The following is a 60,948-nucleotide window of genomic DNA, read 5'->3' as shown; positions in this document are numbered from 1 at the left end:
TCGGATTTATTTAGCCTGGTGGGAGAAAGACGTGCTGCCAAGCGATTTCTAGTAGTAGCGGTTTGTGACAGAGTTCGTGTGGACAAATACTACGTCTGCTGCTTGTTTACCTTTTTTTATTTTTATTATAATTTGATTTTGTAGTAAATGCCGTGCACGCCTTGAAGAAGCTAGTCACACTCATTAGAAACAAATATTTGTAATTTACCATTAATATATATTGTGTACAAACTGTTGGTATTCTTTTAATAAATAAATAAAAAAATAGAAAGGAGCTTTACATTTCATCACAAACTTAACTGATACCCTATAAAGTACTTTTTTCATCTGTAGCGTTATCTTCAATTTTGTCGTTTTGAGATTCCACTTTTGCATTTTTCTGAGGTTTCTTCTTGCCTAAAACAAAATTAATTGATGACAATTGTGTTGAATCAAATTAAATAAAACGGTTAGCAACTCACATTGGAGCTGCGTGTTTGGTCTTAATTATATATATCTCTCTCAGGTGAGTGAAAGTCGGTTTCCAGTAGATATGCCTCTCCAGGTTTTAAAACAAAATAAACGCTTTATCAATATTTAGTATTCAAAAGTGTTGTAACACTCCAATAAATAAGAAAAAATATATCTCCCAAATTCATTATTTAATTTACGAGCTATTGCCTGCGTAATTCGTACGTATTAATTACGGGGAATCGTTTGTTTTCCTGAAAAAAATAGTAGCTCATGTTACTTTTCATCCTTTAAACTAACTCTATGCCAAAAATCAAATTGATTGCTAAGTTAAGGAGTGAAGTACAAGCAAATAAACAAACATACTTGCGGATCTATCAAATTAGAGTGGATTTACTAACCTCCTTCCCCCAGAAGTAACTTCTGAATAGTAGAAAATGGCGCATCTATTGTTATCGACAACACAAACGCAGCTACCGTTGTGAACGCTAGATCTCCCATAGCTCTGTATATCTGTAAAAAATATTAGATTATTTATTTAAACCACTTTGAGAAATAATAATTGTCTGAATTAAATAGAAAGAAAGAACAATAATTAAAATACAGCTTATAATCTAAACAAAAATGCTAGGTACAGTGTGATCCCAAGATGGTCTTCACTCAGCGCTAATCTTCCGTGAAGCCAGACGTGACGTTAAGACGGTAGGCACTGACAGAGCAACTATTTAATAACAATAAAAATAACATAAAAGAGATATATATATATATAATATTTAAGATATATTTAAGTAAAGAGTACTATGACAACGATAGATAGTGCTCTTTCACACTGAATTTAAATGAATGCAACGGCGAACGAGATGAACGAGTATGTGACTCGACTTAAATGACATGCAACATTTTTGTACTCTCAGCAAGTTCATCACATAAACATTTTTCCAGTTGTTGGAATCGAACCCACGGCCTTGGACTCTAAAAGCAGGGTCGCTGTCCACTCCGCCAGCGGGCTGTCGATAAGTGATATTTAATTGCTTAAAACACACGTAACTTCGAGAAGTTAGAGGTGCGTGCCTCGAATGGAAAGCCGAAGCTTTGCCCACTAGGTTAATTACGCTAATTAACGTTTTATATCGCATTAAAAAAAATCTTACCGTGTTGCCATCGGTGAAAAAGTAGGTGCTGACCATGCTGCCGTTGGCGACCATCATTATGGGGTAGTGCGTCAGGTACATGGCGTAGGAAAGCCGCGCCGGCAGCTTCCACATTTGTAGCGAAAGAAACCAGTTAATTGGACCTTCAAAACAGATACAGGAATTTAATATACTCACTAAAGTACAGTCTAAAAGATGGATATTGGTCAACGCTTTTGATCTTTTGATAAATGCCGACACTGTCCAGCGTCGCGACACTGTTTAGGACCTCATCTCAATCATCGGATCAAAAACCAGTGTTTGGTAACTGTGGGGATATTTTCTTTGTCAATTGTGACTTTTAAATTATTGGCGTCTGACTACTTAACTGTCAATGTTAAGGCACTTCAAAAAAAACTTCGAAAGACGGTTGGTAGGAAAAAAAGCGCTCACGCTTCAATAAGTTTTCAAAGTTGAGTGAAAAAAAAACAAGCAAAAAAAAGAAATTCGTGCTTGGCAAATAACTGTATACGCTTCTAGGAAAGACCACATTTCCCACATCCCGGAGTTTTTTGACATTCTTTAACTGCAGGTTTCCCGTCCCGCTGTTCGTGGACAAAAAGTTGATCCCAACCGTAGACGGTGAAAAAACAGTTAAACTTATGCCTTATAAAGTTTTCCGTCATCCGATTTCTAATAATTGTTAAAAAGAGAAGTAAGTCTATTACATCAAAATTCGATATGCATACAGATTTCATTTCCACCTTCGAATATTATACTTTCATAAGACGTAAAAACAATAAAATTTAAAAATAAAAATCTTCTAATTGATATACTAATACGCAAAATATCACATAATAAACACAATCATTGTGTGTCAATAGCTCCTTCTTTCGGAAGTTTTTCAAAAATACCTCCATATCCATGAACAGAAGCGAATATCAACCAGCCCACAGCAATAGCCCAGATTCCCCTCATGTAAGCGTTGAGGAAGTTGTCAAACATCTGCAAGTGGAAATCCTCCTGCATGACCGGGTACGTGGAGAATATGCAGAACGCCATCAGGAGAAAGGCGAATATCCATGTTATCCATACTAGTATCTGTAATATTAATATATCAATAAAGAACACTATCACGCACACGAACACATACTAGCACACACCTTCACAGTTCGAATGCCAGCACGCACCTCTTCCTTTACTAAGTTATGTGCGTTTTAGCCAATAAAAATATAACTTACTTCGACGGTGAAGGAAAACATCGTGAGAAAACCGGAATGTATGGAGCGAGAACAATACACAATGAACATAAAATGTTTACGGTTTTAAGCCGCTTGTGTCCTGCTCCCTGAGACGCGCTTGATGTCGACTGGCCACCTGATAATGTATTCTAAGAAGTCTATAGAATTCTTAAGATTCTCGTTAAATACTAAGAATACATTTTAAGTGATAAGACTGTATTAACCTTTTTTATGCGAATCTTCTTTCCTTTACACCGCAGCAGCAAATATCCGTACATCATCCCAATAAAGAAAGGTGGCGCTCGAGTTAAAGTGTTTATGTAATAGTCAATAAAATAGTCACCGAACTGATCCATGCGGCTGCAAGGTAATATAGATTAAAAAAAGAAAAACTATACCTGTGCACAAAGATTGCACTTAAATTTGTAATACAGTTTAATATAGTATAGTTACATAATTTTAAAACGAATGGGTTACTACTGTCGACAATTATTTAAAATCTTCTTGAAATATTTTCATTCTAATAAACTAATTATTTTTTCACTAACCAAAAGAAATGACTTACAACAAAAATAATCAGTAATTATTTATATTGGCGGGTAAAACTATTCCAATCTACTGTAACTGTTATATTAACTTGATCAATAATAGCGTTGATCCTACGATCCTACTGTATAATTTAATATTATAAATGTGAAAGTGTGAATGTTTGCTTATCAATCTCGCAAAAACGACTGGACGGATTTGGATGAAATTTAACATGCGTGTATTTTATTTGACATAGAAAAGAACATAGGCTAAACTATTTATCCCGATTCCTTAAGTAGTTTCCGAGGGAAAATTGAAAATTTGTTTACGAGCTTAACCGCGGGCAGCGTCTTCGAAATTTGGTATGCATCTCACGTATGCTTAGGAAAAGGACAAGTACTTTCTATACCGATCTTTCAAATAGTTCCCGTGATAGGATTAAAAATTGTTAACGAACGAAGCTTCAGAAACGATTCCGAAGTCTACGCAGACGAAGTCGCGGGCAAAAGCTAGTTTTTTTATAAAATCGTGAGCCGTGCGAGTGACTTAACCGCTGAAGTATTTGATTGCTTTGATGTGAATACAGAATATTATACAAGTTAGTTCTTACAAAGAAGTTGTACATTTAAAACCTAACCACGTAAATTAAATAGTTATATGCTAAATTAGAGTCATTGGACAACCGACAAAAGTTGAAGCCAAGTTCAGAACATCACTATAATGTAGGGTCATGCGATAAATTTTGTTTTAGCCGTAAGCTTATTAAGCTCGTTTTAACAATTTTCCTTCCATTACCCCTTGGCGGTCCCGGTTAATAATACATAGTTAAATCCCGCTAAACCTTATATTTTTATTTATTTATTTGGAAAACAAATAAATAAAAATATAAGGTTTATAACAGCCATAAATACATTGTTAAAATGGATAAATAAATTATAGATCTTACACAATTCAATAAAGATTTCACTGTGAAAGTGTTTTTACCTACACTTCGAGGAATTATCAATTTTATAAATTTAAAATGCATATAAAACTTTTCGGAACCCACAGGATTTGAATCTGCGACTCTCTGGCAATCGTGGAATTAGCGCTTTTTCCAATTAAGCTACGGCTCTTTTCCAAGACAGAATAGGCTCATAAGTGGGGCACTTTACAGACTGAGGATAATGATAAACATATGAGTTAGATATGCTTACCCGGGATTAGCTAAAGCTGCAGAATAATTGTATAAGAAGCTGAATGTAGTGGATAGTACAAAAGCCACCAGTACTACAGTAAAAAGAACACACCACGCTACAGCCGGGCTCCCAAACAGCCATACGAGTACCACAGGACTGAAGAGATACAGCTGCAGATCCACTGATAAGTACCAAGTTTGGTAGAGACACTGAAACGAAGAGCCAATTCTAATTTTAAAGTAAAACGACCCATTACCGATCAACTACGCGATATACGGCCAGAACCCTTATTATTCTGAAAAGAGACCCTCCTTGCGGACGAGCAGTGAGGGCTACGCCACTCACGCAAAAGTAGAAAGTAAAAGGAAAGTTAAAAGGCAGTAAAAAAAAAATGCAATGTAGTATAACCATATCATGACAGTCGCGAGCTGGCACTTATTCAGAGCAAAGGTCTCTGACACATGGTGTCACCTTCTTCTGACATCCTCGGACATGTCAGAGTATAACTGAGTGCGAAAGAACAAAAAAAGACCCTCCTTTCAGAATAAGAAGGTTTCTGTCTGTTGACCACCGCGCTGTGCTCTGGCCAAGTGCGAATTGGTAGACTTCACACGCTTTTGCAGGTTTCTTGACGATGTTTTCCTTAAACGTTAAAGCAAGTGAAATTTTTAATTGCTTTAATTGAAAACGTACATAACTCCGATAAGTTAGAGGTTTGTGCTAGGTAACGAACTCGGTCGACTAAAAAGAAAGATCGACCATAATAGTAATAATAATAATAGTAAATGCTTTAAATGCAGGCCCAAATGACAAAAACTTAAACAAGAAATACTATTACCTAAGATACGCAAATAAAGACTACGATATGATATTAAATACAAAAATATATATATTAAAATTCAAAAACTAAATCAATATCAAATTACAATTACAATTTTCAAAAAATAAAATAATTCTAATAAAGTTTATTTCCAAATCGCCCTGCGATGTTGTTTCAACCATTGCCGGAAGAAAGCGACATCCGAGTGTTCGTACATTGCCAACATAGTTAATAACATAGTACTTTTTATGAATCTCATTATTAGAGCGAAGTAATCGTTCCCAAAAGAAAGCGATTCTGGAACGTGTTAAGGCAAAGCAATAGGGCAGTTTTGCAGAGGCGAACATATTAACATAGATTTATAAATTATTATTAAGCCCCTAATTAGGCTCTGTGAATCTTATCTAAGAATCACAATTAATATCTCTATCCTGCATTATATCACTTTTATATTTTTGTATATTCCACTACACGTTAGTTCCGGACATCCATCTTGGTGATAACCAGCATATCGACAAAACCTACGCCCGAGATTAAATATAATTTTAGAAGTATATTGTAGAAGCATATTCAATTTTGGACTATTAATTAAAAAGTGTATGCGTATGAGTAATTAATCTTTTAAATTTTGCGGGTATTTTAATTATATACTTAATTAGGTTAAGATGTAGATTATTAGATGCATGCCAGTGATCTAGTTATTTATAACGACAAAAATAATAGGCAGTCAGGAATCATTTGGGACTTATCTTGCAAAGCATTGAGCTTTTCTCAAAACATTTGAATACCTTAAACTTGCTTGCTTTTCTCTCCTGATATGAAAACGAGAATGAAGAGGTGATTAGTGGCTAAGCCTTTAAGGGAGGGAGGATTAAGGGAGGCCCCTTCTGGGGAGACCAAATTTGATCTCCGCCACGCACTTCTGACTATGCGGCTATATGCGAAAACTGCGTGAGATAACCTGCAAGCCTGAGAAATCTCCATAATTTTATAATTTTTATTAGTGTTTTTACCTATACTTGGAGGAATTATGGATTTTTATAAATTTAAAATGCATATAAAAATTTTCGGAACCGACAGGATTTGAACCGGCGACTGCAATCGCGGCCTGAGCGCATTTTCCAATTAAGCTACGGCTGCAATTAAATTATTATATGCCTTTTTACATCAGTCTTATAGCGACTGTAGCTTCATCTAGTACGAAACGTTGCAGTCTCGATCTACGTTTTCAAAGGTCCATATTAATATGAGATACGTTTGAAACAAGTGATGGGATTTTGCTTTTTTTTATAATTTTTTAGCTACAGTACTTTCAGTAAAAACAATTGCAATAGTTTACTCAAAAACTATTAGCATTTCGGTTTCACAGATAAGTCTCAGAGACAGTAAACAATGTACCACTATAGCCTCTGAAGTATTATTTCGGTTTTCATTTACACTTTGTATACAGGATTGATAGAATGCGGTAGGAAAGCCGTAGCTTAATTGGTTAAAGCGCTAAAAGCTGCGATTGCCAGAGAGTCGCAGGTTCAAATCCTGCAAATTTCAAATCAGATTTCAAATGCATTTTAAATTTTTAAAAATCATATTTACTATATAGTTGGCATAAAATTTAGTATCGAAGTCGATTTTGTTTTTGTTAAAAACACAATACTTACAATACCGCTAGGCTTGACGTAATTCTGCACATGCAACAACGCGGACCACCAACGCTTCCTGCACATGAGCGCCATGTGGCCCATGTTCACCCACATCGGGCCGTCCGACATCCGGTGGAACAGGGAAGCTTGTAGCAGTATTGCGGTAGCCAGCAAAGGAAGTATTCGGAGAATTCGGTAAAGGTAGAACATGTGCACGGATGTTATGAAACGCCCTGAAATTAAAAGAAAATATTATTGACAAAGTTTACAAACGAATTTGAATAGTCAGAAATATAAATCGGGTTGTAAAAAGCTTTAAAGTCATAGTCAATGTCAACTTGATTCTACGTGTTCGGATCTTCACAATCTTTCACCAAACAGCCGGTTTAAAGCAATGGAAGAACGGTTTTTTTTCCTTAACAAACACTACATTATCTCTCTCAGACTAAGGTACAAAAACATCGTTCAAACTTTTCTTTTTCAGTTTATATATAGAAATATCAGCATTACCTCACAGAAATGAAGAATTTCGGTACTATTTTTAAAACAGCTGTTGTTGATTACAGCCACTTTTGATTCAATTTCAGCATTAAATAATTTCATCACGATTACTGGACACAAAACTGTTCTATCATTAGATGAGGGTATACCCGTATTGTAGCAGCGTCTACGATCTTAAGATCGGTTTTAGACTAAAATAAAGACTGGCGCAGTGGGCAGCGACCCTGCTTTCTGAGTCCAAGGCCGTGGGTTCGATTCCCACAACTGGAAAATGTTTGTGTGATGAGCAATAAGTGTTTTTCAGTGTCTGGGTGTTTATATGTATTTTCTAAATATTTATGTATATATAATTCATAAAAATATTCATCAGTCATCTTAGTACCCATAACACAAGCTACGCTTACTTTGGGGCTGGGTGGCGATGTGTGTATTGTCGTAGTATATATATTTAAAAAAAAACCTAAAGCTGCGAGGGTTCTAAACGCGCCCTGGTCTAAGAAGAGCCCACAACAAACATGGCCGGTATATATTTAAAGAGGAAAACCTGCCAACAACCTACTTACATCGGCTAATTTTCCCAACAACAGTATAGACGCATAGAATTCCGCTGAGAAGGAAAAATGTGTCCACTGTTATAGGAGCAGAGTTCACCCACACGCTGGTAAAAGAAGTTAGCCACTGGAAACAAACACATTTAAAGTACGAGGCAGCCGCCAAAAATAAAATAATGAGGGTAGTTTCAACCACATTCTGATAAGTAAGAAGTTGAAACATAATATACGTCAGCAGAACACTTAACCTTAAAATCTCACTACAAACAGACTGAGTTGACTTTTCAATATAAATTAAATAAAGCATAATATAATACTAACTTAGTTTTTTATCGCAAAAATTGTATAGTCCAAGTTTTAGATTTAGTGGGATTATGTATAAAAAGGCTGCATTTGCACATGCATTGTATGTATGAAAATTCAATTGTATATCTAGAACTACAGAAACCGAATTTAAAATAATAAATAGGCCTCCAACGTCTATCCCTGAATAAAATGTATGGAGACAGTATGTTTAATATTTTGGACTCCATTTGATCGGTGTCACTGCATTCTTAGTGGAGAACCGTGCCCTGTAGTGGGCCGGTAATGCATTGGGAAAGTTAAAGTAGTAAACTCACCTCTTTAATAGCTTTAACATTCTGTATAAAAGTAAGCATTGTGAGGCAGTAGGTGTGACCAAATATGACCCATAACATAGAAATAGCCCGGATTCCGTCCACGCATTCCAAAGCGCCGGGGACTTTGTTGAATGTGAGGAATCTTTTCGTGTTCGTGTATACGGAGAAACATCTGTACATAGGGTTTATTTCGGAGCTTTCTAAAAAGATAAAGGGTAGGGTATTTTTCATACTTAACGATTCCTTACATGTATGCTATATAAATGTATAAATGTGTTTATTGATTTATTTGTATTAAGTTCAGCACTTATCTTGGTGATACATGGCAAGTATTATTGTATTAAAAAAAAAGCTGCAATAGCCTAGTGGTTAAGGCTTCAGTTGCCCTTTCGGGTGAATCAGTTTGAGTCTGGCACACAGCTCTAACTTTTCTGAGTTATGTGAGTTTAATTTAAGCCATTAATATCACATGCTTTAACGGTGAAGGAAAACATCGTAAGGAAACAACACGCCTGAGAGTTCTCCATAATTTTCTCAAGGGTTTGGGAAGTCTTCCAATTTGTCCTTGGCCAGGGTGGTGAAGTACGGCCTAAAACCTTTTTATTCTGAGAGAAGACCAATGGGTCGATGATGATGAATTATAGCTTTAATGCTGGAGACCGAAGAAGGGTACTTTTTGTAGTAGAAAAGTACAAGGGTCGTAATTCTTGGGGGATTTAAACCAATCCTTTAGTTATCTACGCACGGTACAAATCCGTTCTCAAGTTTGAAGAACAACACATATAACTTGGGCATGAACAAGAAGCAACCCATGAAGAATGCACGGCAATCGTAACATAAGATACTTTTTATCCCAGTAATACTAATTCCGTTTCCCGTGGGATTTTACAAAAATTCTAAATACCCATTTATAATGCTAAATAACAAGGTATTTAAAATAAAACACATTTTCCCTGACCGACCTCAGGCTGCTTGTCAATCTCCAGAGAGATTTTCCAACTACGCGGGAGATATTACAGTGCACCTCCCTCTTCCGTCATATAGTCCGATGGCCAGGCAACTCCGATCAGGCGCAGAACCGACAAATTAACGTGCTCTTCAAGGTACGGGGGTGAATCACCGTCGATTTTCAAGCTCTGGTCTGGTATTCATGAATTTCTTGAAAGAAAAACCTAATACTATTTATCACGGGGTCCTAACCCAGGACCTCTCGGTCTGCAGTCAAACATGCTAACCACTAAACCAACAAGGCATTTACGCACAAATTTAAATCGGTGTAATAATAAACAATAATTACAAATGCATCTGTAGTTAAAACAGTGACAAAGTTAGATTCAGTTGGCTCTATGCCCGAGAGAAAGAAGTACGGTAGTTAATGATAACTTTTGGATTTCAGATTGACTAGCTTTTTATCCCGAACGAATACTTACTCTTCTTTAATACATTTATCTCATATAAATCGTATGAAGTACTCAATACTGTGATTGCGCCGATAAGGGTGAAAATTGCTCTGAAATAAAGAAATTTTATTATTTAAATACAGCTACTAAATTTGAATGCAAAATACACTTTGAATGTAGCAAAATCTTCAATATCATTTTGTTCCTTAACCATTGTGTATTGTAAAACAGTTTAAAATTTAAATTAATTTCGAAAAACAAAACCGCTACATCAATTTTGACTCTTAAGGTCTCATGAATCTAATAATATTTATTATGATTTATAACTGAAGTTGCGTTGACTTAGGGAAAAATACTGATTACTTTTTATAAAGTTACCACTGCTATTAAAAAAACGCTACGTCGGGCCTTTGGTTACCCTTTCTTTTATCCTTAGAAGAGGTTACTAAATTTTACCTTCTAACTGACTTGTTTTATTGATTTATCTTTTCGGCGGATTATTGACTTACTGTCACTACTTACACCGCTAAATAGTCAGCTATGCTGAACGGTTTGTCGTTCGGCAGCCGACAGAAGAGCTCTTCACCAGTCACGTTGGCATCCCGCAAGTTAGTGTTCCATAAGTACCGTCGTTGAAAGAACTGGATGGCTTGCTTGGGTCTGCATACTTTGGGTACACAAGTTCCTATGGTCATGTTCAAAGCTGTTGCGAAAGTGACCGGGATCACCCTGGAATTATGAACCCCTAGTTCAAATCAAATTGTTATGAACATGATCATCGTATTGTTATTTTTCATGGTTATAATTGGAAGCGGTGATAACTCAGTGGTGTAGTGTGGTAGAGGCTCCGACTTTACTTTGGGGCGGTCAAGTTCGAAACCCAGCATGCACCTCTAACTTTCCGAAGTAATGTGCGTTTAAAGGAATGAAAATACCACTTGCGTACCGTTGCAGTAACGGTGAAAGAAAACAGCGTTATGGTATGTGAAGTCCACTAATCCGCATTGGGCCAGCGGGGTGGCCTTGTAGTGGCCCGGTAATGGGTTGATGATGAATTTACAGACCAAGCAGATGGCCCACGTTATGGTAAGTGGAAACCATTGCATATGAACAAAGCAACACTCAAAGGTTCTGCAATGAGCACGTTCTGCAACATGCCGCCCTGTGTACATCAAATTGAAGCGCACGTGTCTCGACGAAGCCTTTTGCGCTTGAAATAACATCAGCACTCACGCCCAGAACACAGAATAGCAACAATGCTGATTAGCGGCAGACATAAGCATGGCGTTAATACTAATAAATTAAAAAGCAGAAAAAAAATAAGTTACCGAGATACAACAGGCTGACCGGAAATCATTTGAGCATATCTTTGCACCATTCTATATTGTTGTATATCTTCGAGAGTAGTATTACTTAATTGCGGAAAAATATCAGTAATGTTTGGAAGGACTATGTTTGGTAGATCAGTCTCTGTTTCTGAAGATTCTGTATCATTTTCTTGGTTCTGCTTGAGAGGATACTGCATCATACAGTATTTGCCTTCTATATCCATATCTCTGGTCACATGTTTTATGCCCAAGCATTGGTGATAGTCTCCTAAGTCTGCTAGATTCCCCGAAAGGAATCCTGTTGGGATTTTACCACTTGCATCTTGAACTGTGAAAAAATGGAGTAAAGTCAGCTGTCATTATACATCCATAGAAGAAACAACTTCTTTGCGATACGTTGCAAATAACGCTAATTCATTGTCATAATTGATTTAACGCTTCGGTTAGTCACAGGCCTCCTTTGTTTAAATACAAAAGGTTATGGTACTTAGATTCACCATGATGGGCCAATACGGGTAATGAACAAAACTATCTTTTACTGATTTTTTTATTATCAGATGTTACTGATACGAGTCATGTTAAGTAATTACCACCCATGAATATGTAAAGGGGTTTTTAAGAAATTTCTTTTCTCTATCCACACAACCTTGAATAGCCCCAAATCGTAGTTTAGAGAGAAAATAGCTTTATGACGCAAGGGAAATGATCTGGTATAAGAGGTGTTAAAAAAACATACCGGTACCTACATATATAACTTTTGTTAATACTAGTGTTAATACCTACATTATCATCATCATTCAATTTACCCACTACCGGCCCACAAAAGAGCACGGGTCTCCTCCCACAATGAGAGCGTGTTTCCACACGCCGTAATTCAACACGCTGGCCACTTTACCTACAGTTGGAGAAAAATAAATTTTACCAATTTAAAATTCATGTAAAAATATAAGGAACTGACAGGATTTGAACCTGCGACACTCTAGCAATCGCGGCCTGAGCGCTATGACTACTAAACTACGGCTCTCCAACTGCCAATGCCGAAATTAGTAAATGGATTTATATCAGTCTGATAACGACGTGTGGCGCCACCTAGTAAAAAACATTGAAGTTTCGATCTACTTTTCAAAGGTCCATGGAGGACATACATATAATATTTATAAATTTAAAATGCGTATAAAATTTTTAGGAACTGACAGGATTTGAACCTGCGACTCTTTGGCAATCGCTGCCTGAGGACTTTAAATTTGTCTATGCTTTTTAAATTTATGAAAATAACTTATTTGAATTCAACAACATTCTAATAAGAATATGATGTCAAAGAACTTTAAATTAAAAATAACTTACAAAGCATAGAAACACTGGAACTATTCAACAAAAATTCTAACTGTTCGTTGCACTTATCCTCGTCAATAACTCCATCATAAAGATCGTGGTCGAAAGCACTCGCGTAGTCTATGACCATGCCACCCATCCCGCCGGCTTGAGCTCCAATTTCCACTATCAATGTGAAGACAAAATAAAACACAATTTTAGAAAACATTGCGCTGTTCAAACACGTCCTTATCTGCTAGTGGATGGAATTGAAAACTGTTGACTTGAAAAGTGATCTAGTGATTAATACTGATACCCTTATTTACTTATAGGAATCTGGAGTGCTATCGCTCAGTGCGTATTCGTTTTATATCTATCAGTTTATTCATTTTCTAACAAATAGATTCTATGTCGCTTTAGACTAAGCTATTCTACGAGCTATTATTTTATTTCTTTAAAATTATTTATTTACTATACGGTACTCTACAAGCTATTATTTTATTTCTATAGATTTCAGACCATTCATTTAAGACCTAATTGCTACCCACTCCTCTTGTGGGTTCGATTCCCACAACTGGAAAATATTTGTGTGATGAACATGAATGTTTTTCAGTGTCTGGGTGTTTATCTTTATATTATAAGTATTTATGTATATTATTCATATAAAATATTCATCAGTCATCTCAGTTCCCATAACATAAGCTACGCTTGCTTTGGGGCTAGATGGCGATGTGTGCATTGTCGTAGTATATTTATTTATTTATTTATTTATTTATTAGACTCCTCTACTCAGCTGTTGGACATTTTTAGGCTCAGGATGATGGTAAACATGGTGCAAAAACATGGTGAATTTGCTTCCCTAATGTAGCTTTAAGTCAGAGGACTCAGGTTCGACCCCTGGCAGAGCAAATTTGGGAACTTATAATATCTGACTTATATTTATATAATTTGTTCTGGTCTGGTAGGAGGCTTTGGTCGTGGCTGACAAAAAATTGTCGCTTAGTGATTTAGCCGAAATAGGTAGCTAGAGTGACGGGACTTGCAATGTTATTGATTTATCTTATTGAAGAAGTCATGGTTAAATTTTATTTCAATTGAAAAATTGTCATAAACAATATTAATGTCAGTTACATTAAAACTACATTACTTTTCATCAAACTAATCATATTCGTTTTGTTTGAACATCTAATATGAAAAATAAATTTTATTTTATATATTCTGTCTTCTGTTTCTTAAAGTAATATTTACTTGAAGAAATTATGGATCGTAGGTAGTAAGCTTCGACAAAGCTCTCGGTATCATTCAAAGGTTCAAAGTTTTAGTTCAATGACCTATAGCAGGGATAGATATTAATATAAACTACAGGCGAATGGCTGCTAAAAAAATTTTAATCCTGACACCAAAGATACTTGTTCTTTTCAACTATGTAATTATGTTACAAATTAAAATAACTCATGTTAACAAATACCATTATTGCAAATAAGTATTATTGGATATGGATTTCGCTCCAAAGCTGAAGCATTCTCGGGAAATGTTGACTTTACAATGAACAATTATTAAGTATAACGGAGAAAAACGTGCGTCTATTCTGTGTGGAGTATAAGGATTGAAGAAATTTGAAATAACACCATACAGATTTTCTTGCTTATCGCGGAGTATAACAAATTAAGCTTAATTTTCATATATTATCATGGAATTCCGCAAAGTAACGCCTAATTCTATCCAATATCTATGTCAGTGACTTTAAATTATTTTTAACTAGCTTCTGCCTGCGATTTCGTCTGCGTTGACTTCATAGTTGGGTCTAAAGCTTCATTCGTTAACGATTTTTAATCCTACGTGTGCTTTTTCATCACAAAGATGGCATGCATACCAAATTTTAAAGCTGTCTGCCCGCGGCTTAGCTCGTAAACTATTTTTAATTTTCCTTTAGAATCTACTGAAGGAATCGGGTTAAAAGATAGCCTATGATCTTTTCCATGTCAAAGGCATGCCAAACTTCATGCAAATCTGCTCAGCCGTTTTTGCGTGATTGAGTAACAACCATGCACAGTTTCACATTTATAATATTAGTTGGATTATAAAATCCAAATCTCAAGTCAGCTGTAAATTTTCTTTTGTATCTTTAAGTGGTATTAAATTTGACGTCATAATAACATTTACGACTTCGCACTGGCATAGAGCATCCGGAACTGGACAAGTGCTTAATCTGTAAGTAATTAACTATCACGTTTTTAAGTGTATTATATAGATAGTCCATCAAATGTTTTTTGAGTCATAGTTCTATTTTCGCAATTTGAATAGGTACTATGATTTCAAAAGAGTGTATTATCATACCTAAGATTCATAAATATATTTATCATTACCAACATTATGCAAATAGATCAATCAAGCTGCGCCCCGCGTCGTTACTTGCCTTAAATAGTCGTTTGGTTGCTTTGTTAGGACGTAAAGGAAGGACAATTTTAATGGGGTAAAGTTATAGGTACGTACACTACTCGTATATTTCACCCTATACGCTGAAACTAAAAGAAAAGCTAGCTAAAGAGCTGTACGGTCAATGTATAAAGTTAAATCACGCGAATCCCTCCGCGAAAAAATTATAAAGAAATAGGTATAATTAGTGTAGCTTCACAATAAATTTATAACAATATAGTATTTGCTCTTTATAAACGAGAAGTGCATATAGACTTACTCGAAATGGACGTAAGTTAGTAACATCTGTATTCCGTCTGCGAAAGCTCAAGTCATGTATATGCTTTTATAATATGATTCCCAAGGTAATTGTGGACCTGCTAATACATAAGTTTAAACAATGTGTTTTACATTTATGTGTATATATAGTTACCATACGATTTATGAATTTCTTAACGACAAGGCTGCATGGAAGCAGGCCGCTTCGCTCTCATCTCTCACAAGTCTCTTATTACCACTGTAAGGGAGCTATAGTGATCCATTAAATAATAACAATAGGAAAATATTCCTACGAGTGGGCGTTCGTGCTCAGGGTTCGAGGTCCAACCATTCATTTTTGGAAGTTGTATATATGATATATGATATGATACGATGCAGGATCTTTGCAGTCCCGTCTATCACAGTGGGCAGCGTGCTTTCTGAGTCCAAGGCCGTGGGTTCGATTCCTACAACTGGACACTGTTTGTGTGGTGACCATGAATATTCATCAGCGTCTGCCTCACTACAAAAACAAAAAAAATATGTTAGAAGGTTTGAATAAATTCCCCCAAGCCAATGCACGAGTCCAACAACTTGAAGTGGTGGAGATAAGTTCCGAAGATTAGATGTGAAGTGTTTAATTGAGAGGCGTGATAACGAATATGATTCACAGAAATATGATTATCGCAAAGTAAGAGGGCTATGTTTATGGTCAGAAAGACTCATTCTCCTAATGGTCCAGACTGTGGTGTAAAGGAAGATGTTTATCACATTCTGATGTATGATCCTTAGCGAGGTTCAGAAGAAAATGTTAGCTTAAGTAAACATAAATTTGTCGAACCCATATTCTAAGGCCGCATAATATTTATATAATAGTTTTATGATTAACGTAGGTAGACGTAGAATAAGCTAGTTTGTAAGGAAGTGAGTGTAGAGTACCCACCAGAACTATAGACACTTTAGTGACTAGGCTCTTTGAAAGAGATTAAAACAAAAGAAGTCTATGTTTCTACAAGTTTGGAATATATCATATGGTGTGGTTTTAACTTAGAGTTAGAAGTTTGGGCAAGGGCAATTTGGAAACCCATAAATCTGGTCTGGTCTGGTCCGGTTAGGTTTAATGACAAGGTTGCTTGGAAGCAACGGGCTCCGCTTTCATCTCTCTCTTAAAATGTAAAATGTAAATTGTTGATGACGGAAAAGAGCAACTGCTGAGTTTCTTGCCGGCTTCTTCTCAGTAGAGTCACTACAAACAATATTACATTGTTATATATATTTACAATATTAGGCTTACTTGAAATAAATAAATTATAAGTTTTGAATTTTTGAATTATGGAAGACTTTGGCCGTGGCCAGTTGCCAGCCTTCCAACAAAGACGTGCAGCCAACTGATTTAGCGTTCCGATGCTATGTCGCGTAGAAACTGATTAGGGGAATGTTAATAATTCTGAAATACACTTAGGTACCTAGCCGGTTACCATCTTAGACTGCAATCTCTTGATTTGAATTGAAATTGCTATTGATGGTTAGCTTATAATTGAACTAAAAAGAAAATGGGCTGTAACAATATAAATATTAGAAGCAAAACTTAACTCGTTGTGTAGTTTACTAGGCTACACAAAATTGCTAATTCATTCAAGGGCAATTACATATTATTTTTTAGCAAATTACCGAATTAAATCTTTGAGATATCTCTCAATAAGTTGAAAGTGTATATGAAACGTAAGCTTACAGAAAAGTCCTCTTATAACGTTAAGGATTAACTACTAACTAATAACTTATTTAAAAGATTATTAAAGTTAAAACTAAGCAGTTTTAAGCCAGCTTTAGTCGTACGAATTAAATTCACAATTTGTTCAGAAAAAAGGGGGGAAAATAATTATCTGTGTCCATCTCGACACGAAGCGGTTTCCGTAGCACCCTATTTCTCATCTTACAGACGGTGGCAAAAATAACCTTCGTATTCTAATGACAGTGTAGCAGTATTTTACTGCCTGAAAACACGGATAAAACGCCGTTTTCTAAAAATTTATCCTAATTGATTCATCGCCCCCAAATTCAAATTATATACAATATTTTTTTATTTTAATGTATTAGAAAGATAGATTTATTGTAGAATTGTATCTACTACAACAGAGCACAGTGAACTTAGTCAATTTAAGAAGCGTAAATTATTAATTCAATTGAAAAAGCAACTCAAATTGCTATAAAATAACAACAAAAAGAATTTTTATTACAATATTTATGAGTAAGCCTTGCTATCTGTTATTTTCTTTGTGAGATCTTTCTCAAGTTTGCAAGATTTTAATAGCTGTTGCTAAGTGGAAGCCTTTTTGGAATCATCGCGCCATGAAAGCTTTTTTAAGTAACTTCTATAACGTTAACTATTTTTGGTGTTATTACTAATATCATATTTTACCTTTTAATATAATATTATTATTTATTAAAAATATTTTCATATCTTTTGTTACCCACAAATTCACTTCAACATCAAAAGGACAAAAAGAAGATAAACGAAACAATATCTTACTTTAAACTTATTTCCAATCAATTAAAGACGTGGGCTGAAGCTAGTTTATTCAAACTTTGGCGCTCAATCAGAGCTCTAAAGGCTCTTGCATCTTAGAAGCAAGTTTACGAACTTGAGACCAATTTCCATTATTTTCCACTCCCTGAGTCTTTGTTAACGAAGTCCCAAAAGTTACTTTTGTAATTGAGCAACAGTGATATACATTAAAGGGTTTATTCAAAAAATTCATTTATTACAAGTAGGCCTGCTATAACCACTTTTGAAACGTCAAGTCTGTCTGTTTGGAGTGACTACCACAGGTTCAGAAGGCAGTTTCTACGAAGAAGAAGCCGGCAAGAGACTCAGCAGTAGCTCTTTTCCAACTTCAACTATTTATATTTTTCATTTTAGATGGAAGCGGAGCCGGATGTTTTCAAGCAACCTTGTCATTAAGAAATTCATTAATTGTTTAGTAACCTTGCTGTAATTAATGTGTTTTAATATAATATTTAAACTTATGTAATGGTAGGTCCAAAATTATCCTAGGAATCATATTATAAAAGCGTATAGTCAATCCCAAAAATGACTTCTGTACTTTTCGCAGACCATATGCAGGTGACACTAATTTGTGACCATTTTTTGTTAGTCTACTGTTTATATTTAAAAAAATTTGCAAATAATGCCGATGAAGAACGCGGCCAGCAGTGAGCATATCTATTGAATAAAGATAACTTGGCATTCTTGATTAAAATAAACATTTTGTCTCACGGGATTTTTAAAAACCCGAAACAAACATGGGTGAAGTAGCGGGCAATGGCTATTCTATATCTTGTTAAAAGTACATACACCCTCGTACTAAAGGTTCAGATACTCCCACTGTAGTTAGTGAAACTCTATTTAACTTAATAAAATATCGTCCTTTTAGTTGGTTGCTGTTGCGTTGTTAGTTGAATAGGTAATGGAGATATATACCGAATAATGTATTATACCTAGTTAACGCTTAGTTTAGTTAACTAGGGGTGAATTACATATTATGTGGTTTGAAGGTACCGTACATAAAATGATTTCTCGTAGGAATTAAAAGGAAAAAACACACAGGAAAAGAGGAAACTAAAAGAACAATACAAAAGGCGGCCTTATCGCTAAGAAGCGATCTCTTCCAAAACGAACCGTAGGATTAGGAAAACAGAAAGAAAACCTTATTTATGTGTTTTTGTAAGGTATATTTATTATTTAATTATTATTTGGAGTAAAATTTAACCTTTAAGCGGTAGATATTTCTTTTAAGCGATAAGGCCACCTATTGTACTTTCTTATTAGTTTTTTATTTATTGCTTTATCTATATTTAATAAAGTGTCTTAATTATTTTACTTATTCATTTTCAAAATTGAATGGTGGGGTATTTTATTAGCATTTAACCAGATTACTCACGTAAAATAATAAAATAAACGAATAAAATATATGACAATACTACAAATACTTAAAAACTAGTATGAAAAAATAAATAGGATTTTTTTATTAATTAACCTAAATGCAATTGTCGCACTGACGTACTCATTTTTCTTGCAAACATGATCAATGATTGTTAATAATGATCGTTTTGGAAGAGATCGCTTCTTAGCGATAAGGCCGCCTTTTGTATTGTACTTTTAGTTTCCTCTTTTCCTGTGTGTTTTTTCCTTTTAATTCCTACGAGAAATAACTTGTTGTACTTTACCTTCAAACCACATAATATGTAATTCACCCCTAGTTAACTAAACTAAGCGTTAAGTAGGTATAATATATTATTCGGTCTATATCTCCATTACCTATTCAACTAACAACGAAACAGTAACCAACTAAAAGGACGATATTTTATTAAGTTAAATAGAGTTTCACTAACTACAGTGGGAGTATCTGAACCTTTAGTACGAGGATGTATGTACTTTTAACAAGATATAGAATAGCCATTGCCCGCTACTTCACCCATGTTTGTTTCGGGTTTTACTTTACAACATTATATATGTATAAAGGTATGTAGTCTTTCTATCACTAATTTTTCTTTTCTATATATCAATTGTTTTCTATCTAAGCCTAACAAAAACATCTGAAATCATTTATTTGAAGTAGGCTTATTTAAAAGCCCTGTGCAAAATGTCAAATTTATCTGTCTGTTCTAATTCTATAACCGGGTTCGGAAGCAAGATTCTACTGGGAAGAAGCCGGCAAGAAACGTTGCTCTTTTCCAACATAAGCTTTTTTAGCATTCATTTTTCATCTTGCGTGAGATGAAAGAAGATAAAGTAAACAATATAAAAATGATCTAGTAGGAGAAAAATGCATAAATGGAACATTTTTCCGGCCAAAATAAATAATAGTACCAACACAGTATGTCCACTATACCGTACCGTATATACCATCAATCACGAATTAACACAATTCCGACGAGCCAATGTTATTTTCTTCTTTTTTTGGTTCATTTCGGCCGATTTTTGTTGGCCAAAAGAGAATTTCCATTTTGTTAACAAAACTTTACTAAAACGCTGTTTTTTTATTTGTTAAAGATCAAACGCGATTGCTTATTGCTTATATATCCTGGCGTTCTCGGGCGTTTTTTTTAATCCCACTACACGTTAGCCCTTGACTGCAATCTCACCTGATGGTTATTGATGATGCAGTCTATGATGGTAATGGGCTTACCCATTCGGGGGTATGTTATAATATATCTATATCCAACAAATGAACATGACAGAAAAAAAAAATATATTAAACATTCGGCTAAGTTTGCTGTGGGCTTCTTCTTAGACCAGGACGCGTTTGGAACCCTCGTAGCTTTAGTTTTAAATTTACAAATATAGTAATAACCATGATCTCAAGTGTACACATTTATCATGCAATGTACGCATCATAAGTGCAATCTATGGGCCTACTTGAATAAAGATATTTTTCACTTTTACACCTTTTATATAAAAAAAAACAAATGGTTCCCACGGGATTTTTAGGAACAAAAAAAACAGACGAAAAATACGGGCAACAGTAAGCTCTTCATAAGTACTTTTAGATAACTTATCCATGAACAAACAATATTGCTTGTAAGTTAACTTCCTCATGACTGACTGAATGTTATAAATAAACAGCATTTAACAAGGAGTTCTAATCAAGTTAAGTAATTAACGTATTAACTTGTAAATCATATAAAAAACCGCGGAAACTTTTACTTCTACTTCTTCTTCTTTTGCTTTTGTGGCAAAAAACATTTCCTATAGCTAAGTTTAGTCTTGGTCTCAGTTTACAGTGTCTGCATGACATTACGGTTTTCCTGGTATAATATGAACGACATAGTCAAACTTTGCTTATTAAAAGTCTAATGAAAAGTTTTCTTTGATAGGTAGAGGTTCTATTGTCCATTATTTGATTCTATTGTCCGTTAATTTACTATTAACACAATTCAAATGCACATGCCAGAAAAAAAAGAGTAAAAAACATTCGGCTAAGTTTGTCGTGGGCTTCTTCTTAGACCAGGACGCCTTTGGAACCCTCGTAGCTTAATTTCTCATTTAGTTGCACTCAGCTTTAGTTGCACATTTCTCATGTAATGTACTCATTATAAGTGAAATCTATGGCTTCGAGAAATGCAATATTTTGTAAACGGTTATGAGCAGTTGATATTTAAATATTATAACTTTGAAACTTACCCAAAGCGTGAAAATAAGGAATAAGGAAAGTATCAAGCAATTTTCAACATTTTACTTTGCACCGACTTAAAAATGTTACAGAGAATATTTATTTCTTGCTTTTTAGTTGTTTTACGAAGTCGTTCTCATAATTATCATCATATCAATCTATTCTACAGGGTCCATCTAAAGGGCAGGGCTCTCCTATCACAATAAGAAGGGTAAGGACACGCGTGTCCAGTTCGGATGGTTACGTGTGAGATACCATAATGGAGAACTCTCAGGCATCCAGGTTTCCTCACAAGGATAAAGAGATAATACGAGATAGGTATGGCACTGCGACCCTGTCGTAATCTTTTGTGTGATATTAATTCTAATATATTTTTATATGTACAACTTTTCAATCTATTTAGAAGTAATGTTGGCTTATATAATATTATTCCGTATAATATTCTAAGTATATTACGTACCAAAAAATAACATAACATCTCATAAAGTAGATAAAGTTTTGGACGATGAAAATAAACATAATAATAACTTTTTTTTTATATTGCATATTAATATTTAATGTATAATATTTAAAGTTTTTTTTTTATTTAGTTTAGTTTTTAATTATTCTATATATGTTATAGTGTAGTGCGTAGTGATGGGTCATAGATAACAAATAAATTAATCATAATCATTTCATTCATTAAATTCAAACCTGGTAACAAAGCCAAATTCGCATGCGATTATATAGACTCATACGTAGTAAAGATACGAGTACAACCCTCCTTTTGCAAGTCAGGAAATAAATCATAGCCATCAGTACTAACCGAACCCATCACAGTAGAGTAAAAATGTTTAACGCCAAATGAAGTGGGCACCAGCTATAATAATTTAAAGCTTTTGAGTTTGTTTGGTTGAAATCGCTAAGATCAGGAACTGCTGTTTCGAATTGGATTTTTCTTTTGAGTTGGTACTATGGGCTTAAGATAAGTCAAAGTCAAAGTCAAAGTCAAAAATATCTTTATTCAAGTAGGCCCACAGGTGGCACTTTTGATGCGTACATAAGAACCACACGGTAGTGAGATGATGGCGATAACCACATTCGTAAACTTAAAACTAAAGCTACGAGGGTTCCAAACGCGTCCTGGTCTAAGAAGAAGCCCACAACAAACTTAGCCGGGTGTTTTTTTTTTTTTGTTATCACCATCTCACAATGTCATTTTAAATTTTTTTTTTTTTTATCAAGCTCAAGCTACGACTCATAGCTACCACGACCATATGATCAAACAAGAAACCTCTTAAAACTGCTGTAATTCTTTCGATACACAAAACCTTAGAGTATGCCTCTAACAATCAATAACACCAAGATATATTATAATATCTTTCAATGAAACATGATAATAAGAGATAACATCATGTAGCAAATTATCTAAACTGCAATAAGATCTTACAATCTCTAGTTATTTTTAACATCTCAACCAGTTTATCAAATGCACAAAAATTATATTACTAATAATATTACGAAAATAAGTATACTTTCTTATAGTCTCCGTCTACATTCTAACACGTGCGATGCGTAAACGGTAAACGTTACCCCAAAACGACGCAAGTATGTAGTAAGTATGACAAAAATGTTAATCTTTTAAAAAAACAGTCCACTACAGCATATCTTTTAAGGTTGACTCATAGGTTGACGCAGACGAAGTCGCGAGGGACGGCTAGTTACTTATTAAAGTTAGAGGTGCATGCACGGTTCGAAATCGGCTCCCGAAAGTGTAGCCGGAGTCCTAAGCATTGTCACCACTTTGCTTCACCTAACAATAATGCAAAAACATATGTATAGACGCTTCATAAGTGCCTGTATTAGGCTTGAATTTTCGGATTTGAAAATTTGAATTTATACAAACATACGTACATAGAGTAACGCAGAGCCTCCACAGTTTTTGAAGTTAAAGGGTGAAGTTGCTTTGTAAAGTAAGGTTGCGCAATAAAGTCAGCAAACTAGCCGTGTAAGCTGCATATTATGACGATGTTGCAGCTTGCTCCGTGACATAATGGCTTTCGACAAGCGGCCAAGTTGCTTGGCACAGCTGCTTCGGTGCACTTTCAGTAAGCATCTGCAAAGTGTATACTAATCTTTAAGTTTTAGGTGAGGATATAGAGAGAAAGTCCTAAAGACTACGCAATCGATAAAAAAGCTTGGGTGTGAATTATTTATCTAATTAGGTTGCTCTTGTAATAATATTAAATCACAAAGTGATAACAAAAAATACCCGGCTAAGCTTGCTATTTGAACAGGATGCGATTGGAATCCTCATAGCTTTAGTTTAAGTTTACGCATATGGTTATCGCCATCATCCCACTAACGTGTACTTCTAATGTATTGTATGCATCAAAAGGGCCCTATGAGCCTACTTAAATAAAGATATTTTTGAATTTAACTTTGAGTATATACAATATACAAGTATTTTTAAAAATTAAATTTCATATCTTTCCGGTTTAATAGTCTATAAAAAAATGTAATGTATACTTTTACAAATTGCACGCGGCGTAAGATAATATAATAAAACGTAGGATTATAATTCTATTTATAATATCTTTATAGTTCAGATTCACTACTGATATTGGTTCCCATTATCTCTAAATATCTAAGGGTATATCTAAGTCTTTAATTTACCTGGTTAAGTTATTACAGAAACAATAACGCAACCTGCACAAAAGTGCACACTCCATCGCCGATTTTGAAAAGCCAAATATCTCTTCATTCAATTCAATCTACAAAAGACAATTTTGATGCGGACATATAAAATTGTTGTTAGTGATATAATGGTGAAAACTTACACTGACAAGAGTAACTAAGAGGTGCATTTATTAAATTGCCAGTAGAACCTTCGCGTATTCTTAATAAATACAGTAATATTAGCACACACACTCGAAATTAAGTTTAGCATGTTGCATGTATCCCTTTGATCATTTTTATTTTATCATATATTATTTTGATTAATATTTTTGAATGTACTTAGATTTCTTGATAAATATCCGGTGAACATTAGTAATTTTAAAGATATGGAGGTGGGCATGATCACTACATAACTTTACAGTGGTCATCGTTTCATAAGTTATCTTCTTCTTCTGTTCCTGGGCCTTTTCTGGGTCACTCCAGAAGCTTAGCAGGCCGCCCAGGTCGCCGAGTGCTTCATGGAATGTTGCTTCTTCTCATCTGGGTCTTGCTGCAGTTAAGTTATGTTATTGTTCACAAATAAATAAAATATAACAAGAATAGCAATACAAGCAGTAAGCTTCTTCTTCTAGTTTTTAGTAATTAAAATATCACTTGCTTCAACAGTGATGGCAAACATCGTAAGGAAACCTCGTGCCTGAGAGTTCCATAATGTTCACAAAGGTGTATGAAGTCCACCAATCCGCACTGGGCCAGCGTGGTGGACAACGGCGTTAACCCATTCTCAATGTGGGAGATATGATTATGAAAAAGTCTCTTTGACCAGGGAATCTAGTAACAACGACAAATTGAATAACTGGATGGAAAACTAACGAAACTTTTGAAAAACGGTTTTAAAAGTTGCAGCTGCGGAAAACGCAATCTTGCAAAATACTGAACGCGTTACCCCGCCTTATCTGCGGTTCAGTTTTAAACGAAGTTGGTGAAATTTATTCGTATGAAAACCGGAAACCAAGTGAAACAAAGTTTAAACCAAAATATTTTACAGCTCCACATAGTTTTAGCGGAAGTTAAGCACATTTAAACTGTGGTGCAGTTTAAATGTTTTGAACTTGACTGCTTACAGTTTATTTTACTTTCTGTCAGCGAATGTTAAACGAGTTACCACGGGACGGGCGATCAAAGTGAAAAAATTATAATTTCAGTTCAGCTAATATTTCAACAGTATTAATATCGTTAAAGTTGGAATAATTATTCTAAGATTCTGATGTTATATTTGACCCTTATGGTCTTGAACTCGTGTCGCCACTTCATAGGCAAATCCATTATAAAATCACCACATCAAATTTAACAATAATATATGTATTAATTTTGGTTTATTGTTTATTAATTATCTTTTAGTTATTTAGAAATGCCTGAAATAAAAATTTATTTATTTATTAGTAGTCTTCTTTGCAGTTGTCACTATGCAATACTTTAGTATTTCAATATAAAACTCTTCATGATACTTAAATATTCGAAGTGACTTTGTAGTATCATCATCATCATCAAAGCAACCCAATTACCAGCCGACTCCAGTGCACAAGTCTCCTCCCATAAGGAGTTTAGGCCATAGTCCTACACGCTGGCCCAGTGCAGATTGGTAGGTCTCTAGATGTATAACTTAGAATAGTTAGAGCTGGGATTCGAACTTGGCCCCCCAAAAGTGAAGTCGAAGACCCAACTATGACCCAACTCTTCGCAGTACACTGCAATACGTGAAAAGTGTCCTTGTGTGAAAAGCCCCTAAAACCTTTTTAAACCCGGCTCTTTTTCCACGGAAACACTTGGGGAACGTGAATCGGTTTCGGATTTTGTTTAGGTGTACCGCAATGGCTATTCAACTGCCGGTAGAGCGGTTTCAACGCATCGATGGCTCCTTTCAATGCTTTCGATAGCGCTCTGAGTGTCGAAATATTTTGTTTTTATTTTAATTTTATTATTTTAAAACAATGCACCAGTCAATCTTTTGCGGTTAAAATCTGCATAGATGCAGTGATTTATTCTATAACGGACTTAAAAAAAGGAAGGTATTGTGCATTATTTTTTAAAATTTAGTTTACTGACTCAACGATTTAAAATTTTATTTTATTATTTTAAAGAGTGTTCTCTCTTGGTAGATCACTAAATCGAGTCGTTTCGGTTCGGTTCGCTAAGTCGAATCGGTTGTCAAACAAATCTAATGCGGGGATTCCCTGGAAATAAAGCGAGATCCTTAATTTAATTTTTTAATCGCCTTAAAACATGCGTTAACATCACCAAAACATACATACACTAGTATGGTTGAAAGAACATTTTAATTTAATACAAAGTAATGTGTATTCAATGAAAGTATTTATTTTCAAATAAATAATTGTGGTAAAAATGTAGGCCATTTTGAAATAAATAAATTTAGAATTATACCTTGATACCTCTGAAAAAGTGCCCAGTACTAGCAACCCTGGTAAGAACTTTGAAGACACTTTCGGGACTATATTTATCCTATCTTAAGTTATATGCGTTTTTAAGCAATTGTAATATTACTTGCTTCAATCCTGTAGGAAAACATCGTAAGAATGCCAGTCTAAAGTTGTCCATAATGTTCTCAGAGGTTGTGGAGTCCACCAATCCGCACTGAGCCAGCGTGGTGTATTACGGCCTCAACCCCTTCTCATTGTGAAAGGAGACCCGTGCTCTTTAGTAGGCCGGTAATGGGTTGATATGATGATGACGATGATGACCTCTGAGTAAAATCCGCAGGATAAAACTAAGTTCAAGTTAATATTCACAGCAAAGTTATGCATAAGTGTTGACTGTAACTTATGCACTTACGTAGGTTCCAGCGCAGACACCATTGTGTACCGAGAGCGGGTAAGGCGAACGTGCAATTAAAGTTTTAATAGAGTACAGCGGAGTCAATGTAGTGTTTAACTTGGAATATAATACCGAACAAAAGCACGTGTCGCCACTTTATTGCGCGGCGATAGTCCCACTAACTCTTTGTAGGTACATTGCTTCTCAAAGTTTACTGTATCACTTCTCTACCTCTCAGATTATTTAAAAACTCTGATAGATATAGGTTTAATTTTCACATATTATCTTAGATGCTTTCCTATTTTAGACTACTTTGTTTTGTCAATTCGGTGAAAAATAATAAATAAATATATATACTACGACAGCACACGCATCGCCATCTAGCCCCAAAGTAAGCGTAGCATGTGTTATGGGTACTAAGACAGCTGTTGAACATTTTAACGTGACAACGTCTTATAAATTGGTTTGCCGGGTGACACTTCAAGAAACTGCGTTACGCTCCGCTCACGTTATGCGCTCACAATGAGAGCGAGTGAGAGGCACGCGTCCCTTCCACTCGGGCATGGTTAGCCCGCCTAAGAGCGAGAGAGACAGACATAAAAAGTGAAAGGCACGCGTCCCTTTGTAGTAAACGCTGTTTCATTGTACGCAAATGTATTGCAAGTTATTGTATGTATATTTGTATATAAATACGTAAGTATGTGTAAAGGTAAAAATAAAATTTTGTTAATATGAAATTCAGTGCGAGATTCTTTGTATAAATTAATGTTTTAAATATAATTCTTTGTATAAATAAATGTTTTAAATTGTTACTATTATTTCATCCTTCTTCCTACTATACGAATGAATATTCACATTAAAATTATTTTACCACTCAAAGTCGTTGTCACATAAAACTTTCGCCCGTATACCGACTTTACAGGCAACCAATTTTTTATTTTGCAATCAATAGATAATGGATTTATTTTTTATAAATATAATACACATAAATACTTATAAAATACAGATAAACATGGGTGTTTTTATGTATATTATAACACTGAAAAACATTCGTGTTCATCATACAAACATTTTTCCAGTTGAAATTCAAAATTCAAAAAATTCATTTATTTCAAGTAGGCCTAATACAAGCACTTTTGAAACGTCAAGTCTGTCCGTGTGTAGTGACTCTACCACCGGTTTGGAAGGCAGATTCTACCGAGAAAAAGCCGGCAAGAAACTCAGCAGTTGCTCTTTTCCAACATCAAAAATTTGTTGTCTTACAAATATTATATTGTTATAAATATATTGTGAGGCTACCGTAAGTATACCTGTTTCATTAAATTTTTCACGGAGGGATTCACGTGATTTAAGTTTATATATTGACCCTACAGCTCTTTTCTGCAATATGAATATAGTTTCAATATCAGCAGCTTTGCCCCATAATCAGATCCCGTAAGACATCACACTATGAAAGTACGCAAAGTAAACAAGTCTTGCTGTTTCTTGAATTGAGGGAATCGAACCCACGGCGCAGAAGTTGCTGCCCACTGCGCTTACCGTCTGTCTAAACTGTTGATAACTATCACTTGATATGTGCCAGATATTTTATTAAATTGGTGAGCATTTTAACGAATGTGTGTTTAAAACGATTCTTTTTAGGTTATAGAAGGAGCTCAGACTGATCAGACAGTTCTTTTAAGATATTGTTACTATGTGAATTGAAACAATATCTTAAATTACTTATTAAAAACTTCACCAGTTCTTTTTTATAAGAATACCAAACTTTATTTTTTTTTAGAACTAGAACAGACTTAGAACTAGAGCAGACGAAGTCGCGGGCAACAGCTAGTATGTCATTATAAACAGAATTTAGAAGGTGCGAAACACGTTTATTAAAATAATTAAATCAGTTCTTAGTTTTAAGTCTACGAAACCGTGAGGGTACAATAAATTCTAACTTGGCAAGCAATTTCGGACTATCCATTGATAATGTTAAGCAGAAAAACACGTCGGCAATAATTTCAATGACAATAATTGTTCTGAAAATAACTTCAATGGGATAAGAACTCGTGAATTTCACATCTCGTCAGTTATATTTCAAACTCGCCTGTCCCTAAAAGGACTAAAATCCCTTTTAATTACAGAATTGTAACAAAATTTATTCGGGTAATTATCCTGTTTACACAAATTCCGGATACCCGGTCCGCCATCCCCGGTCACCGTTAAAGTACACTTGCCCTTTAAAAAGTATTCTTTGGCATTTTAAGGAATAAAAACAAAGGCCTTTTCAGAGATAACATAACATGGGTTTATAAAGTCACTCTCCTGGGCCCTTTTTAAGTTTTCGTTACAAAGTATTTAGGACTTCATTAGCAGTAGTCAGAAGCGGTGATAGCGCATTGGGTAGAAGCTTTAGACTTCAGTTTCGTGGGACCGAGTTCGAATCCCAGAACGCAGCTCCAACTTTTCTAAGTAATGTGCGTTTTAAGTAATTTAAATATCACTTGCTGCAACGGTGATGAAATACATCGTGAGGAAACCTGCATGCCTGAGAGTTCTGCATAATGTTCTCAAAGGTAATTGGAGTCTACCAATCCACACAAGGCCAGCTTGGTGGACTACGGCCCTATCCCCACTTCGTAGTGCCCGGTAATGGCTTGATATGATGATGATTATATTGATATTATAGTCACTAACTAACTATAATTGTTAAAGCCCGTCAACCCACATTGATGCTGCGTCGAGGGTCGGAACGCTATATCCTACCTCCTATGGGACTATAATAACTTAAACTAGCAGAATACTTTAAAAAACAGGAAAACATCGAAAGTTTGACTCGCATATCTAAGTTTTTTTTCATAATATTCAACTATAAAGGTTAGATCTTCCATTACCATTTTTTTTTGTATTTAGCACACAAAATAGATCATGACATAACAAACAATAAAAATAAAACAAGCCACTCGCCACCACATGCGTGTATAAATGTAGCTAATACATGTGACGGACTTACGTTCTAGGATAATTTCCTAAAAAACAATTTACATATCATATAAAAGAATGATACTAACCATTTCAGCTTCACATCTAATAGTTAAGTTATCTTTCACTCAACTCAACAAAGTATAAAATAATATGTTGATGTAACTTTCTTATTTCTATATATTTTACTCAATGTTTATATCCCACCCGCTTTTCTACTAATAACAATGAAAGCGTAATGTAAACGGGTAAAAGTATAGTGTAACTACTAAGTAGAAAGTCAGCTTTAGAAAAAAGAAAAGAACTATATAGTTGTAAGGAAAGTGTGATCATAAAATAAGTTAAGTTAAAGCGACATAACAAGGTCTTACAACGTTATTTTCTTTATTTTATACACTGTTTTGTCTTCTTGTGCAGCGTGCTAACATAAGGCTGTTTATTTTCTGTTGTATCTTTAACTGTAACCAAAGAATTGAGAGCATACAGAACCCTCATTCATCCATTATTGCATGCTGTGCATTGTGTACTAAAACATTTAAAGCGCCGCGCACGTCTAACTTCACACCCGTGGAAAGTTGCTAGCACACAAACTTTTCTCATTTTCCCTATTTTATGGTTAATGTTTAGAACATTAGAGGTAAAATGATCGAGAAACGCTACTAAAGTGGAGTGGTTTTTAATGCTTCAGTATTAATGTTTTTAAACTAAAATCACGTGAATCCCTCCGTGAAAAATTTAAAGAAATAGGTAGGCCTTACGGTAGCCTCACAATATATTTATAACAATATAGTATTTGTAAGACAGCATATTAGTCTTTATAAACAAAAAGTGGATATAAACAGTCGACTTACAAGAAATGTTCATAAATTAGTGACATCTGCATATCGTCTGCGAAAGGTGCAGAAGTTATTTGTGGGATTGAGTATACGCTTTTATAATATGATTCCTAAGCTCATTTTGGACCTACCAATGGATAAGTTTAAAAAATGGGTTTAAAGAAAACACCATTATTACAGCGGGGTTATTATACAATTGATGAATTTCTTAATGACAAGGTTGCTTGGAAGCACCCGGCTCCGCTTTCATCTCTCACAAGTTAGAAAAATAAAATTTTAAAATCTAAAATGTATATTGTTGATATTGGAGAGCAACTGCTGAGTTTCTTGCTGGCTTCTTCTCGGTAGAATCTGTCTTCCAAACCGGTGGTAGAGTCACTACAAACATACAGACTTTGCGTTTTAAAAGTGCTTATACTACGACATCACGTTTCTGTAGTAGTAGAAATACTATATCAAGCTCATCCCTATTGGTTTTGACTTACCATCTGGTGGGCCATCAGCTTGGTCTGCCAACGATATCCATAAAAAAGCACTGAAGTATATAGAAAACGGGCGATCTTTAGATCGGGTTAACCTAGAAGTAAATCGCTTACCGTTAACCTATTGGCCGCATAAGAAGGTTCAGAGTCGCTAGAGTTACCGAGTGGCGAAGCTGAAGTGGCAATTGGTGGGGCACAAAGCTCGGCGAACCGATGGACGTTGGGGTCTTAAGGTGCTGGAATAGCAACCACGCATCTGTAAACCCCCCAACGAGGTGGAGAGATGATATCAAGACAGTCGCTGGGAGCCACTGAAAAGAAGCGAATCAGAACCTTTGTCCGTCGACCTCCCTACGAAAGACCTACCTACTCGTATGTCCAGCAGTAGACGTCAATCGGTTGAATTTCTAAAATATTCCAACTGATTGCAAATTGTTGCATCTTCTAAATCCCCGAGGTCTGCATTTCTTACAGCGTGCAAAGTGTTATTAATTTTATTACATGCACGCAAAACTTTCGGTATGAAAAGAACAAAATTTCGAAACAACCGTTCTAAATTAATAAGCGTCCAAATTGTTTTGCATTTCTACCGCTTGCGGAACTTTGACTAATTACATCACAATCGAAGTTATACAAAACCTCCGAGTGGCGCGCCGGGGGATGGCGGCGGCCGTGTATGGGCGGGTATATCAAAACTTGCAAATATTTCGTCGAATGAAATTACCGCTGAAATTCTACAGCGGGAATAATTACTGGATATAACGTAACGTTAGCAGTTTTATTAATTTAAAATGCATATAAAAAAATTCGGAATTGAACCTGCGACTCTACGGCTCTCCTACCGTCGATGCTGAAATTACTATCTTATATTTTTTTTAATCTGCTGAGGTGTTAATTAAATTATTATTTAATTTCCTTAGAGTTCACGTTTTATTAACGGTAAAATTCGTAAGAATGCCATAATTTACGCCATAATAGTTTAAAGTTTCTTCTTGTGAATTTTGGTTAAAAAAATTATTATTATTATTATTATTATGAAGATCTTTGACTGTGCTACATTATTAAAGCACTAAATTAAATTTATATTCCATATTTTATGGAATGTGTTCATTCCGAACACATTCCATAAAATATGGAATACGTATTCTTGCCCTTATTCTACGTTATGTTGGTTTGGCATAATATGACTGCTTCAATCTTAAAGACAGGCTTATTGTTACAGGTGGATATTATTCCGGCCCCTTTTTGTAGAAGTTCCCTTTTGCATCAGATTCATTATAATTATCTGCTAATTTGTAAATGTGCTGTGCTGATGTCCTAAGCTCGAATTTTCAATATCTTCACTAGCTGGATCTTCAGATAATGTTAAGTGAATACAATTATTGAAATACTTTGCGTGGTCTTCGCCAGATGGCGTCAAAGCCATCTGTTCTCGCCTCCGCGAACATGGCTGATGCACTACTAAACCGAGGCAGCCGCAACAGCACCCTGAACGCATTTTGGTATTGCACCCGCAGAACGTTGTTAGCCTTTTGCGTTTACCGAAACCACAGGCTCGCTGTGGATCTCCACAATGGGATCGCACAAACGCAAAAGGATCTCCGTGTATAAGGATGTACAGTACGTTTTGAACAGTTAGATCTTCACAGCGTCTGTACAGCGGGAAAACATGCGGGCTAACATATTCGCGCTGTCAGACAACGAAAAAAGTTCCTTTCCATATCGGCATTATCTCCCTGATACCACATGCCCAAGGTATTTAAATTTGTATACCCTTTGGAGGGCTACACCGTTAATTTTGACAGGTGGTACAAACTTTGGGCACTTGGCTCCCGCCTTGGAGATCTTGACTTCCGACTTTTTTACATTATACTGTAAACCATGGGATAATGAAGGCGGCCGAAATTTTAAGGCTCTGTCTCCCAGGCATACTTAATAACAGCGAAATTTCTCGGAAACAAAAAAGTACCTTCCAATTTTTGGTCTCATTCGGAAATCGAACCCTGATCCTTATGAACTGTAATCAATCATGCTAACCACTAGACTAATGAGACAGTACTTCAGTTAATAAGTATATTGTCATAACTGTCACCATCTATTAGTATTAAACACGTAAATGTGGGCGCATTCGGTCCAACGTTCACGCAAATCCAGTAATCTCGGCAGGCGCCGACTTAATACAAAATGTATGAGCATCGAATATTATCTGCCACGGCGCACTACTAACTGATTATGTACATAATTTATCATCCTATATGAGGCCGAAATGAGAAAGATCATTATTGGGATATTTTTTCGGCAAATAGGATATTTGTATTCCGTGCAGAGGCATTCTGTTCACTTAATTGGATCTGGAAAACTTCCATATACCAGGCCTATAACCAGAACCTAGGTCTGCTTCAAGACCCTGAAGAAGTAGTCCGTGGTACAAGGCCCGCTTATAAGGTAAAATATTTTCGAACAAAATAACAACCTGCAACACTGCAAAATCCAAAAATTTCAAAATTCATCATATAATCACCTTTGAAACGTTAAGTATGTCTGTTTGTAGTGACTCTACCACCGGATTGGAAGGCAGATTCTACCGAGAAGAAACCGGCAAGAAACTCAGCAAACATCAACTATTTACATTTTACATTTAACCATTCATTTTTTTATCTTCTGAGAGATGAAAGCGAAACCGGATTCTTCCAAATAACCTTGTCATTAAGAAATTCATCAATGCAGCTTTCAGATTGAGAAAGAATTTTACCGTAGTTCAACACTCTGACTTCAGACGCCTTGGAAAACGCTATAAGGAGTCTTGTATGACATACATACGATGTTTTCAATTGCTTGCAACGCTGGAATGCTAAGTGAGTGCCGGGGATCAAACTTGGTCCTAGCGAAAGGGCAGCCGAAGTCCTAACCAGCTATTAACGCTTCTATTCTATATTTTATAGCAACGTAAATTCATTTGTAACTAGACGTAACAAGATACAGATTCCAACTTTTAGAGATCGAGTACAAGGGAATGGAACCTACCTACAAAGCGGGGAATGCGATGGCAGTATGCCGCGGGAGATAACGGCATGCTTAGGGTAGCGAAGGTATACGCTGTAGTCCACTAACATACGATACGCGTTTCATATCTGTCTTGAGAACTATGGTAAAAAAAAATTTAACTACTGTAATATAATAATAATAGTTTTTAACTTATTTTAAGGACACAAAATTCATTTAATATTAGCTTCTACTCGCGACTTCGTCTGCGTGGACTTCAGAGTTGGGTCTGAAGACTCGCTCGTTAAAAAATTTAAATTTTTCCTCGGGAACTACTTTAGAAATCAGGATAAATCATCTTACTCACATCCTGGAAGGGACTGGAAGAGATCTCTTATAGAGATAAGCTTTCCTTTGTACACTTCTTGTATCATATGTTCTCAATCACATTTTATGGCACATAAATAATAAATAAAAAAAACAAAGGTAGCCTATGTTCTTTTCCATGTCAAAGGCTACATGCATGCCAAATTTCATTCAAATCCGTAATGCCGTTTTTGCTTGATTGAGTAACAAGCATCCTCACTTTCACATTTATATTATTAGTAGGACAGTAGGATTAGATTTCATACTACTTGTAGACATATGCTGTTTCAGCTTTCTGTTCAGAACTTGGTCTTACATGATTTTATCTAAACTTTAACCATTTGCGCAGCGCTCGCAGTGGAAGTTGTCATTGGTGGCTCTGATTAGTCATAGCGCAACTTTATAGCCTATATAACCTTTTTTGATAAATGGACTATCTAACACTGAAATAATTTTTCAAATCGGACCAGAAGTTCCTGATATCATCGCGTTTAAGTAAACAAAAAAAAAACAAATTCTTCTCCTTAAATTAGTTTAGGTTAACCTTAATATATATGAAAGTCATAAAATATGTTCAAACCAAACTCACCTTATCAAGCCGCGAGTATTTTTTTACGAATAATCAAATAAAAAGAAACAAGCCAAAATTATCAAAGTCAGAATCAATCTGAAGGTTTGCTTCACACAGATATTCCGAGGTATCGTTAAAAATGTACAATGCAATTTATATCTCAGCTGTTTAATTTTATCTTGCTTCTGATATTTCAGAGTAGATTTATGATTTGGAGTCTGTAATATTTCTGGAACTTTATTCTTTATTGAATACAAGCGTACCCAGCCCGCTTCGATGGGCTAGATTTTGCTTTATTTTATTTAAACAATAAACTTACATCCTTAAATTTTTAATTTAAGTCTCATAATATATTAAATCATTTATTTCTCTCCGTATTCATTATCTTCTATTCTCTTCTCGAGCGGGTGAAGATCATTATCTGCACCCATGTACACCGAACAATAGAATATCATCATAGAAAATAAAAGCTGTATTTGACAGTTCATAAATAGGAGTGCTCCGATCGTCACCAAAATTTACAGGATTACTCGCCAGGTCAATGCAGAGATTCCCTGAAAGTTTCATTGAAATCGGTCCAGCCATATCGGAGCCTATACGGAACATACCCACTCGCTTTTTCTTTTATATATATATATATATATATATATATTATAAGAAATTAGTTCACAGTCGGTTAGATTAAAAAACAAGGTAGGTTTGAATTTAACACGTCTTTTTTGGAGATATTGTCTTTTTTCAATCAATTAAGAATTAATTTTTTCAACTTTTATTTTGATTATAAAAGATTAAGTTATTTTTACTTGTTTTGAAAGTTATGCTTAGTTTGCTATACTCAGCAAAAAGCATGAAAATCTGTATGATTAATTTATAATTTCTTCAATCTTTTTACTCCACACCAAACAGATCTTCGGCAATTTTACAAAACCTGAGGGCAGTCCCTTGCTATGTATGATAGCATGAAGTATTTATAAATTTACCCTCAAGTTATTTTTTATATAATTTCTGATTGTGTTGTATGTGCCTTTGTATGTAGTATTAATATTACCTACATAAATATAAGTTGTAAATATTCTCATTGAGTGAAATTGTAATTTCTTTTGGGAAAATAACGTCTTTAAACTCGTTGTATATTGCCAAAGATCTGTGAGCATTTCACTCCGAAATCGGAGCATTCTCAGGAAATGTTGACAATTGTATTCAATTATTCTTAACAATTAATAATTGTGCATCAAAAAACCTTAGTTTTTGTATATCGGTAAGTTGATGATTGAAATGTGAATGACACATAATTTTACAGAGTAGTTGAATAGTAATGCCTTATATCGCAGAATAAAATGTAAATATTGGCCAAACTGGATCAGGGCCAGATGATAAGAGAGCTGATAACGTACCCTTTGTTTCCCTTTGACATGCAGGCCGTTGGCACACTGAGTTTTAAAAATGCTCTGGGATTCTGCTGCTGAATTTTATTCGAACTTGAAAGATCTTTGTGTATAGAAATTTAAGAAATTATAATCTGCAACTGGTAGATTTGCTTGTTTTTCGGTGTTGCCCGCGTTGTTAATTTGCGTTTTTTACGTTTTTTTTACAAATCCCGTAGACCGTGTTCCCGTTTTTTTTCCTGGGATAAAAAGTCTATGTTATAATAGCCTATGTTACTCCACGTCCTTTTAACAAACTATGCAAAAAATCTAGTCGACTGATTGCTTAGTAGACAACCACTTTCGCAGTTATTATAATTAGCATGGATTAGACTTAATGCCTATCGTTTCGGAAATCGTCTTTTCAGTCTGTCATTAGTTAAGTCTCTGTACAAGTCAATTCATCTTAAAATTGGAAGACAGACTTATTATTTAAGGTTTCAGCATATTTTTTACGATCGACCACCTGTCTCACGAATTTTTGGACTATGAAAAATCCTTTTCTTATCTTATCAACTAACAACTAACCGGAAGACATACCTTAGCTATTACAAACAAATCGATCCAAAACATGTATATCAGTTCTGACTTTTGGCCTGTTAACCGTTGCTATAGGTAAGCGGAACAAGAAATCCCTTCTTAACTTTACGTATTTTTGTTTTGTATGTATGTATAGTATGTATTTTGAGATGGTTTTGTATTTTGATTTTTTTTTAATATTTATCATCTATTGTATTGTGTGGGTACTCTGTTTTCGCGATGGTTTCCACTTACCATCAGGTGGGCCATCGGTCAGTGGCGTGCATAGAGGGTATGCACAGGGTATGCAGATGATATAAAATTACAAAAATCTCCCGTACAAGTTATAAATACTTAAGGGTTGGCTTTTTATAACTCTTACAATGCCTAACCTTAAGTTTAAGTTTTTTGTAACTCGTACTTGAGGTTTTCTTCATTTTATATACACTGCATACGCTGTGCATACCCTCTATGCACGCCACTGCCATCGGTCCGTCAATTATTGCTTTAAAAAAAAACTTAATGTATGTTACAAAGAAAAACAAAATATTATTATTTATCTCGTTGTAGCACGAGCCTTAAGCTTAACTCAGTAATTCGGCGATAGGGCCCACTTGGCCGGCGTCTGATTAGAGTTTTATGGCAGTTTCTTACGATCCTTGATAGTCTATTTGGTTAAGCTATAGGATTGTATAATAATGTACATTGTTATCTTAAGCAGTCCATAGAAATTTCCGTACACAAATTTCTGATGACTTTTTTCAATTCTCTCGAGGTGTTTAAGGTAATTTTTTTAACAACTACGTTAGATTTCAGTTTAAAATTTGGCTCTAGTTTTCCCGAGTAAACTAACAGCTACAGTTTGATGTAACGTCTGTATTATTATTATAAGTACACCGCATTAAGAATATATTGAAGAAACATGAAGAAAGAAGTAGAATACAAAAGCGTACGAAATGATCTTAAATCAGATTGCCCACTAAGAAAATTAACTTCTCTTCCAAATACGAGGGAGGTTTGAGATCAAATAAAACACAGTATGTGCTCATCATATACTGTATAGTTAATTAATTATTCGCCCCTAAATCAAGACAATTGAAAATTAAATTCAAATTTTTTATTTTGCTGAAACATTTTAATTAAGTTGTTTCAGAATTTTAGTAGGTATAGGCAAACTTAAGAATAAGCAAATCTGTTTAAATAACAAATAAAAAATCACATTAAGAAACCAAAGTATACAATTACAATCTAAATAACAGTTAGAAATAAGTCAATTACATTAAACTTAATGTCACAAGTATTTCATATTTTTTATTATTATAACATTTTTTTATATAAATATATAATTATTATTTATAATTTATTATTATAAATTCTATTAATCTACTAAGTATTCATTTAAGGAATTGTAGCATACCTAGAGACGAGAAAAGAAAAAAAGATCGTCAAAATAAAAGGTGGAGAGATGTTTTTGCGCAGAAAATTGGCACAGACTAAGTGTTAGATCGGGATCTTTGGAAAAACTTGGGGGAGGCCTACGCCGATGAGGCGTCTTCTACCTTAAATAAGACCTAAGAATTAGACATTAAAAGACAAAACAAAAATTAACTGTATGTTATTTTTACCAAATAAATTCAAATTTGGAATAATGATAAGTAAAAATATTATAAAAGAAAAATGTAATAATTGGTAGTAGAATAAAGTCTTTTTATTTTTTATTTTTAGTTTATTTTTATTTTATTTATTTATTTAGCATTCATGAATAAGCAATTCCTTAAGTTTTTGCTTTAGCCTTAATATACTAAGTGTACTTTCTATGTGCTAGTTCTCTTGGTAACTGATTACATAATATAGGAATATTTAGAATAATTTTGAAATCCAAATTGCTGCTTAGAGTAGCAAATTCTATTTTTCCTTCTTTTTTTATGTAAAAATCTAAAGAGGTCATTCAGCCTAATGAATACAACAACCTTAAAGATATATAAACACGGACGAGTAAGAATTTTTAATTCTGGAAATGAAGTTTACACGTATCGGTTGTTTTCAGGTGACAAACCGCCTTTACACATTTTTTTGGGATGTAAATGCCCGGTCTTTGTCAGTAGAATTTCCTCAAAAAAAAATACCGTATCTTAATGTCACGTAGAAATTGTATGCTACCATAACTGCATTTCGATTAACCTAAGAGAGTTACAGTGCAAAAGAAAATCTATTCAATTTTAAGCTTAATGCCTTAATGATGAATATCATCAATTTAAGTTTCCCATGATAAGAAATCATCAATTTGTAGTCCTAAAAATTTAGAGGTAGTTACCGTGTTTTATTTTATATTCCGAATATTTTGACGGCCGATTAGCGCAGTGGGCAGTGACCCTGCTTTCTTAGTTCAAGGCCTTGGGTTTGATTCCCACAACTGGACAATGTTTGTGTCCAGTTGTGGGAATCAGTGTTATATATCTTTAACATGAATGTTTTTTAGTGTCTAAGTGTTTATCTATATATTATAAGTGTGAATGTATATTATTCATAAAATTATTCATCAGTTATCATGGTGTGATATAGTAATAATGGATTTGGATGATATTCAAGTGATAATGGATTTCTCTGTCTGTTTTTTAATGTCATTATACGTCTTATCAAGATTTATCATAAGATTGTTAGATGTCTGCCAATTAATTATCCTTTGTATAGAATTATTGATATCATTCTCTAGTTTAACTTTGTTCTTGCTAATAAAAATTACTGTGCTGTAGTCTGCGAATATCACAATTTTATAATGTATGCAAGTGGGGGAATCATTGATATAAGCAACTTAACCTAATAATAAAACTAAAATGCAGAGAAATCTTTTGAAAATTGCCTGTTTTATTTACATTATTCATCATACCAACCCATTACCGTCCCACTACAGGGCACGGGTCTCCTCCCACAGTGAGAAGGGATTAAGGCCATAGTCCACTACGCTGGCCCAGTGTGTTGGTGGAGAACTCTCAGGCATGCAGGTCTCCTCACGATGTTTTCCTTCACCGTTGAAGAAAGTGATATTTGAATTGATTTAAACGCCAGAACTTAGTAAAGTTACAGGTGCGTGCTGGGATTCGAACTCGCCCCCCCGAAAGTGATGTCGAAGTCCTACCCACTGGGCTATCCCCACTTCTACCAACTATATATTTATATTATTTATCAATAATATTCATATATAATATTCATATATAAGTATTTACTTACTTTTGAGAGGCTGGGAGAGTTGGCATTTTTCCAAACGTTTTTCATGATAAGTAACGAAACTAGGCTTCAGAAGAAATAGAAACCTATTTTTTTAGAATTTGTATTCATATAGATCAAGTGAGGAATCCCACTTGATCTAGAAACTCCACTTTATAATATTTTCCATTTCAGCCGTTTTCGCAACGAGAATTTTAATATGTGAATTTTTTTCATTGCCAATAAAGTTCGACGAACATTATTAAATAAGCTATAGGTATTCATTCCAAATGTATATCTCCGTAATTCCTGTTTCACTATATTTTAAGTTTGAAACCCTTAAAAAAGTACTTAAAGGAAAACTTTTTAAAGTATGGTAAAAATCCCTTATTGGTTACGAGCATATACGTAGCATATACATACGTATTTTACTCTTTGTAAAAAGTCGCTCATTATAATTTCAGCCAGTACCGATAGCTACAACTTTCTGAAATGCAGAATTAAAGTTTATATGAATTGCCTATTTCTTGTGTGATCTTATTATGCAGTTGACAAGACTAAGATCGAGCTTCCTTTTCATTTAAAAAAGGTTTCTTTTCATCTTTTAAGAAATATTTTATTTCCGCTTCATAAACCCTTTTGATGCATATTTGCTGTATAAATTAGTTTCGATATTTCACATCTGTGAGGCCAGCTTTTTTCTTGTGTTTTAATCCTTTTGTATAGTTCTTATAATAATTAACTGCCTTGCTGGTTTTTGTTATCATAATCAATTGCAGAACGCGATGTCCAGGTTTCGATCCAAGGCCAATGAAAATGATTTGCTTTTTCTATCAGGCAATTCTTAGTAGTCCGGAGTTTGGATATTGGCAGTGATTCGCCCCCGACAGCATGTCAATTCTCAGTCCTGCGCCTGATCTTTCGTCGGTCGTATCGGATCTGCCCAGCGGACTGTGAGAGTAAGGGCATAGTGCACCTATGTTTGCGTACACACTTCTGCACTAACAACATCTCCTGGGTAGATTGACCATCGTGGCTGAAACCGGGTTTGGAACCCTCGTAGCTTTAGTTTTAAGTTTAGGAATGTGGTTATCGCCATCATCTCACTACCGTGTAATTCTTATGTACGCATCAAAAGTGCCACCTATGGGCCTATTTGAATAAAGATTTTTTTGACTTTGACCGGTCAGGGAAACTGTTGTATAGCATATTGCCTACGTATACTAAGTAACTCTGAAAAACTCTATGTCTATCTGGGTTGGTATATGCTTTTGGTAAGTGAGGGGAGATAGGTAGTATGTATAGTACGATTTTTCTGTTGTAAAATTCGTCCTCGTCTTACCAGAACTGACTTACAGTGCACAAAGAGAGATTTAAAGGCCTTTGTTTTTGTATAATGTAATGTCTCGACGCCAGCGAGCGCGCACAATTGCATGCAAAAAGGACTGATGAAAACAGACTTTTGTTTCGTTAATAACAAATTACCGGAAAAACGATAAATCCGACTGCAAAATAAATGAGTTGCCTTTAAATTTCTTAAAAAGGTTACAATTTATAATGAACATTAAGCTAAATTTGCTATTCTACCATGAAAAGGAGGTGAATTTTATTACATCCCTAATCTTTATACTCCATACAAAAAATATCTTCTGTAGTGTACCCTCCACGCACGTTTCTTACCGACACCGGAGTATCCTCAGGATTAGTTTTACAGACAATTGCTATATATATATATTATATATATATATATTTACTAGGCTATTCCGTCTTAGTAGCATATCACATCTTATCCCCTCATGATGAGCTATTTTTATTCCACTACAGGTTAGCCTTTGACTGCAATCTCAGCTGCTGGAAAGTGAAGATGCAATCTAAGATGGTATCGGGCTAACCTGCTAGCAGTTATAATAAATATATCGGGGGATTGAACCCGGGACCTCCAAATTAAAACCGCACCACTCACTCACTGCTGCGCCTGCGTCAAACTACTACTTTTAGTATTATGAAGATTTTCTGAATTAGATTTTTCTAGGGTAGGCACAGGGTATGCAAATGATATAAAATGGAGAAAATTGCCAGTACGAGTTATAAATACTATAGCGTAGACTTTTTATAACTCTTACAATGCCTATCCTTAAGTTTTTTATAACCCTTACAGGAGATTTTCTTTACTTTATATCATCTGCATACCCTGTGCACACCCTCTAAGTAAGCCACTGCTTCGCCCTATCCAAAAATTTAATCCTGGACCTTTTTTTCTGTAGTTTAACATGATAATCATTAGAACAACAAGAAATTAAAAATATGTTTGGTAGTTATTATTTCACATTTTGAAAGTGCAAAAGGGAAGACAAATTCTCTACAGTGGTGAGGTTTGGCGTTCAGGACAGTGATGACCTAAAGGCCGTATGTGTTATCTGTAGTTTCTTTGAGTTGCATAGTACATTGTTAGTTACTGCTGCTCCAGTTCAAAGCTTAGCAATCATCTGAATGGGCGGCCGTAATCGACCGGCTCGGCCACGCGCCGGCTTACCATGTAGAGACGGTCTTCCCGAGTGCGCAACGCGAGTGCTTGTATATATACCTCAAAAGCTCAAAAACTTCGTTAGCGCGATGTAGGGTTTTCGCTTATATCTCAAAAACTAACCAACCTATTTCAATTTTTCTTTTGGATATATAAACTTATTCGCCTATGTTTTCAGATGAAATACTCTTATCTGGTAAAATGTAGTTAAAGAGCCTTTTATTTTCCATAGTTTCTTTATTTTTGAGTCAATTATTGCCTTATTACAGTTTTCTAAACTCACTGATTTTTAGAAGTAATAATTGATCAAATTTTGTTTTGAAAGCAATACTGACACTCCTTGTTGCTTTGTAATAGAGTTTACATTTGCGTGGCATTAATCCCGTTTGTATCGTTAGTACACGTGGAATATGGAATGCGTGACATAATTTCTTCATACATACATAAGCTGGCTATGTAGCCAGCTTCGCTAACGTCAGTTACATCTGTAAATAAATAAACATTGGTGCGCGCTACAATCCTACAATGACAACTCTACGGCGTAGGCAGATCGTAGGTAATATGAATCGTAGAAACAGTTACATTATATATAGTATTAGAGTTGCTCCAGTGGTTTTATTTACTCCTTGGGGAGACAGGGTTATAGAGTACAGACCCACAATATTGCTCTACTGCAGGCTTTAATTATATAATTTATAAAATTAATACTCTAATAGAAGAAATAATATTCATGTGAATAAATTATAACTGCTTATAAACTAGGTATTTAGCTTCAATAATACTATTAATTAAAAAAATGATCTAATTGCCATCCTGAACATTGCTAGTCTTGAAGTTAATACATGGTTGGTCCCATTATATTTTTAGCACATGCATTTACGAATGGCTTCTATTTAAAGTAACTTATTTACTGATTTCTTAAAATCTAGAGGCTCTTGTCGCAGTTTGGACAGACAGTGGAATTGCTATTATAAATAGTGTAGCCTCTGATCCATGATAAATCAATGGAATCCCAGATCACCTCTGCCGGGATCGAACCCTGGAACGGCGCTCATCTAACATCAGCTCTCGCTAGGCAATCATCTCTCACTATTCTATCGCCTCGTTATACTGCTACTGTCATAATACTGTCGCACGCAACATGGATTGCATTACAGTCGCTGTGTTGCAGCAACACCAAGGGACATCTGTGTTAGTATTCCTGTGGGGCCACAGACCGACCTTAACGTGCGCCTTGTTAAAATTCTGTTATTCACAGAAACGCCATGGCAACTTTACAAACTTTGCAAACCTCATTTATGTAAAAATGAATGACCATGTATCTGTCTGTCGATAGCGGTTTTAATGCATACTCATATGGTATCTTAGTTATTATTTATTTGAGTGTAAACTTTAAATGACAAATATAATAAAACTTTTTTTATTTAGTAGTATTCCAAAATAGAGCGCGCTAAGTGAGTTATCAAAATATTTAAATAAACGCAAATTATTTGAACTCTCATAAGTGTAAATTTTCGCTTGTGGCAGAAATGCAATGGCCCCTCTGTCATAGTGAAAGTGAATACATAGTACATATACATTTGTATGTCCAAGCCATTCTAAATAACGTAATTATCGGTTTGCAATGGCGGTATTATCCTCTCCAATACCAGAAGTTCTTCGTCATTTATTTTGTCTAGTGGAAAGCTTTAGCCGTTTCTAGTTATAAGCTTACCCAACAAGACGTGCCGCTAAGCGATTTACCGTTCCGGTACAATGTCGCGTATGGTATAGGTTTAATAAATAAATAAATAAATAAATATACTACGACAATACACACATCGCCATCTAGCCCCAAAGTAAGCGTAGCACCCAGACACTGAAAAACATTCATGTTCATCACACAAACACTCTCCAGTTGTGGGAATCGAACCCACGGCCTTGGACTCAGAAAGCAGGGTGGCTGCCCACTGCGCTACTTGGCCGTCAAATAATATATATTTTATTCCTCTAACCAGTTAGCCCGTTACCATCTAAGACCGCTTCATCACTTATCAGCAGGTCAGATAGCAATCAAGGGCTTACTAGTAGTGGTAAAAGAAAAATCATTGATTACATAATATCATACCAAGTATCGAGATGGTACTCCACCCCGCTGGCCGAGTGCAGATTAGTAGACTTCACACACCCTTAAGAATTTGTAGGCATGCAGGTGCTTTTTTTCACTAAGCCAGTTGTATTTAATTGCATAGAACGCACATATCTCTGAAAGTTAGAGCGGGCTGCCGGGGATCGTATTCGCTATTTCCGCTTTATGTTTTATGCGCCAGCATGGAAATATAGATAGATAGAATAACTATATTGCTATAAACCACAAATAAAAAATACGAAGAAAAAAAACATTGTGTTAGGGTGCAAAGACAGCCGTAACACTTAAAGGACAGTAGATGATGCACAAAGTAGAGATATAAAATAAACCAACATAAATTTATTTATATGACATACAAAATTTAATTAAAAACTAAAGTATTCTTATCATTATTTCTTTTCTGGTGCCGTTAGGAATACATTTCATATTTTCTTTTTAAATTTTTATTTTATTGTATTTAAATACTTATAACATAGAAGTATTTGTACATCTTGCTTAAATAAGCTAGTCATTAAGATTATTACAACGTACACTTTTTCCCTTTGATGTGGTCATTTACACCGAAAAGTTTGCTCAAAAATGTTTATGGACAAGGCTTATTTTAGACTAGACTTTGACATTTTCCATTTACATAATCCCACCTAATACTTTAAATTTTTTTAGAAACGTCTTTTTTTCGGATATACCGCAAAAAGAATAAAGTTTTTGAGAGCATGAAATGAAGCGGTTGTAGCCTAGTGAAGCGGTTGTAGCCTAGTGGTGAGGACTTCGGCTTCACTTTCGGGGACCGAGTTTGAATCAAAGTTTTTCTATGTCACGTGCGTTTTAAGTACTTAAAATATCTCTTGGTAAGGGAAAACATCGTAAGGAAACCTGCATGCCTGAGAGTGCTCCATAATGTTCTCAATGAGGTGCGGAGTCCACCAATCCGATCAGCGTGGTGGTGGACTACGGCCTTAATCTCTTCTAATTGTGGAAGGAAACCCGTGCCCTGTAGTGGACCGGTAATGTGTTTATATGATGATGATATTTTTATATGATTCACAATTTTGCCAACTCAAATTGCGAAAAAGATAAGGTTAAAATGCTCTTAAAATTGCAAAGTCAGACAGTCTTCTTGAGCATCCGCATTATATAACTATAGACACGCTCGGTTATATAACCACTAATTTATATAAACACTATAATATAACTTAAAATATCTTTACTGAGATTATCCCTATCCCTATCCCTACTAATATTATAAATGTCAATGTAAGTTTGTTTGTGACGCTTTCACGCAAAAACTACTGAACCGATCCTTATTAAACTTAGTACACATATTTTTGGAAGTGTTAGAAGTAATATAGAAAACTTTTTATACCGACATTAAGCTCGGTTCCTTTGGAAGACGGGATGAGTGTTTGACGATTTTACACCATAACTCCGACAAATTATAACCGATTTAAATAATTATTTGTGTACTATAGAGCTTATGATATGTGCTTAATATTGCCTGAACTGTGGTTGGAGATAGAGGACAGAACTCCTCAGCGGACAGCAGCAAACCCCTCATTTAAGGCTTAGCGATACTAAATACTTTATTTTTTTTAATACTACAACTAAATTTAATGCCACATCAAAAAACACAATCAAACGCAGACGAAGTCGCGGGCAACAGCTAGTCACAATATGTTATTCACATGACTCCTAAGGTAGTTTGCTTTATAACCACCCGGCACCAACACCAAATACACTCTCATCTAAAGACAACGAGCTAAACTTAGTAATAACAACTACATTGACCAACCAATCGATTAACAGTTTACACCGCACTGTCTCATATACATACTACGTGCGTATCCGGTATCGTAAATTTAAATTATAATAAAGCTTAAAAACTTCTGGAGGATTCAAAAATCTAAGTAGTTATTTCTACCAAGGTACCTTAGGATTCGGAAATTAAAAAGAAAACAAAAAGGCGGAGCGTATACTAGGTCCGAAACCTCTTTACCCTACACGTGACCCCTGGGTGGTGCCAAACGAGCAACATAGGTGGTAGGCTTCGGCCGAGGCTAGAATAACCACCCTGCGAGCAAAGCCGCGTCGCCAAGCGACTCGTCGTATTCCGGTGCGATGCTCGTAGTAGCGTTTTTTTCAAGGGGTATGGGTATGTACAGTTGCGCTGAGTTTTAATGACAGGGCCCAATTTGTGAGGTGTCTGCGCTGGACGTCTGGATTTGGAGGCTAGCGGGATCCGAAGCACGGTGCACCGCTGGCCGACCGCAGTTAGTAGGGGGCCCAATTAGTAGGTTCGCCACCTATGAAAGGCTGCCCCGCCAACTAGCGAAAAATCCTGGGATGGCCTCCATCGTGCCGGTTGGCGACCGGAGAGAGGATCCGATGGCAATTCCCAGGGGGGTTCGGGCGTCCCCGCAGTCTCCAGTCGAGCCTTCCTACTGTGCGGTCACTTCGTAAATCGTGGAGTCAATGAACTTAGCGCCTCGTACAGCTGTCATTCCCCTTCCTATTCATCCTTGCATACAATGGAACCGAAAAAAAAGAAGAGTAAGTTTTCACAGCGGTTGCACCTCCTCTCGTTAAAAGTGCACCTCTCCAATATCAGAGGACTGCACTCTAATCTCCTCGCAGTCCACCACCATCTGGAGACTGAAAGGCCGCATTTACTCTTCTTGACGGAGACGCAAATCGGAAGACCAGCGGATATAGCATACCTGCAATACCCCGGATACACGCTTGAGCATAACTTTAGATCACGTGCGGGGGTATGTTTGTTTGCAAGAAATGATATCTGCTGTCGGCGTCTTCGCAACCTGGAGGTACCCGACTTTTCTATCTTGTGGTGCTTATTGGATACGGGCATGGAGCAGATCATTTATGCGTGTACCTATCGGTCGCACAGCGGTGATATGGAGACAACTCGAATGTTCGAGTACCTCAGCGAGACGGCTGATACCGTCCAGTGTCGATATCCGACTGCTAAACTGGTTTTCTTGGGGGACTTTAATGCTCACCACAAGGATTGGTTGTTCCCATACCAAAATACCGACCACACCGGGAGAGAGACGCTGAAATTTGCCCTGGCGTTTGACCTCTCTCAGCTAGTCCACGAAGCAACTCGGATACCTGACGTTGACGGTCATTCTCCTAACTGTCTTGACCTTCTGTTGACCACCGACCCAGACCGGTTTTCAGTATCAGTTACGGCCCCTTTGGGTACTTCTGATCACTGTGTAGTTAAGTCGGTATCGAATTATCATCCTCTGGACTCTGGTTCCTCCGGAACCAGGCGGGTGTGGCGATACAAGTCAGCAGACTGGGATGAAATGCGACACTTTTTTGCATGTTATCCCTGGCGACAAACTTGCTTCTCTTCTGATGATCCGTCGAACTGCGAGAAAGCCATATCGGAAGTGATACGTCAAGCAATGGAGTTTTTTATACCTTACGCTGACGTATCGCTAGATAGCAAGATTCCACGCTGGTACAATGCAGAATGCGCCCAAGCTGAAGCTCGTAAGAACATGGCTTTTGCTGCATGGGCTGACGCGCGTGCCCAAAAAGCTCCGGACATCAGTACGAAAAAACGAGCCTTTAATTATGCCGCCAAGTCTTACAAGAAGGTTCTTAAGAAGGCTCGTTTCAACCGCACTAATCGAGTTGGGGCCAAATTAGCGTCATATCCGCGTGGAAGTAAAGCCTTTTGGTCTCTTTCGAAGTCGGTGGAAACGAACTTCTGCCGTCCTTCGCTGCCACCTCTGCTAAAACCGGATGGGGCGCTGGCTTTTACTGCAACAGAAAAAGCTAACATCTTAGCGACTCTGTTTGCTGAAAACTCACGTCTCGATTCTGGAAGCGCCTCTCCACCTACCCTTTCACCCTGCGACTCCGTCATGGCAGGGATAAAAATTCGCCAAGGTGAGGTTTTAAAAGTGCTGCGCAATCTAGACGTGAATAAGGCCAGCGGCCCAGACGGGATACCAGCAATAGTGCTCAGAACCTGTGCTGCCGAGCTGTCTCCAGTACTAACACGTTTGTTTCGCCTCTCGTTCAAAAATGCCCGAATCCCGAAAGCTTGGAAGGTTGCCAACGTACAACCGGTACCTAAGAAGGGTAGTCGTGCAGACCCGGCCAACTACAGGCCTATTGCAATCACCTCCGTACTTTGCAAAAGTATGGAGCGTGTATTGAACCACCGGCTCCTGGCATACCTCGAGAAAAATGACCTTCTGTCGGATCAACAGTACGGCTTTCGTCGAAATAGATCGACGGGGGATCTTTTAGTGTATGCCACTCACATCTGGGGCGAGGCCATTGACAAACATGGTGAAGCGCTAGCCGTTTCCCTTGACGTGTCAAAGGCTTTTGACCGGGTCTGGCATGAAGGCCTTTTAAATAGGTTACCTAGCTACGGGATACCCACTAGTCTCATCAACTGGATATCTGATTTCCTGAGTGGTCGATCTTTTCGAGTTGTCTTAGATGGCTCCTCGTCAGATCAAATGGCAATCAATGCCGGTGTCCCTCAGGGGTCTGTTCTCTCCGCTACACTTTTTCTGCTTCACATTAATGATCTGTTGAAACCCGGTATCTTTGGGTACGCAGATGATAGCACTGTAACGGAGAGATATATGCCCGGTCCCCGTGCTAGTGGTGCTGAAATTTTAGGACACAGAGAGGCTTTGGTGGAACGCATTAATCTGACCTTAAATGAGGTGTCTGATTGGGGAGACGCCAATTTGGTCAAATTTAATGCTACCAAAACGCAAGCGTGTTTATTTACTACCAAACGGAGTCCATTTCCCCTGACTCCGACTTTCCGAGGTATATCTTTGCCTATTACCGACAGTCTAGAGCTTCTAGGTGTCAATATTTCATCCAACCTCAACTTTGGACAATACATCGAATCCAGGGCAAAAACAGCTGGCAAGAAACTTGGCATCCTCAATAAGGTCAAGCGGTACTTCACGCCTGAACAGCTTCTTACCTTGTACCAAGCTCAAGTTCGATCGTGCATGGAGTACTGTTCCCATTTATGGGATGGCTCTGCCAAGTATCAGCTTGATGCCCTGGATTCGGTTGATCGCCGTGCTAGAAGGCTCATCGGTGACCTAGCCAATAAAAAACTTAAGAGTTTGGAACATCGTCGCAAGGTTGCCTGCCTTTCGGTATTCTATAGGATATATTTCGGAGAGTGTGCTCAAGAACTATTTGATCTAGTTCCCCCCTCGCCTTTTTACCATCGAACCGCGAGGCACCGGAAGGATCTGCATCCCTACGTGGTCGATATACCGCGGACGCGTACGAAGCGCTTCGCATCTTCGTTTCTAATTCGCACCGCTAGGATCTGGAATGCTCTTCCAGCTTCCATTTTCCCCAGTTCTTACAACATTAGTACCTTCAAATCAAGAGTGAATAGGCATCTTCTAGGCAAGCGCGCTCCACCTTAGGCTGCATCATCGCTTACCATCAGGTGTGATTGCAGTCAAGCGCTCGTCTATAAATATAAAAAAAAAAAAAAAAAAAAACAAAATAGACCGCACTACACACATAATAGAATACTCATAATAGAATGATAAATGTTGACGAAACCTAAAGACTTGTTTTTGTAATTCATAATTGGGTCAACTATTATCCACGCTATTTTCTAACTACCCTCGTATTGCTTATCGTGCACCGTCCGTATACGCGTGGTGCCGCCACCTCCACCTTTAGTTAGTATTGCACCGCTTTGCGATTGGACGTATGACGATTATGTCTCACAGCGCGTAGCCGCTTCTGAAAAGTGGTGACGTGGTGAGTGCTGCTGCTTTGCTCGTCGGATCCCGTGGGGCCGCTGAACCGTGCTCGTCGTTTCGGTACAGGTCGAGGACCTGCTCAGGTTAGTGCACGATTTCCAGATTTCTTGCGCCCCCTCTGAATAACGAGATGATTTAACTAGCTTTTACAACTCAATAGCTTTTGACTTTCGAAGGTGGAAGGTCTCCATTATTATTTGGTACCAATCGAGTCGGATTCTCGAACTTTCTCCGCCACGAATGGACTGCCGCTATTACAGGTGGTACATCATTGTAGTTTGGCCTTATGTATCGCTTCCGCTTTAATTAGGATTTCTTAATAATGATATTATATGTTTTTTATGAATATGTTTTATATTCGTTGCATAATAATTGTCACATTTTATCGCAAACGCATATAATACGCCACAGCAATTGAGTTGTAGGCATCTTTGTATCCATTTTATACTTAAATATTCGCATACTTTGATAAAATATCTCGTATTTTATTTACCTAACATTCAAATAATTGTTTTATTTTTAATTTCTACCTGCGTTAGCGCCGCTGTTGTACTTTCGCGCCTGTACCGCGTTCGTTAACAAGATTTATCTCTACTGATATATGTTATAGTTATTTAGATAAATTATTATCTGTAGTGCTTTTTCTCTCGGACATGGTGGCAGTTTCAGTGCTACAACTTATTTTTCTATGTTATGTATACCAAATGCTCCCTAATATGCACGTAGTTAAATTTACTTTTGGTATTACAAACAGACACTTTTTGAAAGGGTAACTTTTACTGTGATGCCATTGCAACGCCAAATTACCACACAAAATAAGAGCTAGCTTTGAAAAGAGCAGACACTCTGCAGTCAGTCACGAATAAGTAAATAAATAAATAAATAAATCAATAAATATACTACGACAATACACACATCGCCACCTAGCCCCAAAGTAAGCGTAGCTTGGGTTATGGGTACTAAGATGACTGATGAATATTTTTATGAATTATATATACATAAATACTTAGAAAATACACATAAACAACCAGACACTGAAAAACACTTATTGCTCATCACACAAACATTTTCCAGTTGTGGGAATCGAACCCACGGCCTTGACTGAGAAAGCAGGGTCGCTGCCCACTTCGCCAGTCGGCCGTCAAAATTTGGATTACAGTTTGTTTAAAATTAGCAGTGTCAGTGCCTTGACGAAATCTGTGATTAAAGAAAGTCTTTGATTTGATATGGTCTTTTAATAAGGGCTGCCAGGCTGTGACTCCCAGTTCAGTACTATCTGGTTTTAGTTATTACTGGGAACCTTCGTAGTTTTAGTTTTAAGTTTACGAATATAGTTATCGCCATCATCTCACTACCGTGAAATTCTCATGTAATGTACGCATCAAAAGTGCACCTATGGGCCTACTTGAATAAAGATATTTTTGACTTTGACTTTGACTGATTTCACTAAACCGAGGCATCGCCTGCACATATTATTTAGTTCGGCTTCGCGGGATTGGAACTCCATTGCAAACGCACATTTGATCCTGATGGCTTTCTCCCTTGTGGACAGTTGTAAATCAGTATGAAGAGAGAAATAGACAGCACGTGTATGAGTTTGACTTAGTCGCGGGAAACAGTGATATGAGTTATTGCACGTATTTCCTATGAATGTCACGGTGTACCGGATGATGGTTTACATCCCATTCTATTTTGATGTCCATTTTAGCCATTGTAGTAGAATATTTTGTGACAGAGCTTGTCCGGGGAATAAGAAAAGCTACAATTATTAATCATGTTAAACTACTAATTAGGGTTGGCACTTGTAAAACCAACGCTTAAGGAAAGTTAACATCGCACCACCAATTTTGGAGTCGAGCAAAGACCGGACAATGTGACCTGTTGTGTCCTTAATTTGATGTTGTGTGGGACACAATCAATCATTGTACGCGGACATAGGTATAGGAAGCTGTACTTTCATAAACAATACATGTAGTGATGGCACATTTAGTTGAATCCCTACTCATATTATAATTATAAATGTAAGTTTGTTTGTTACGCTTTCACGCAAGAACTACTTAACTGATCATCATTGAACTTTGTACACATATTTCTGAAGTTATTAGAAGTAATATAGGATGCTTTTTATCCCAAAATTAAGCTCAGTTCTTTTGGGAGAGGGGACGAATGTGTTTGACGATTTTACACCATAACGCCGTCAAATGATAACCGATTTAATTTAAGTTACAGAAAAATCCTATTATAATAATAAGGATTACTTGAACGATAAAAAAGGTTGAGTGTGAATTGCTCTAGCTACATAGCTTAATAAACAAAAAAAAAATTACCCTGCTAAGTTTGTTGTGGGCTCTTCTTAGACCAGGGCGCGTTTAGAACCCTCGTAGCTTTCGTTTTAAGTTGGCGTACGAAGTTATCACCATCCCCTTACAATTATGTAAACATGTATGTATGTACGCTTCATAAGTGCCTGTGATAGGCCTACATGAATAAAGAAATTTTAAATTTGAATTTGAAAAAACAAAAATACAAATCAAAATACAGACATACACACAAAAAGAACACCCCATCGGTTTTTCGTCGGGAGTTAAAAATAAGGTACATAAAGATTACAAACATAGGAAATTCACAAAATAATATCCTCATTATATCCCATATAATATATATCCTCATAATATCCTCATTTCCCTGCACAAACAAACCTTTTAGATGTTTTCTCTTCAAGGCTTCGTATTCTGCCTCGTAGAAGATACATAATGTTTAATATAGTTAATATATTTCCGGAAAACCGGAACTGGAAAACCCTACGGAGCCGTGCTATCAGTTATCTATTGTTATATACAGTCAAGTGTATACATTTAAGAAGAATTTTTTTGGAGTAGGTACTTTTTTACTTTGTTGTTTAATAACGTGAATTAAGTGTGTATGTTGGAATATTGTATGACAAAGTCAGTTCGAGTTAAGCTACCTAGCTAAGTTCTTAAACATATTATCTATTGTCGGTTGTTAGCGTATACATCTTGACAGCTGTATTTAACGAGACGATCATACATACCCAAGCCAGTGCTGCCAACAATGGAAAATCACAATCAATGCGATATCAAAGAACCCAGAACCAGAACCCAGTTGTCGCAGACTGTTATAAAGAACTTTAAAGAAACAATTCCGATATATTTGCTACCTTATTCCGTCGTTTAGCGTATAAACGTATTGATACTACCAATCCAAATAAAATCGAAATCGAAACTGCATTTTCTGAGACAAGGGCTTTCAAACAAACAATCTCAAAAGCTTGATAATATTTCAACAATGCCTATCTAAAAATAAAACGTCAATCTAAAACTCCGTTGCGCGGATTTTGAAAGACAAATTAAAAAAATATCGATGTTTTTATCCTGTAGGAGCTGTTTGCTTTACATGATGGTCCGCATGCATTCTATCGTTGTCCCATATGCCTTGGGTCATGCTGTTATCTGTGAAGAGTTATGTTCTTTATCTCCGACCATATTTATCAAAAGTCCATTAAAATTTCACAATACGTGCTTAATAGTATACACTTTCAAATAAAAAGAGAACTATAAAAATCGATTCAAATAAACGGTGGTATTACAAAAAATTTCATCCCATTTCCAGGGGGAAACTTACTATTTATCGGGATAAAAAGTATCCTATATGTTGACCCAGGATATCAGCTACAACTATACCAAATTTTATTTGAATCTGTTTTGTAGTTTTCACGTGATGCCCGGACAGACAGACAGACCGACAAAAATTAAATAAAAATCTGTTTTGGACTCAGTATCGATTACAAAGCATCCCCCGGTCAAAATTTTCTAAATATATGAAATGTACAGAAATAATCCAGTTAAAGATTTATTATAAGTTTAGATTATAAGTATTTATATACACATATAAATTATTCGTAATATATATTCATCAGTCATCTTAGTTACCATAACACAAGCTACGCTTACTTTGGGGCAGGGTGGCGATGTGTGTATTGTCGTAGTATGTTTATTTATTTATTTAAATGTTTATTTAAAATGATTCAAACTCGCCCCCCCGAAGGGGAAATCAAGGTCTTACCCAATGCGCTATCATTGCTCTCAGCTCTAGCATGAACAAATGTTATAAAATGTTTATTTAAAATATTTTATCGAATTTTAAGTATAGTACAGTAGATAAGCCCTCTATTTTACAATAACAGAAACATTTTTATTATTTTGCCATTTTACAGATAGATTGAATACAGAGATTCCACCCCTGTCGCAATCTGGGGTAAACAAGCAATCATTGAGCTCAGAGTTCAGAGTTACGTCGATCTATCATTTTTACCACTAGGCAGGTTGCTGTTACTTTGCTAATAACTGCAATCGATTGACGCCATTGTTGCGTCTTATTTTTGTCGCGGAATACAAGTACCTAACCAAAATTGTATTTACTATAATATTATTTCCTTTCGTATGTCACTAAACTACTAGGTACATCTGTATCATAACCTTAACCAATTAACACATTAGCATGAGAAGAGGTTAAGGGCGTAGTCCACCACGGTGTGATTCGTGGACACAGCATCTGTGTAGCGACACCTACTCCAGTGCTACAGCGCTACTGTGCTACGGTTCTACGGTGCTTTGGTAGTAGCTAACATGTCTATAACCAACATCCTAGGACGTACTATTTAACGTTTTAAGATAGTTAATTTTATTTTTAATAATAAAGGGCCAATTCGCCAATAAAGTCGCAACAAGTCATCAGCCAACGGGGCAGCAAATACAACAGTAATGTTAACACAATTTACGTTTTAGGACATACATTTGACAGACCATCAATAAATCAGGCATCAGGCGAAAGACACACTCTCATATTACTCTGTGGTTTTAAACTACCAAAACGAAATGTCTGTTTTTTATACATTGGTCCTTCAGAAGCGTAATACTATTTTATTCAGTCGGGTAACATGTTCGTTGAAAAAGGTTTTATTCGATAAATGTTAAATATGGAGGCTTGATTTGAAATTTTGCTGGTTTTCTAAATGGTTTTTTTTTAAACAATGTTATACATTACTAATTAAGATTTTTTTTGTTTTTTAATGGTAAAAGTGAGTGTTTTTAATTTATAAGTATGGAAGTAAGGAACACTGTGCACGCGAACAATTTGTAGGGGCGAAGCTGCGAGTGAGTTATTATTTATCTTTCCATTTTTCACGCAGCAACCTTCGCATTTATTTTAGCAAGCAAGCAAGGATCACATATATTATGTTAGTGTAAAAGTAATGAACCGTACGTGTATATATTGTGAAGCGTCGAGCTGAGGTAGAAACTAATAACTACATATATCTAACACTAACATACGGAAACTTTCTTGCATACTAATGTATGCAAGAAAGTTTCCGTATGTTAGTGTTCACTGTGATCAAAAATTAGTGGAGGGATTAAATTTCAAATGTTTACACAACATTTCTACAAAAAAAAATTATGTATACCTACTTTCTTTTTACTGTTTTTTCGCCCCGGGTTCTATATACATACTACTATAGAGATAATGGGAATTATATATTACACCGAGCAATAGTATGGCCCTATGAATTAACTGTTTTATTGGTCAACTACGCATCACGAGTTCCTGGTTCGATTTCCGGTTTAGGTAATCCAGCCTGAACACAGTCGTTTCGATTCCCGTTCTTCGAAAAGCACGACAAGCCGATGATAATCGTTCAAGACCAACCGTCTGAATCGCTGAATATGACGTATATATAACAGATGATGAGCATCTGTTATATATTTAACGGACAAATACACAAGCAATTATCTTTAGCGGTGGTGCATATATGCTATTTACTTAGTTTCCTATTTTGGTTTAATTACCCTACTAATGTAAAGAGCGAACAACCTAAAAAAATAGTTTGTGTAAAAAAATATGTAACTTTTTAGCGTTGGCCTTCAATTAATCTTCAACCGTGTGCATGTAACGCTCAATTTTATAGTAAGGTTTTCAATATATTCTTTCACATTTCATTTTTTAAAGTGAAAGAGGCTTGACCGCTTTGTTTACCAATCGACCCACTCGATTGAGTTTTTTTGCATTAGGCACTTCTAGCAACAGCATGTCTCATGGCATAGCCGGTTTTAGGGCATAAACCCACCACGCTGCACCTCGTGGGCTTGAACGATTGTTATCACATGTTAATGATAAAAATAGTAAGGTAGGCTTACTCTATAAGCACTTTTGAAATGTCAAGTTGGTCGGTTTATACAATGGCTCTAACAATAATTTTTTTTATTTTGAAGGAAAACTTCTTTAGGCGCGTCTACGGAGTAACAAAGATGTTTGCCTAACGCAAAAAACGCTTATGTCAGACGTTTGTGTAGGTTCCGCTATTTAAAAATAATAATTTGGATTGGTCGTAAGTATATTTCATATACTCTACGCTTCTCAATTTACACGCCAGCTAGTGGCAAATATCATAATCAATTAGGATTATTTATTTCCAATATTTTCAAACCACTATTCGGTTTCTACGCTACATCACACCGGAACGCAAAATTGCTAAGCGGCAAGCCATCGTCTGTAGGGTGGTACCTAATCTCGGCCGAAGCATTTCACCGGAAAAGACCAATGAAAAATCAGAAATATATTCCTAAATTGTTCCCGCCGCGATTAAACCTAAAAAAATATGGTAGGTAAGTATTATTTCGCCTTTTTCGAGTGCAAAAGGGAAGACAAATTCTCTACAGTGGTGAGGTTTGGCGTTCGGACAATTATGACCTTAAAAGCCGTATGTCTGTGTTTTCACTGGGTTTCATCGTTTACTGGTATTCACTGCGGCTTCAGTTCAAAGCTTAGCAATCATCTGAATGGGCGGCCGTAATCGACCGGCTCGGCCACGCGCCGGCTTACCATGTAGAGACGGTCTTCCCGAGTGCGCAACGCGAGAGCTTGTATATATACCTTAAAAGCTCAAAAACTTCGTTAGCGCGATGTAGGGTTTTCGCTTATATCTCAAAAACTAACCAACCAATTTAAATTTTTCTTTCGGATATATAAACTTATACGCCTATGTTTTCAAATGAAATACTCTTATCTGGTAAAATGGAGTTATAGAGCCTTTTATTTTCCATAGCTTCTTTATTTTTGAGTCTATTATTGCCTTATTACAGTTTTCTAAAGTCACTGATTTTTCGAAGTAATAATTGCTCAAATTTTGTTTTGAAAGTAAAACTGATACTCCTTACTGCTTTGTAATAGAGTTTACATTTGCGTGGCATTAATACCGTTTGTTTCGTTAGTACACGTGATATGGAATGTGAATTTCGTAATGCCTCATACATAGCCAGCTTCCCTAGTAACGTCTGAAGTACTGTAAATAAACAAACATTGGAGCAGTTAGTTAGCATAGAAACAGTTACATTATATACAGTATTAGAGTTGCTCCAGTGGTTTTATTTTACTCCTTGGGGAGACAGGCTTATAGAATACAGACTCACAATACTGATCTAATGCAGGCTTTAAGGATGTCGCAGTTTTGTGCAGACAGTGGAATAGCTACTATGAATGGGCGTGCTATCAAAAGAGATAGTATATAGCCTTCGATCCATGATAAAACAATAAGATCCCAGATCACTGGGATCTGGGCTCATAAGAGCACCGCGCTCAGCTAGCATTACCTCTCAATAGGCTATCACGTCTCACTATTCTATCGCCTCGTTATACTGGTACTGTCATAACACTGTTGCACGCAACATCAATTGCATTACAATCGCTGTGTTGCAACGGCAGCGGAGCGCACGCCAGCTGCGCCACTGTTGGACATTTGCGTTTAATTAATTGTCCACAGCAAGGGACAGCTGTGTTAGTATTCCCGCGGGGCCACAGACCGATCTTACCGTGCTCCTTGTTACAATTCTGTTATTTACAGAAACGCTGTAGCAACTTTACAATTTTTATTTCTGTGAAAACGAATGACCATATATCCGTCTGTCGATAGTGGTTTTAATGCAGACTCATATGGTATATTAATTATTACTTATTTGAGTATGGACTTTAAATGACATATATAATAAAACTTTTTAAACTACTAGGGGTATTTCGAAATACAGCGCGCTTAGTGAGTTATCAAAATATGAAAAGGAACACAAATTATTTGAACTCTCATAATTGTAAATTTTTGAGCCTTTCGCTATATTTTACTGGTGAGTTATCCTACTATGCACTGCATAAATAAAAGCCTTATACGTTAAATTACATGTTATAATTAGTTTAATGGTTTAAACCCAATAATTACTCGCTTGTTGCGAAAATGTAATGGCCCCTTTGTCGTAGTGAAAATCAATACAGAGTACATATACATTTGTATGTCTAAGTCATTCTAAATAACGTTATTATCGGTTTGCAATGGCGGTATTTTCCTCTCCAATGCCTAAAATTCTTCATCTTTTTTGTCTGATGGAAAGCTTAAGCTGTCGCTAGTTATCAGCTTCCAAAAACTAAAAGTTTAACCAATGTTTCCTAACCAGAGTACAATAAATATGTTGATTTTTCATTATTTATTTGTGTTTTACTAAATATCCTGAAAAATAATTAATAAAGATGCGCCCACCCTAGCATTAAGCCAGTTGTATTTTATTGCATAGAACGCTCATATCTCTGAAATTTAGAGAATCGAATTCGCTATTTCCGCTATATGTCTTATGCGCCAACATGGAAACTAGATAGATAGAATAACTTTATTGCAACAAAACACAAAGAAACAATACAAAATAAATGCATTGTGTTAGGGTGCAAAGACAGCCTTATCATTTAAAGTGATCTTTTACAGGCAACCTAAGCGTAAGAAGCTATCAATAAGACGGACAGTATATAATGCAAAAAGTAAAGATGTAAAATAAAACTACATAAATAAATATATGACATACATAATTTAATTCAAAAATAATGTATTCTCATCATTATTTCTTTTGTGGTGCCGGACCAGCTTAGGAATACATTTCATTTTTTCTTTTTCAATTTTTATTTTATTGTGATTAAAAACTTACATCATAGAAGTATTTGTACATCTTGCTTAAATAAGTTAGTTATTAAGATTATTAAAATGTCCGTTACGTTTCAGCAAAAAGAGAAACTATAGGCGTAGACGTGGTTTAAACCAGTGTAAAATAATGCAAAAGTAATTCGAGTTGAGAACCGCTGTTTTTTAAGTCAGTTATAAAAGGGAACTATTACCCTGATTCGGAAAGGTGCAGAGTGTGAATAGACGTGAAGTCTTTTACTGTGATGCCTTTGCAACGCTAAATTACCACACAAAATGTGAGCTAGCTTTGAAAAGAGCAGACACTCTGCAGTCAGTCACGAATAAGTAACGAGGATTTTGAATGCACTTAGTGTTAAAAGTTCGTGAGCGTTCATAAAGGGTACTAGACTGAAATAAATTGTTAAAATGTACAAAATGAATGCGAATAAACCAGACTCTTCACAGAATTTCCATAAATTTGTATACTTAAGGTCTAGTGCGAAAGTTCCCTGGCAATGCAGCCCGTTAGGAGCCACTTCTTCTCTTTCTGAAATGTAAGGTTCACGGTGATTAATAGGCAACTATCATTTGGATTTAGGGCAAGATAAGTTAATGGAAATAGTGTAACAACTATTAGACTACACGACTTTAAAATAACATGTAAATTAACGCGATGATAAATATTGAATGGTAATTTAAACCCTGGGTTGACTTTGGAGACCCAAGGTGTTGGAATGGCGGCCTCTTACATTTTACGCTAGCAACCTTATTCCTGCTAAACCTTATTTTATTGACACCCGTGCCTTACCTTACTATAAGTTCAATCAATAATAAACAGTAATTTATATGAAGAGAAAAATGTTTTGATCTTTTGCGGGTTTAATTTTCAAATACTTATGTTCAGAACTGTCTCCCGATGGGAGGTAATTCTGCCAAAATTTGGTGTTTCCTATTCAAAAATTCCACGAGGTGAAGATAAAATAGAACCGTGGGGATTAAAAGGCCTTAGAAGGCGGTTACAAAGCGTTATCCGATGTTCAAATCTGTATTGTGTACATTTAAGATTGTATCGAAGCCACAGTAAGGCCAAGTAATAAGAAACGGGCGGC

The 60,948-nt window shown here is 36.0% G+C and overlaps 1 protein-coding gene across 1 annotated transcript; it reads right to left on the bottom strand.

Annotated features, from left to right (window-relative positions):
• Positions 1-225: 225 nt before the first annotated feature.
• On the bottom strand, positions 226-13,006 carry LOC120628755 (O-acyltransferase like protein-like). The gene is made up of 13 exons (XM_039897364.1): positions 12,732-13,006; positions 11,388-11,715; positions 10,582-10,788; positions 10,090-10,169; positions 8,660-8,859; positions 8,052-8,166; positions 7,006-7,220; positions 4,546-4,736; positions 3,046-3,181; positions 2,495-2,681; positions 1,602-1,744; positions 852-963; positions 226-396 (listed from the first exon to the last, which is right to left on the bottom strand). The coding sequence occupies exons 1-13, from the start codon at positions 12,925-12,927 to the stop codon at positions 308-310; spliced, it is 2,199 nt and encodes a 732-aa protein (XP_039753298.1). The 5' UTR covers positions 12,928-13,006; the 3' UTR covers positions 226-307.
• Between the last annotated feature and the right edge of the window lie 47,942 nt (positions 13,007-60,948).

The sequence above is a fragment of the Pararge aegeria genome, chromosome 13 (assembly GCF_905163445.1).
Source record: "Pararge aegeria chromosome 13, ilParAegt1.1, whole genome shotgun sequence".
Classification (NCBI taxonomy): Eukaryota; Metazoa; Arthropoda; class Insecta; order Lepidoptera; family Nymphalidae; genus Pararge; species Pararge aegeria.
This window is presented reverse-complemented; position numbering and strand designations above follow the sequence as displayed.

What these genes read in the sequence shown, in the direction of transcription:
- LOC120628755 (XM_039897364.1), bottom strand. Translation starts at nt 12,927, where the DNA reads ATGTTTTCTAAAATTGTGTTTTATTTTGTCTTCACATTGATAGTGGAA. An exon ending in ATAGCTGACTATTTAGCGGT is followed by an intron (nt 10,170 to 10,581) that starts GTAAGTAGTGAC and finishes TCTTTATTTCAG; the next exon opens with AGCAATTTTCACCCTTATCG. An exon ending in TTCTGTTCATGGATATGGAG is followed by an intron (nt 1,745 to 2,494) that starts GTATTTTTGAAA and finishes TCTGTTTTGAAG; the next exon opens with GTCCAATTAACTGGTTTCTT.